Source organism: Trematomus bernacchii, unplaced genomic scaffold (genome assembly GCF_902827165.1).
Source record: "Trematomus bernacchii unplaced genomic scaffold, fTreBer1.1, whole genome shotgun sequence".
NCBI lineage: Eukaryota > Metazoa > Chordata > Actinopteri > Perciformes > Nototheniidae > Trematomus > Trematomus bernacchii.
In genome coordinates, this window is record NW_022987656.1 from 6,137,650 (window position 1) to 6,209,738 (window position 72,089).

General features: G+C 40.3%; 1 protein-coding gene across 2 annotated transcripts; it reads right to left on the reverse strand.

Annotated features, from left to right (window-relative positions):
• Window positions 1-2,305: 2,305 nt before the first annotated feature.
• syt14a (synaptotagmin XIVa) lies at window positions 2,306-53,820 on the reverse strand. Of its 2 annotated transcripts, XM_034135283.1 has the most exons (8): window positions 53,778-53,820; window positions 38,596-38,748; window positions 26,052-26,276; window positions 12,724-12,995; window positions 9,089-9,538; window positions 8,759-8,948; window positions 7,668-7,724; window positions 2,306-4,173 (listed from the first exon to the last, which is right to left on the reverse strand). In XM_034135283.1, the coding sequence occupies exons 2-8, from the start codon at window positions 38,693-38,695 to the stop codon at window positions 3,860-3,862; spliced, it is 1,608 nt and encodes a 535-aa protein (XP_033991174.1). In that variant the 5' UTR covers window positions 38,696-38,748; window positions 53,778-53,820; the 3' UTR covers window positions 2,306-3,859. The 2 variants fall into 2 exon arrangements, with proteins under 2 accessions (XP_033991174.1, XP_033991175.1); XM_034135284.1 differs by lacking the exon at window positions 7,668-7,724.
• Between the last annotated feature and the right edge of the window lie 18,269 nt (window positions 53,821-72,089).

Sequence of the window (72,089 nt, forward strand, 5' to 3'; positions counted from 1 at the left end):
AAATTATCCAGGCTGATCAAAAAACAAATATTGCGTGTGGATTTTGGATTCAACGATATGATGTACAAGTGAGCTACTGCCATGCTATCTTTGAGACGGTGCTCTTTACTGTTGTGCTTCTGTTCCACACTGTTAAAAATCATCAAAGGTTTAAACTTTGTAAGATTGTTTTGATTTGAGCTCTCGTTACATTGCTTCAGAGAAGGGAGTTAAAAGAGGACACTGTTAATTCTCCTCTACAGAAAATAAATTAACAGAATAGACAACAGCAAACCAGAATAGTATTGCTCACAGGGGGCTTACATCCACAAACACAATTCCCTCCCCATTATAGATACAAAAATAGATAAGAAAACATCTACTGTATATAAAGTATATGGCAGACAATAAAAATGTGGGTTACTTTGTGCCAAATCACGTTAATTAAATTCAGAAATAGTTACACCCAACGAGAAAATGCAGTAACTACCTATATCACAGCACCCCGTACTGAACCTTTCCTGTCAACACACACACACACACACACACACACACACACACACACACACACACACACACACACACACACACACACACACACACACACACACACACACACACACACACACACACACACACACACACACACACACACACACACACACCCCCACACACACACACACACACACACACACACACACACACACACACACACACACACACACACACACACACACACACACACACACACACACACACACTTGGTAAACACTGCACAAAGCAAGCTTTCACCACAACCACAGGCACAGTTAAGAGTATATGTATTTTCTGTTGTCTGTAAATGAAATGAAGTGAGAAAGTAGCCACAGCTAAAAATACCTGTAGACATTCTGCCAGTTTGTCAATGCACACTGTGTGTATTCCCTTCAGTGAGTGTGTGCTTTCTGGAATTATGGATGCAGGTCTGTGTGCTCTCAGGGTGTGTCTGTGTCTGTTTTTGTAACGGATCCACTTACAGAAATGTATAAACTGACTAAAACATAAGGCAAAGGAATTCTGTGCGTGCAGCCACAGTACTTATTAGCACCAGAGCGGGCGAAACAGTAACAGGCACATGTTTTTCTCACATGTACTGCTGTGATATATCAGCAGCAAGTTATTTTTAATTGAAGAAAAATGTCATCAATGCCTTTGACATTCTCTGTGATGTTTGACTGGTGGATGGTAACTCAATATCGCACAACCACCAAAGTAAATACAACGATCAAATGTAGGCTAACATGTCTGCCCATGCTTTGAGAAAAACATTGTGAAATGCTTATTTCCGATAAATTACAGGGTTTTTTTTCTGATAAAGATATTGTTTGTTAAAGATCATTAGTGAAACACATCTTGTAAACACATATGCTTATTTCTTCTCAGAAATAGCTGCTATACGCCATCGAATCACCAACCGTGTTATTTCCGATAACGTATTTTTTTCCCGATAGAAATATAGTTTTTCAAAGATCATTAGTGGAAAGCATTCTTAACACTTTTTTTCTCTCAGAAATCAATGCTAAACGCCAGCGCAGCACCAACCGTGAGATGTTTTGCTGTATTGCTGAGAGCAATTCATGAAAGTGTCGTTGTTCAGCTCAAATCTCTGAATTAGTTCCCTGAAAGCCTATCCAAAATGGCCAGCACTTCCTTGGCCTCTAAATTACTTCGATGACGCCTCTATCCCTAGAGAGTTCTGCTGGCTATATGTCTGAATTCAACACATCATTTTGAAAAAATTGTAGTGGGCATTTGGGGTAATAGAAAGAAATAAAAAAAGATGTCTACGATTCGGGATACCATTCCCTACAAAGTATCATCACTTGGTATTGTATTGTTACATTTACAACATAGTGATTTACCTGATTTGTATACATATTCAATTCATGAAACTTCTCTCACTAATGTCTTCCCTGTATGGTAAAGGTGTTCCGTTTTTGTTTCTAGCCCAAGAACAACAAGTATAGTGTGATAAATCAACCCGCTCCATTTCCCAACGCATCACGAGTTGAACCACTTTGCGTCAACATTTAACATAATTATTAGCCCAACGCATCAAACTATGAAGCCTTACTATGGTCACAGTTTAAAGCAGGCGGTTAATAATGTGAATTCTAACAAAAACTAGACTAAGTACATTTTGCAATAAACGTCTAATGTTGTCGCAGATGGGAAAACATTTACAGTTAAAAGCCTGATTTGTTTCATAGAGTAATAAAAGGTGCCTTGTTTGCGTCCGTATCAGGGTTAGGTCCAATTCAAAACCTTTTTTTTTACTGCCTGAAAATGTGATTGGGCTGGATTGACACATGACGAAAAAGGTAGCTAGCAGCATTGATAGTAGCTTAAGGTCCACATCTCCTGCTTAAACAGAAGAAATTCACACTCAAAAGAACTAGTGGTGTTGTTTTCTCTGAGGCAAAGCATGGCACAGGTGCTGCCCTGTTTACTGATGTAACAGGAAGTTGCTACAATCAGCAAGCCAGTCAGGGGTAGGAAAAAGGTTTAAACCCCGTAAAACGTGATAAAAAAGCACTTCCCTGAATCAATAAATATGAATTTATCACTAAGCAAAAGTCTCAGTTAAAGGGAAAGTGTTAAGATTTGGCTATACCCAGATTGCAACCAACTGAATACCATTCCATTAACCAATGTCTTTACGAAACTGTGGTAAAAAGGACGGTAAGTGCAAATCGTAGAAACTCTCAGGTCCTTCACCTTGCTCCTTGCTCAACCTTGACATAACTGTACTATAGGAGCAACACAATTAATGTGGCGACTGGCAGAACAAGTTATACAAGCGTGTTGGAGAACTATGATGGCCTTTGTAGAGCCACTGTCCGTTCTCGTACATGGCGATGCAAAATGGCGGACTCGAACGAAGAAGTCCCACTCTTAATGTAGATACACAGAGCTCATTCTAAACTCACGAAAAAACTAAAATAATTCCTTGTTTCAGGTGATTTTACACTAAAACATAGATATGAATACTATACTTGATTTATGTAAGTATATCCCCTGAAAACTACACACTGGCCCAAATGATATTTTTTGATATTATTTACTAAGAGTTAGCCACTGAAAAATGTGGGCATGGTTTATTTGAGGTCCTGGTAACAAAAGCAAACAATCCCACAAATGTAATTGAATTATTGCCTGAAATCACCATCTTCTAAGTAAGCCACGAACACTTTAAACCAATTAAGAAAAACAGGGAGCAAGAACACGTGAGTTTCATGGAAAGTAGAAGTATTGTAAATATGATATTAGGGCCTCAATGCCTTTAACAATGGTGGGGCAAAGTCTATTTCAAAACGTTCTACTTTTAATTTGAAAAGTTCTGGATTGTAAATTTAGAAAGATTTTCTTGGTGAACCTTTAAATTCATGACATAAAGTTGTAGTAAACGTGAAGAACAACAAAACTGATGTTTCACATTGTAAACCTCTTTAGTAAAATGACAGATAATCCTGGTGTCAGTTGTGTGAGCTTGAGGTGTGTATACACAAAATTATCCCTCGCGAATTTACTCAGAATCTGCTCTTTGAAACAGAAGCTTACTGTAGGTCATCACTTGGCTGTCCATAAGAATAAATCACATTACTAGCCGTACTACTAATCAACGGCTATCAGCGAATTTTCAAACAGTGCCATGAAAATGCTTATATTGTGCAAAGTGCAGACATGCGTTGTTTTGTGTCTTTTCCTTCACCACCACTGACTGGTTCATTGGACGTCTTTCACATTCATCGATTCCAGCTTAACATATCCATTTCTTACCCATCTGGGAAATAAAAATGCTCTGTCCAGTTACCCTCACTCTTCACTTGTTCTCTTGCCGTTAGGACTCCAACAAACTGTGCCAGCGGCAAACCTGCTGTCCTTTAGACTCTTTCATCAGAGTCCAGTGGGTGAGCTCCTCCTCTCCGGAGCTGTTGAGGCCGAGCGAAATCCATCCGATCATCTCCTTACGCTTCATGCTGCGCTTGTTGTAGACGGAGAGGATGAGCGTGACGTCTGATAGCTGGAAAAGAGCTACCTGGAAGACAAACGTCTCTTTGTACGTTGGGTTGGGCTGTCCTCGACAGATGGATGTCTTACACTTGGACATCTCGTGGCCCATGGAGTTCAGTAAGGTCAGCTTAACATATGTATCTGGGCAAGAAACAGAAGTAGAAAATGAAAGAGGAAATTATGTAAACTCTAATGGCCTGTGTCCACATAGCGCCTTTTTGAAACGTTGTTTTCCTCCTTGCTCTACGGCTGTATAGAACATTATATAGTAGGGCTGTCAATCATTTTAAATATTAAATCGAGATTGATCACATGATTTCCACAGTTACCTCTCGTTTAAATCGCAAATTAATTTACCTTAAAGATAGTTTTTTATACTCTTATAAACATGGTAATGGACAAAGAGGATTGCTTTATACAAAATGTATGTTCATTATAATTGCAATAATCCAAAACAAAAATAGCTGTAGCCACAGTATTTTCAATGTATGCTATTTTATTCTTCTACTATACTTTATACTTCTAACGCTGGTCAAAAATAATTGTCGCAGCGTTATTAACGCAACCCTAACAGCCCTCATAGTAGCACAGACAAATAATACAATCCACGGGGAGCGATGCTAGTTTGTCATACAACATTAATGGTACGTTGACGAGATATCGTTGTGACATGGTTTTAACTGATGGCACCTGACTTGAGTACTGGATCATTTGTGCAAAATCCCACTGTTTCCTCTTTGTATTCTCTTTGAAATTAAAGCATTACTGCACGCTGCAGCTGTGTTTCCTCTGCAGCAGAGTGTGACCCATTTTCCCCCACAAAGCATTTGTACTTGTAATAATGTCACTGCAGTCGGTGTATACCATCATGACCACATAGGATGCTGCTTTTCTCCTGATCAAACACGAATCGCAGCTGTGAGTGTTCCTGATAACAGAGCGAGAACTCAAAGGGTGCGAACGGTGTTACTTCTGTCTTGTTGCTATGCAACTACTGTACGTCTAACCTAAAGTAGGGGATCATGTTGAAGATAAAAATGGACTAGAAAAAGTTAGTAATGCCTGTGCTTAGAGGATAAGGAGCCTCTTCTAAAACAGATGATGTAGCTAAAATTAATGATCCTCATCAGGAAGCCCTCCAGGAGCTGCTATTATTTCTCTGACTTTGACATAATGTCAGTGTCATGACATACATAGAGACTTGTAGAGCCCAGGGCAGTGTCCCAAAATGTGATGCATGCCTGCTGCAAACAAATGAGAACATTCAAATACATATACCACGTCCCTGATGCGGAATTGTAATGCGTCACAGCAACGGTAGTAACAGACATTGCTCGAAAGCGGAAATCTAGCTTACAATTCTTATAATCAAACAACAAAAGATACTTTTTGTACAGATTGTAATGTAACTGATAATATTCCCAAGCTGATTCCCTTCAATTTGAGTGTAAATCAGTGCCTATTCCGAAAAAAATCACTCCCAATAAATCTTTTTCATTTATCGAGGAGAAAAGTAACCACTGGCATTATCAAGTGATTTAGCATTCACCGTTTCCTTTTTCCACTCCTCATTTCCATGCCTAAATCATGATATCAACTGAGGCAAATCCAGCGGAAAGCAAACGAGGCGAGACTGGCAATCACAATGGCTCTTTGAGAGTGTTTCGCCCCTCGTCTACCGCCGCACTCCGTAATAATGCTGTGTATTATGTTCCTGTCTAAGAGGGAGTATAAGGAATGAATTGCCGAGGCTTTCATGCCGTCGAGTGCCAGCTGCCTTCCAACGCCGAGCTCACCGCCTCGAATCACACATTCAGTTGCTCTCTTTGACATAAAAGCACAGTGGAAAAAATAGCCTTGATTTCTTTTTTGACTGCTGCTGAATGGGCTCTGTAGAGCTGTGGATGTCTTAAGTGGTCAGTAGCGGTGATGCATGGCTCTTTGGTATTGTTGCTGAATGAGAGGGGGCTGCGACTGATGATTAACTTGACTTGTCGCCTCCGTACTGTTTTGAAATGATAGAAAAAGGAGCTCTGAAATTGCTCCGCATCTTTCACCACGCTCTTTCCACTTTGTAACAAAGTCAATCAAGGCCTTCATGAGGATTTTGCACAAAGATTTTTCCCTGTTAGCAGATGTGACTATTTTCTAAATGAAATGTGGATTCGGAATGTGGATATGCTATTCAGGAAAGCACAAACAATATCCAAATCTGGCAGATAGTTATTAGTTACATGAATAAAAGGAACGCAGCAATTAATGGGAGGACAGGGCAGTGTGTCTTCCAGATGAATATGGATCTCTCTGTTCCTTTTCTGTTTCAAATGCTGCAAGCAGAACTGTAAAATGTTAAATTATAACCAAAGCATGCAGAAGTGTGCTGTTAGAATAAAACCAGCAGTGGATGACGCACAGCTTTTCCTTCTAGCTGGAGTTAGCATCCTAAGTGTTACTTCTGAGGTAAAACATAAAAGACTTGCAGGCATCACGAACACGACACAGGTAGTGAGAGTGGGAGCAGGGGTCGTGCAATACATTCAGTACACATTAAAGAACAAAGGAACAGGGGCTACAGCAAGCAGCTATCTCCATGGATACGTGTTTGAAGAGGGTGCGAATGTAAAGCATGTAATGCTATGGTTTTCTTTGAAAAGTAATTTTGATTTAGTACCATATTTTACTTTCAGAAACAAGCATTATGTATTTTTTGCCGAGAGTTTGATGAGAATAATTGATACAACTCTTGTGTTTGTATGCTATGTACGCAGCAACAGCCAGGAGACTGTTAGCGTAGCTTAGCATAAAGACTGGAAGCAGTGAAAAAAGCTAGCCCAACTCTGTAATTAATTACCCACCCACCAATAACTCAAAAGCTCTCAAATGAAATGATGGTATCCCTCATGAGTAATTCATCCCAAATGATGACGTTATTTTGTAGTCCTACCTGGAAGTTAGCATCCCACCATGATACCATGATAATGTCCACAAAAAAAAAAATCACGGTCAGTGTTACCACTGCTAAGCTAAAGGTGGCTAATGTTGGGCCTGAAGACATTTGGAAGTCTAATTTATCCGCTTGTTAGCAACCGCTGTTTTTATGAAAAATAGAAGGTTCAGACATTCACCAGTGGGGTATTTACTGACATATTTTATGTTGTAGAAAAAAGTGTGAACATCTCTTAAGCCTCTGTTAACCACAAATCATATTTCAAGCAATTAACTAAAAACAGATTCAAGAAAATTACAGAAAGTGGTTGAATGCTAACTGATTTTCAGGTTTTAAGACTCATTCCTGCACCATTCAATTGATCTTTTGATTTATAACTCTCTAAAACTGATATGCTTATTTCGTATAATGTTGAACTGTTGCTTAAAGTAAAACAATTATAAAAATCCTAATTAAGTTGACAAGCTCTTGTGCTAAATGTCTATGTTTTCCTCGTAAATCATTATTAACAAAAATTTTTTTTTCATATTTTAAGGGAAACCAGATAAGTAAATAAAATAGTTAGAAATGTAAACTGGGTATATTACAAATGGACCATTGGAAAAGTGTTCCATGAAGCATCCATGAAGATAGTATGAAATGGTCGACAGCGAAAGCATCTCACTATGCGGCAGGGACAGAGACTCACCTCTGATTATATAAACCTGTCCACCTATCAAGTGTTTTAGACAACAGAACAGCCCGTCTGACAACAAGGGTTGGACAGCAGTAAGAAAAAACAACAGACCAAGATGTCAAAAAGGTAGTAGGGTTAGAAATATCAGGAGCAGACATGACAGAAGATGCAAGGGAAGAGAAACAGGGTCATTAGGCCACAACATCATACAAAGTTCAATAAGAGGCGTTTGAACTTAAACCCCTGAAAACTGAGCAGGAAACAGGGATCAAACCGGAGAGAAACTGAAAGCAGGTAGAGCACTGACATAGGAATATGTTTTATACTTCTGTCTGGATCATTCTTAGTTGAATAAATGAACGGAAATAACATACATTTCTTATACATTTAACAAAGGTCTTTCACATTAGCTTGGACTACATTCAAGTTCCTTGTTTTTCTACACTGAAAAAGCTGAACCGTTGGCTTTAATTAAATGTATTATGTCAACAGATTTCACATAACTGTATTAGGTTAGTTGAAAGCAATAATATTAAGTTTAAATACAAAATATTAGGAAATCTATTGACATAAAACATTTAATTAAAGTAAACGTTTCAGTGTTTTCAGTGTAGTGTGAGAGAACCATTTACAATTATACCAATTCAAAAAGGTTTTTTACTGACAGTAAAGTCGATCACTTCAAGGGTTTTCATAAAAAACACATTTATTAGTTTGTTTGGTTTGCTAATCTGTCAAAACATTTTGAATAAAGTTGGTGTAGAAAAAACATTATTAATTGTTGTTACATTTGCTGTATATACGATCCGTGGTGGCAAAACAAATTAAAACTAGCAATACTCAATTCTGTTACAAGTACTGGTCAAATGTACCATTTTAGAATCATATTCAATTCCTGGATTCTGGTGATAACATTTAATGTTACTTTGTATACTTCTGCTGAATATTCCCCTAAGTACTGTACTGTATATGTGAAAGTGTATTTATTAGTTGATTTATATTTTGTATGCCCTAATAATCTGAATCTGTAAAGTTACTAAAGCTGTCAGATATTCATCACTCTTTTGGCAGTGACTCAAATAAAAACGTTTTAGGGTACTTACTGGGTGGCTTGTTGGCTGCCAGGTTTTTAAAATGGATGCCTTTGATGATCTCCACGGAGAGACGTCCTGTCGTGGCGTTGTACACCAGGCCCACGAGGATCTCCGGTGTTGAGGTCTGACTGACAGACTGGAATGATGAGGCGCTCTCACTGCACGTCATATCGGAAAGGCTGACCTGGGAATCACCACCCTGGAAATGTTGGCAGGCATTTAGAAATGAGTTCACTGTTATATCTATAAGGAAAGTCAGGGTCAATATTCCCCTATCTAGTTCAATATTGAGAATGTTCATTTGTTTTACCTTGTTCTGAAATCCTAAACAGGTCTTACCGTGAGAGCACAGCATGGGTCCAATATGACGGGCACAGACATTTTGCCCTGAAGGTTGAGCTTGGTAAGGTAGAACATCTTCTCCCCGAGCACCTTCTCCTTCTTCATCCGCTTCATACTGTAAAGGCGGAATCGGATGGCGTAGTTGCTGATCATCTCTGACTCCACGTGGCTGAAGCGGAAGGTCTCGCTAAAGATTGGGCAGGGGCCTCTCTGGATTCCTGTCTTGGCTCTCTGCTTCTTGGTGGGCAGCAGCACCAGGTGGACCTGCCAGGAGATGTTGCCCGTGCGTTTCAAGGCGGGAAGATCCGACACTGCCATGATGGTAATGGCCAGCTGCTGGTCGTCTGAGTCAAAGTCAAACACAACGTCCAGAGTGCCATATTTGGCAACTGAATCTGGTTCATAACCTTTAGGGAGCTGAGCTGCTGATCCACGGGCTGACATGTCCTGAAATAACCAATAAACATGTTCAATGTGCAATAAAAAACTCAATGTAAATGTTTGCTTTGTTTCAATTCGGATACTTCCCTTAGTATATTGCAATGTCGTAAACTGTGAACACTTGTGCAGTTTATCTTTTGAACAAGGATGTATAAAGACAACTTGATACAAATTGGAGGCGGGGCCCTTTTCATCACTAGGAAAGTTTCCCTCTGGCGCATGAAGCCAAAATGGCCTGACTCTCGAGAACTAATTTACTCATCCAGGGAACTGGGCCCATAGAGCATGTGCACTTGCAATTCCCTTAAGCCCTGCCTCCAATCAGCTGTCATAAGGACATAACGGCTCGGTCAAATGAATGGCAAGGGAAAATAACTCTGGATTTGATTTTAGGATCTAATTATACAATTAATGGTTATTCAAGTGTTAGTATTTGGAAGTTGATTTAGCTTAAAATATATAAACGCAGTAACAGACTCTTTCCCAATGTAATTCAATTGGAAAATGTATTTTAAAGATCTCCTATCATGCTATTTTTAGGCATATATTATGGGTATAAGATATATAAAAATATATAAAAAACATATCTATGATGTGTTTTGCTCAAAATACCAAACAGATCATGGATTTTAGACATCCCTCGTATCCCTCTGTTTCAGCCCTGTTATGGCGCATTTCCACTGCAGGGCCTCGCGTGGCTTAGTTCGGTATAGTTAGGCCTTGGTAGGCCAGGCTCACTTTATGCTGCGTGTCCATTACAGTTCAGGAACTGGGGTAGTAACTATAGTAACGCAGTGTAGGCGGAGCCGTGACGTCATCTTCAATGCGAACCACACAAAACCAACATCAGCCGTTAGCTGTTATCCCTCAGAGCTCACAGCTCCTCATATCTGTTCAGAAACAAGACAAAAGTTAAACAAGTACACACCACAGACTGCCTGTGTCATGGCGAATACAGTCGCTGGTTTATTTATGTCTGTATAGGCCGTTGTTGTGAGTGTGGACGGTCGGAGCATATACTGCGTTAGCTTAGCCGATCTCCATTCAGAAAACACGCATTTTAAAAGGTTTTTTGCCTGCCGTCTGTCTGCAGACTTGTCAAAGCATTAATTCATGGTTTTTACTAACCGGTATCAGTATGTTTTTACTTCGGCATCATTTTGAAATGTGTATTACAATTAAATCACGGTCAAATATGTTCATTTTTTTGTAGTTGCCAGCGATTCTCTCACTAGTTTAGTATACTCAGCCCGGTTGTTGGCCCGGAAAGAACGTCGATTTTGGAGAGCCAGAAAACTGTGAAAAAGTACCCGCTAGCCGGAACTACGCCTAGTGGAAACGCAACCAAAAACGGGCCGGGCACGGCACGGCACGCTTAAACCGTGCTCCGCGCTGTAGTGGAAATGCGCCATTAGAGAATGGCTGATTATTTGCTGGCCCCGCCCCCTTTTGAGCAGCAGGCACACTGTGAGGTCTGTGACGAGCAGGCTGTCTGCTCTGCTCAGATGCAGCTAAATTCTGCCGTGATTAAATGCCATATCATGTTCCAAACCACTTCAAGGATTATTTCTGAAACAGTATGGAGCTCAAATGCTTTTTCTCTTGCAGGTTTACTACAAGGTGAGTTGCTTTTTTACATATACTCTCTCCAGTACAGGTTAGCTCTGAGTGTTAGCAATGCTTGCTAATATAAACAAAGACCATATTACATCCAAAACACGTCGGGCATTGTTTCTGATAGCGACGTTTCTGATAGGGCAGCGGGTGTAAAGCCCACATTTCCAGCTCACTTGCTGGGGGTTTGATTTTGACTATGTAGTAGTATCTCAAATCACACAGCTGCCGTGCCCTCAACGGAAATGCCAATCACAGTTGTTACCTCTAACAACAATAATTTGCGATACCAAATCTTTACAGACTGCTCATTTAACCGTATAAAACTAACAGTGGCTTATTTTCGATACAATTATATATATTATATTGGTATGTTAATTAAACAGGGAAGGAAAAATAATTGTAAAATGTATTTAAGAGTGCTATGTTTACCGGAGCAACAGCAATCGTCTCTTCGTCTCCAGCTGAATTTGACCATGCTTTGCATTGAGAAACACCTAAACACTTAAAGGGGACCTATCATGCAAAATGCACTTTTGTACGTCTTTTATACATGAATATGTGTCTCCGGTGTTCCAGGGAACTCACCAAGTGTCAGAAAACAAAACCCTCTCTATTTTCCTCCATACCCAAATCTCTAAAAACGGGGCTGCAACGCATCTGATAAAAACTGATCCAGATTTGAACACGTTACTGACGTCAGGACGGTGGCGCTACGGCTATTGGGCCAACTCTCCACCTATCAGGGGAATGTGGGGTTGGGCCACGGCCGGCCATTGCCGCTCGAAAGCGCTGGAGACGCTGTAGTACATATGCCAGGCCTGTAAGTGGCGCTGTAGTCTGCCACAAAAGCAGCGAAGAAGACTTCCCGCGCATGGTTGCCATGGTTGCCCTTCTGTTTATTCTCCGCTGTGGCTCTTTTTCTCCCTCCCCGAGGTAAGCGTTTGCTCCTGCTGCTGTAATTCAATGCAATCCCTCCCCGTCGAGGCAAGCACTGTAATTCTCTCCGGTTAGTCCACCAGCAGATGACAAACACCCACCTCTCCGCCTCTTCCAAGGAACGAGGGGACCGTGCGGCAGAGTTTCAGTTAGGTTTTTTTTTCGCCAGTCAAGATGTCCGTTAAAGTTTAAATCTTCCAGACAAAATTAGAAAAGTGCCGGTCAAAGGTCTTCTTTGTTATTTATTGAGCTTTAAAACAAATGAATAACGACTCTATATAATAATATAATAAAACACGGAGGACGGAGATCTCCCCCCTCTTCTGACAGCCCAGCAGCTGTTCAGAGCACGCTCCCCTCTCCTGCAGGGGGGCGTGGTCAGCTGCAGCTCACAGAATCAGCCCCCTGCAAAAACAGTGCTGGAAAGAGCAAATGGAGCGAAATGAGGCATGGCTAAAATGCAGGATCTGTTTGGTATTTTGAAAAAAAAACTATATTTATATAATTTATATAGGTATGGCCCTACAATATATTGTTCAAATATAGCATGATAGGTGTCCTTTAAAAAACAGCAAATGTAAATAGAAGAAGTATGCAAATTAAGACTCTCAGGTACATCCTGCATCCCTGGTATTTACCTCTGGGCTGAGGACAGCTGTACTGTCACTGGGTACGTCCTCTTCGTAGCCCTTGTGGAAGTTACTCTCAGAGTCGTGGCCGTCGCTGCACTCACTGGGGCATTTGCCAAAAGACAGGTGGGGACTGCCGCTGGTGTAGGACAGATCACACTTTGCGTCTCCCAGGTCCGACAGCGTGCAGGACATCCTGGGAGAGCCGTTCTCATCCTGATAGGGCGGAGGCTGAAGCTCATCCAGCGGCGGAGTTCGGCGCATCCTCTGGATGCAGTTGGCTGCTTGGGAGAAAGTCAAGAAAGAGATGGAGGATCACAATTATGAACATATTTTTGATGTATCATATGATGATATGATAGAACGTACAGAGATCTTATAGATGGTCACTTTAAAAACTCTAATCAGGGTATAAATGATCTTTGGATGGAATGCCTCAAAATGTGGTATCCAGACATTCATGGTCCCGAGAGTATAAAGTCAATTGTACAGCCCTTGCAAGTCAGAGACTTCTCTTATCCTGTGAAATATCCCAGCATTACTTTGATTTTAATGTGTGTACAACAATCATTACAATAATTGCCATTTCTGAAAACTTTGTGACGGCCGCACATTGATTTAAGGTGTTTCTTCTAAACTGTAGTGGCAGGGGAAAAGGTTGAAGGCATGTTGTTTATCATGAAATGAACTATGATACATGTATATTATTCTCGCAACTGCAGTTGTTAATGTCCACTGTTATGTACGATTTGAGGGTGTGGGTCTGCAAGCCTCATCTGCATATGCACCTGTCACGGCACGCCCAGAGGCTTTTTAGTGGGCGCGTCACCGGGACGCCAGGGGTTGGTTCTCACGGGAGGAGGAAGTATGTGTGTGGCGAATGCGGGTATTCAGCGGGATATTTAAGTTTCCTCAGCATGTATACATATGTTAAAATGCAACGGGGAAGTAACTGAATGTGGATATTGCATCGACCGACCTGGAAGCACGTCTCCGTGGAGAGGACGCACATAGAGAGATGCTCCTTTGTGCCACGCCGATCATCGTGTTTTCCTTTTTTGTGGATTATAGCGAAAATAGGCCTACAAACATTTCCATTTTTTGCTGCCGACGGGCGCAGGAGCAACAGCTTTTTTTCAATGAACTATAGTGGCCTGGATTAGGCAGTAAAGACAATTTCGGTTTATCGCCGAGCTGACTTGTTATGTTTTGTTTGTGTTTTGCTTAAACTGTCAATATAATTGAATAACGTATAAAACCTGTCTTTGTTTATTTTGTGAATGTGTGGATGTAGACAGTAGTAAATACACTTCCGTGGGGACTATTTTGTGGAAAGAGTAGATTTTCCGTTTATCAGTTCTGTTTTGCCTTTATAATATTATTTCATATCAAGAACTCATTGTGCGTTTATTTAACACAGCTATTTTTGATAGTTGATCGTTACAACTTTCTTCCTCAGGATCAGGATTCTTATTCTCAGTGCAGCTAGGTGCCTTCTCCTCTGCTAAAGTCCCTCTTACCTGTGGGGTTCCCCAAGGCTCTATCCTGGGCCCCATCCTCTTTTTACTGTACATTACATTACATTTTTACTGTACATTTACTAGGTTCAATTCTCACTAAACACAATATTCCCTTCCACTGCTACGCCGACGATGTACAGATCTATCTGCCTCTCAATTCAAATGTCAACTCATTACAGCAGTTGATGGACTGCTTAACAGAGATAAAATCCTGGCTGAGCCAAAACTTCCTCAACCTCAACGAGAGCAAGACTGAGGTCATCTTTTTTGGACCCCAACCTCCAGCCTCTCCGGTTGATATTCTGGGCTCTCTCAATGAAAACATCCTCCCCTCTGTCATGAACCTTGGAGTGACCTTCAGTAGCACTTTTAAATTCGATAAGCAGGTCAGCACCGTAGTCAAATCCTGCTTTTTTTAAATAAGATTATTGGCCAAGACCAAGTCGTATTTATCTTTTAAAGATCTAGAAAGGGTTATTAACGCCTTTGTTACCTCGAGACTGGATTACTGCAACGCTCTGTATGTGGGTATGGACCAGGCCTCAATTAAACGCCTGCAGCTAGTCCAAAATGCAGCTGCACGTCTTCTGACTGGCCATAAAAAGCGTGATCACATCACCCCAATTCTGGCCTCACTACACTGGCTTCCAGTTCGGTTCAGAATTGATTTTTAAATCCTTTTGTTTGTTCAACTGCATCTATTACTGGAGATGCAAGACAACTTGATTGTATAGCATATTTTAAAAAGCTCTATTGTGCTTTTTATGGATTCCCCTTCCCTGTAGTGTGTTCTATAGGTTTGTGTGCAGGTCAATGGTCTGCAAAGGCTAAAATCCCTGTGAACCCTCCAGAGGGAGTTTCTTTCCCACACACTCCCTCCCTAGCTGAAACACTTGTATTGCAGTCCTTTGTTTACTTCCGCTACATAGAGACATCACTGCGTAACACTCGCATCTATTGGCTAGCGCTCCAACACACTGTACATGATAGGCTAAGGGGTGGGACATCTCTAAGCAGACTGGGCTCTGGTTTCAGACAGAGGGTGAAAAGAGGTGCTGCAGCACAGGCAGTATGAGAAAAATAAAGAGCTTTTTGAACATTAAAGCATGGAGACATGTCACAGTAGAGGCACTAAATACTGATATATACCTGAAATGAGCACAATAGGCCCCCTCTAATATACACAGTGTAAAGTGCTTTACATAAGACATTGTGCAGATCCAAAGACACCCTTTATTTTAAGCAAACCCAATGGCAAACATATTTTTACCTTACTGTAGTTAAGACATTTTAAGGGAAGTGTTCTTTTAATTGATCTGTGAGGCATTGCAGCTACAAGCAGCCTCACCATCTTTGTACTGTACCTTGATGTCGGGGACATCATTATATACAACATCTGCTGATACGTATTCTCTTTTATTGACTGTAGACTGATTCACCCTCTCAAATATCTTAATCCACTTTTAACAATACAACAAAGGCTGGACAGCACTCATAATTAAAGGCTTACACACTTATTAACGCATAGTACTACGCATTTTATATTTTATTTACTGAGGTAAGTGTGAAGTGTTTAAACATTTAGCTGCATTTCAATGTAACAATATAATGATATAATTCAAGTATAATATTGATCAGTCAAGTCCTTCTTCAGCATTCAGTCATACACTGTTGTGTGTATTCATGTTTTATTCACTCTGACAAACGGAGCTCATTCTGCCCGCCTTGTGAGCATAATGAGGAATCTTTTGAATACACAACCTAAATAAAATATCAGATATGCACCATTAAAGGACCAAACTGAATGCTTCTTAATCTGCCACAGATGTCATGCCTATCACCTTTCTAAATGATTCAGTTTGCCTGGAAGGCAGAGAATAGGACTCTACAGAGACTCTCTGTGGGACTTATAAAGAAACCTTGAATAGTGTTGTCAGCTGCATTCTCAAATCTGCCTCCTTGTCCAATTTGGATTCCCCAAAAATTGAGCAGCCGATGCTAATACTCCCATAGGGACACTGGCGAAGAGTGCTTTAAACCTCCGTCTCTGTCAAAAAAAAGAAGGAAAACAAAAGATGAAAAAGAAAATAACTCCGGGGAAAAAATATATTCTTTTTCTGTCTCCAGAACTTTTGGAAAAAACCCACTGTGATGACGTAATCCTCCAGCTTTCTCCCAAGTTCTTTCAAACTTTCACTCTTAATAATGTCAGTTAGACATCACCTCAAAGTGGCACATAACAGTGGTAGGGAAGAGGCAAAGAAGTCTAAAACTAAGTGTCATGGAGGGCTTGATAAAAGGAGCAAATCCATTTTGAGCAGCTTTTTTCCCCGCTGAGCCGGGGGCGGTTGATTTGATGGAAGCTGCTGTGTAAAAGCACTGCTCTTTTCTCCAGCCTACTAATTGGGATGGTTACCATTCCTCGTCTCGTCTAACCCACCCTTCCTTCACACACATTCATCCCCTCTGTGCTGGCAGTCGCCTTGTTTTGCCTTCTTGTACCTCTGTGAGAGGGAAAACAGTTTGTGCTTTGTGAATCTTGACTGAATCTCAGGTATAAATATCGGATGACAAATGAGCTAAGGGAGAACTTAATTGTTCTTTTTTACGACTACAAGGACCCCCTTGTTTAGTGGCACTTTCTGGAAAGAGAGTCAAGATTTGCCAAAGTACACACTGTGGCCCTAATACAGTTATTGGACCTTGGTCAAGATGGAGAACTCTGAAGTGAATAAGTACACAAAAGAAAAACTTAAGCAAGGAAAATTAACAAACCTAGACAAAATGGCACGAAGAGGGCTCTTCTTATGTTTTATCTTTTCAAAACACTAAAGCCTACCTGTATATTATCAACCACAATGGCCATCTGGAACGAAGCTAAGTGGTAAGTGAGAGTTGTTTGGAAAAAGTCTGCAAACACCGCTTTGATTAAATGTTTGTTTCGTAACAACTGCGAACAAGGCAGGGTCAAACCCCATTAGGCAGAAGACCATATCAGTTTATATTGCATGTTACTGTCAAATTAATGTTTGTAACACAAGTATAATCACCCTGATTAAAACACAGAAACGTGTTTTCAAACACAAGTATTATATTGATTTTATAAATCTGTATGCATGCACGGATTCAGTGTAAAAATCGACAGTAAAAAAGGATTTACAATGCATTTTACGCTTGTTTGTGAAAATGATTTCAGCTATATGAATGCCTTCATTGATGAACTGGCTTCCATTTCCGTTTCCAAATATAAAAACGTATTTTAATGGTATTTGATGGCACCTTAAAAAAATGCATTCATTCAAAATCTGATGTACATCATGACAAGTTGTGATTTTACCACTACTGTATGTGCAGGAATAAACCAAAAGTCATGCTGTTTTACTCTTCTTTTCGTCAGGCCAGGCTCACTCTCGTTGCTTAAGCTAAGTATTAATGTTGTATGACTTTCTAATTTACTCTTGGAAAGAAAGCAATTAAGTGCATTCCAAGATGTCCAAAACTATTCCACAAAGACTTGAACATAACTGACATCTTGGTTCATATATTTTTTAGGTATTGAGATAAAGCAGAATTGATATTTTAACATAAATATATTTTTTAAATGTTTCTCTTAATGGATAAATATATTTTAATTCTTATTCTGAACCCTTTTTGAATGTGTTTAAGATGGCATGTACTTATTACAATGCCTGACTCAGCCACTTTACAAAATCACTGATTAATGCCCTTGAAGTCCCAAAAATGAAGAATGACTCTGATTGTGATACAAATACGGATATCGTGTTCTTGTTTCTATTAGATGATTCACCCTTTAACAGAAAACTTGTTTGTGTTACAATATCAATTCAACTTCAGGAATATCCGTGTGCACCCAAGATGACCTACAAATCTCTCTGTGAAATCACAGATGATTTAGCTGGTGCCCATATCTGGGCTCAGACTGAGGGACCATCTAGTGGCAATGAGGAGACAAACAGCTTGTGCAGCACTTGTGTATAGTCGACCTTGTTCAGAGCGTTGCATCTTCACTAATGGAGTCAGAAGCATGTCATGCGCTGTTTATCCCTCAGCTACACATTCAAACATTGCTTTAAATAGATCTTGCCAGACACTCTGCATTGGAACCCACTGTCTTAATATAACACAACACAAATCTGCTCCAGACATGATTCACCCATCAAGGATCCTGGCAAACTATGGATAGTTGTTTTTGTTTTATTAAAACAATGTCAGATAGATAGACATTAAACACGGCTGAAATATGTCCGTCTGGGTCTAAAATAACCTTTAATGTTAGAATGATGCAGTTATACAGGGAAATAGACCTTCACCTCTCAAGGGATAAGGTGTATGTTATATACAAATCCAAAACATCCCAATTACATTTTTTTTTTAAACTATTTTTAATGACCCATTTTCCTAATTTCAATTTGTTCTACTTTTGAGCCTTTTATTTGAGCATTTACTAATAAAAATGAAAGGATTCTTTTTTATTCACACACGAAGAAAAGGTTCGAAATCCGGGGGTATTTCTTTTACAATTAAGATAAAACAAGTTATCTAGTAAGCTTTAGAAGTTCTGCTAGGGCAATTATGTTACCTTAAAGATTGGACTGATCTGATGTATGTATCGGGCTTGATACTTACATAATTCACTATTCGGATATCGAACTGACAATCTACATACTGATTGATATTAAAGGTCCCATGTCATGCTTTTCCGGTTTTTCTGTGTGTTATGAAGGTTTTTATGCATGTAAACGGTCTGCAGAGTCAAAAACCCTCAAAGTACACCCTGTAGGGAGTAAAACTCTAACACAGAAAAGACCTCCCCAAAACGCCTCGTTGGAGATTTCTCATTTTCCAATGTTTTCTTCCTGGGTATCGCTACGTAGGGATATCCAGTAGCCACGCCCAGAGCTATGGCCGCACCCTCTGCCAGCCGAACATATATACTGTTGGAAGCTCAGGTTCAGTTCAAAACTGTATCCAGTCATGCCAACGAGGGTCTGTTTCCTGTCTTGTGAGGGGAAATCTTCAATGTATGCCTTACCGAGGGCAGAACCACGACGAAGTCAGTGGTTGAAATTCCTTTTTAACACTGTTCCTTCAGATGTTCGAGCCGGTATTGTACTGTGTGCGCGGCATTTCACGGACCAAAGCTTCACAAACCTTGCAGCGATATGCACAGCGTAGGACACTGAAGGACGATGCTGTTCCTACTTTGTTTGGACCAGCGGGAGATTCGGGTACACAACCTGTAAGTATTCATTGTTGTTTGTGTATTTATGATGTTTAAAACAAACAAGGTATATCTACCACGACTGTTTAAATGGGTAAACGTTTTTCGGGCTGCTAAGCCATTGACACAGTGCTAACTGGGCTAACTAAGTTGCTAGCGTTTCCATATATAAACTCCAATGTTAGCAGATGGCCTTACATGTATCTCATAGCAGGAGAATGTCTGCATTCACACACGAAATACTCATAGACAGTATACTCCGGGTGATTTACCGTACGGTCAGTCGCGAAACTTAATTACATTATAGTTGGCGTTCCTAGCGTGTATGCTACCGAGCTAAAGAAGAAGGCTACCAAGAGCTAGACATGCTAGGGAAAACATTGTTTTTATGCCAGCTACAATGAATGACCGAACGTAGCAGACTACCCGTGTAAGATTGCAATTGTAAACATGTTCTTGCTAGTCTAATATGAACCACTAGCTGTTGTTCATAGTAGGTTGGCATATTACACTGAACAACTAGCAAACGTAGGTTAGCATATTAATCTAGCTGGCAAGCTAACGAACCTAAAACAACTAAGTTTCTCTAATATTTTGTGATTTGCATTTGATTTCGTCCTGCCAGATCAAGAAACTCCTGGCGTATCTGGCGGACAACACACACACGGGATGACCACTCTGATGCATCGTCCTAAAAAGCCCCAGCACCAGCTTACAAAGCTGCGATAGGCAAGATGCCGAAAACGCCTATAAGGGGAGGAATGGATGATATACAGTGTATATGTATATTTACTAGGGCTGTCAAGTTTTTTGCGTTAACGCGTTAATAACGCGTTAACGTAAAAATAAATTAACGCCACTAATTATTTTAACGTGATTAACGCATGTGTATTTTTTGTCCTCGGCCGCCCCGTAGTTTCAGAGCGCATCGAGTTTAAAATACCATCTACAAGCTGATGCTGACAGCCCCGCTCCTGCCGCCCGCTTGTGGCAGACCACACTTCCACGCTCATCGGCAGGCCCGGACTGGACATCGGGAGGAACGGGAGGGTGTGTGTATGTGTGGCGCGAGCGAGGCACACCTTACGTGTTGTTGTTGTTGTTAGCATCTGGTGCTAGCTAGCTGCGCTAACGGATATAAGGAGCTGTTTCAATGAAAACGACATTTCGCCGACAACTGCGCCGAGCACTTGACTTTATGCAGGTAGCCAGACAGTGGGACATTGTACGAAAAGTCAGCACACTCAGCACGGATAGTGCGCGCAACATGATTGCAGCGTCCAGGCAGCTCCCGTTCGAGCATATATGCCTTGAGCTGCACATAGCTCTAACGATCCATCACAGTGTCTACACACACACACACACACACACACACACACACACACACACACACACACACACACACACACACACACACACACACACACACACACACACACACACACACACACACACACACACACACACACACACTTTGTATTGTATTATTGCATGAGAGAGGTTCCAGGTTGAATTGAGGCGAATATTTGTAATGTTCAGAGGTTGTTGCGTTTAATATTCATGAGAATATTTGTCATTGTTCAAATGATAATAAACAAACATATACAGCATATTTGTCCACTCATATGTTGATAAGAGTATTAAAAACTTGAAAAATATCCCTCTAAGGTACATTTAGAACAGATACAAAATGTGCGATTAATTTGCGATTAATCGCGATTAAATATTTTAATCGACTGACAGTCCTAATATTTACACATGTTCATTTTGTACATTTCTAAAAATAAAATTTGATGGAAATACTTAGTAGCCTTTCTTCCCTGAATTATTTGATCCTATAACATATCATTCATAGCAAACCATGATTTGATTTTTCATCAAACACAGTAGTAGTTTTTTACAGGTAAAAATAACTTACTCTTCTTCCGTTCTACGCCTCAAAGGTCTATAATCGAATCTGTACATGTTATGGAGGTTCTGCAGGGTGTGGGGTATGTATGGTGTATATCTTGGCATATAATGTTGTGTGCTACTGTTGGTGTTTTCAGCTAGCTCAGCTGGCTACATAATGTTGTAACTGTCAGCTAGGCTACCTTTCTAATTTCTTTGCAACAGACATTTTCCACTTCGGTAGGCATCATGGCGCAGTTTCCACAAGTGCACCTAAATAACAACAGTTGTAGGTACAGTACAGTTCGGTTAGTTAGCATATAACATATACGGCTGTACCGACGCCATTGTAAAACTGATGTTCCGCTCAGCCTCAGAGCCGAAAAAAATCACTGTGTTAGACATGGGCGGAGCCTCTCTGGTGGTTAACTAATCAGAACAGAGTGGCCGAGCTGACCAATCGGAGCACACTGGGCTCACAGGGAGGGGGGGGGGCAGGAGCTCCAACAAGCCGTTTAGGACAGAGAGTGAATACACATACTATACAGAGATGTTGTATGAGAAACCAATGTGAGTTTGGAAAATTGCACAGTATAAATCTATTTTAGTAGACCTCAATAATGGAATTATGATCAGTAGAAATGGCCATGACATGGGACCTTTAATATGTAATGCGAGCAGCGATGAGCGGGTCTTCGACGATCCGCGCATTTTCAAGAGTCCTGATGTCCGTGCAAAATATTTAAAAAATCCGGAATCAGGAGGAAGGCCCTGAAAACACGATTTCGTAGCAGAAGAATAATAATAATCTGCAGGAAAACAATAGGTTCCTCGCACTTCGTGCTAGGACACCGTTGGGGTCCCAGCACTCTCGTGCTCGGGCCCTAATAATGAATTAGTGCACGTGTGTCCTCCATGTTGTGATGTGTGTTTCTGTGCTTTTGCTCGTTGTTTTCCCTGGTTGTTAAAGGACACCTATCATGCTATATTTAAATGATATATTGTAGGGCCATACCTATATAAGGTATATTTATACGTTTCTGTTTTCAAAATACCAAACAGATCATGCATTTTAGCCATGCCTCATTTCGCTCTATTTGCTGTTCTCCAGCCCTGTTTTTGCAGGGGGCTGATTCTGTGAGCTGCAGCTGACCACGCCCCCCGTGTTTTATTATATTATTATATAGAGTCGTTATTCATTTGTTTTAAAGCTCAATAAATAACAAAGAAGACCTTTGACCGGCACTTTTCTAATTTTGTCCGGAAGATTTAAACTTTAACGGACATCTTGACCGGCGAAAGAAACTGAAACTGAAACTCTGCCGCACGGTCCCCTCGTTCCTTGGAAGAGGCGGAGAGGTGGGTGTTTGTCATCTGCTGGTGGACTAACCGGAGAGAATTACAGTGCTTGCCTCGACGGGGAGGGATTGCATTGAATTAAAGCAGCAGGAGCAAACGCTTGCCTCGGGGAGGGAGAAAAAAAGCCACAGCGGAGAATAAACAGAAGGGGAACCATGGCAACCATGCACGGGAAGTCTTCTTCGCTGCTTTTGTGGCAGACTACAGTGCCACTTACAGGCCTGGCATATGTACTACAGCGTCTCCAGCGCTTTCGAGCGGCAATGGCCGGCCATGGCCCAACCTCACATTCCCCTGATAGGTGGAGAGTTGGCCCAATAGCCGTAGCGCCACCGTCCTGACAGTGTTCAAATCTGGATCAGTTTTTATCAGATCCGTTGCAGCCCCTTTTTTAGAGATTTGGGTATGGAGGAAAATAGAGAGGGTTGTGTTTTCTGACACTTGGTGAGTTCCCTGGAACACCGGGGACACATATTCATGTATAAAAGACGTACAAAAGTGCATTTTGCATGATAGGTCCCCTTTAAATTGAGCGTATGGATATCAATCATGCGAGTCATAGGCTCGTGCGGGCTACCTACTGTCATGATTTCGGAACCTTTTTCGGTACTTTTGCTGGTCGTTTTCCCTGTTTTGTGTTTGTTCTGCAGGGTCGTCGCTCGCCTTGCGAGCGATTACAATAGGGTCTTCACCGACCTCTGGTCTCAGACCCTAATAATCCTATCGATATCAATAACGATATCAATAACGTAGCGATACAATTATCCTATGGATATCGATCATATCAATATTCCAATTACTTGGACTATTATATTGTATTTTATTTTATTTACTTGCACTATCTGTTTTATTGTGTTGCACTGTTGGAGGAGCCTGTGACCTAAGGATTTCATTGTCATAACTACACTGTAGCTATGCACATATGACAATAAAAGCCTTTAACTTGAACCTTGAATCATGCGAGTTGTAGGCTATCTGCCTTCATTACATGTCATTTGTTAGACGCTTTTATCCAAAGCGACTTACATACATTCAGTACTGTGGACAATCCCCACAGGAGCAATTTGGGGTGAAGTGTCTTGCCCAGGGACACAACGACATGCTGACTGCAGTGGGTTTTGAACCTGTGACCCCCTGATCCGAACACTAACGCACAACCCACTGTACCACACGCCTCCTTCATGATTTCGGAACCTTTTTTGGTGCTTTTGCCGGACGTTTTCCCTGTTTTGTGTGTGTTTGGCAGGGTTGTCGCTCACTGATTAGTTCTATGCCAAAAGAGCTGTGGTATGGATATACTGTATTGGTATTGTGATATTTTTAAATTCAGGTAGCAGTATCGGATCAGAACTGAAAAAAGTGAATTTGTGCAAGTGTAAATGGAACAGAGCCAGGCTAGCTGTTATGCTAAGCTAGGATAACAAGCTGGAGGTTGTCGCTTCGTACAGACATGAGTGGAATTGACAGTGGTATTAAGCTTTCAGCAATCAATACAAAATGTTCAGCTTGTCCTTAAAATACTTAATCACAAACATTTGAAAATGAATGTATCCTTTATTATTTAGCCTCTCTTTGTTTGTTGTTCCATTCCACTTGGAGGAATCCAATGTTGACAGCAGTATAATATATCAGGTCAAGTGTGTTACACACCTCAAATAATGGATTCACGTTCAGGGTGCAAATTGAAAGTGTAAGTCAAATAAAAGACTGATCCAAATAGGTCAGTGCCGGTGTTCTCCTGAGACTTGGTCTGCGTTGAAATGAAAGAAGAACCTGCCTTCCGTCCTCCATGATAAATGCCTTCTGATGTGGAGCCAGGCAGATGGAGGCAGAGATGCATCAAATAAATAAATAAAAAACTGAAGAAAGAGAAGCGTGAGGCTGGGGCTGTGCAGATTATGCAGACAGTTGACTGTTTCACAACCCTCCCACGGAGACTGTGCTGAACAGAAGCTTCGCTTTGATCACCTCTCCGGATTAACTGTCAGTGTGCGTTAGTGTGTACCCTGTGTGTGTGTGTGGTGCATTCGTGTTTGTTATTTTAGAGGTGAAGGAGTGTCTGTGTGTCTGGATCAAGCTTACTGCAGCAATCAGGGGAAAGTTAATGAATTCAACTATTAAATGAGTTCATTGATGGGGTATCCTTTGCAGATGTTTTTGTGAGAATAAAATAAAAAGAAAGGTTATTTGGAGTATGGATAGCAATAACCCTAAAACTCTTGAATACTAGCAACATGTTATCTCTTAGAAAATATTATTTTTGAGCAAGTTTAGTCTCTATTAGAGAGATAGATTTGAAAGAGGGAGATAGAGGCAACTGTGGTGCAGTGGTTAAATCAGCGTCCACCAATCAGAGGGTCAGTTCTTTGATCCCTCTGCAGTCAACATTTCAACATGTCCTTGAACAAGATATCAACATTTTTACAGTAGGCCTGCCTATGGTTGTGAGTTGTATGCATGTCACTTTGGATGAAAGGGTCAGCTAAATAACATAACATGTGATAAAAGGAATGATATGCGTCATTGGAGCCATAATGAGTTTATATCAATTAGATTTTTGAAAAATGTAACTAAAATTGTGGGAATTCATTCATTCAAAATTGCGGAGATATGTTAATTAATTGTTCTCGACACATGCAGTTTCGATACCACTTCCCTTTTGACAATCAGCTGATTGAGGCAGTTATTGTCTCAGATTGTGAATAAGTCATGTTTTCAAAGGGGCCCTATTCTGCTCATGTTCAGGTTCATATTAGTATTCTGTGCCTCTACTGGTACATGTCTCCCTGCTTTAATGTTCAGAGGTCTTTATTCTTCTCATACTGCCTGTGCTGCAGCACCTCTTTTCACCCTCTGTCTGAAACCAGAGCCCAGTCTGCTCTGATTGGTAAGTTTGGCCATCCCTGCTGTGATTGGTCAACCGCCCACACTCAGAGTGTGTGGGAGAGAAACTCACTCTGGAGGGACTTTGGGATTTTAACCTTTGCAGACCGTTTACATGCACAAAAACCTATAGAACATCTGGTAACAATTATTTATTTGTATGCAAAAATAAGAAAAATGTAACAAGATAGAGTCTTAAGAAGAAAAGAAAATAGAAGAAACAAAACAAAGAAAAGACTGAAATCTTTGAGATGCGTGAGAGCGGCCACCCAGACAATTACAAAGTTTGGAAAAAAACAATTGCGCTGGAAAAATTGCTCTCATACCCATAAAAGTTAACGGGCCGCATTCAAATCTGTGGCCACCTTGATAGGGACCGAGCCCCAGTACATAGGCCGAGAAAAGTTCAACTCAATCAGGTCAGAATTATTTTGAGAACGTACCGTCATCAGCTGAGGCTTCGCTGCTGTACCCGTCATAGTCCGCCGTGAGCGCGCTGTACTTGTGCCGGCTCTCCCAGGTGAACCCTCCGCTGTGTTTGGTGTTAGCGGCCTTAGCTCCTCCCCGCAGGCCCTGGGAGCGGCTGACGGCCTCCTGGTACTGACCCATCACTTCATCCTCGCTGTCTGATGACGAGCCCTGCAGGTTGGCATCAGTGTAGGCCTTGTCTGTTTAGGGTAAAGGCAGACGTCCCTGTTACTGTGGGACACCAGAGAAGACCACTGGCAGCCTCTGCTGGCCTCCAGCCTGTACTTCCCCGGGACCCTGATCAACTGCTTTGTAAACCATGGACAGAAAAAGGACTTTTCCAGTGTCAGAATAGAGTTCTCTAGAATCAACAGCGTAGAATCCACATGAAAGGGCTCTGTATTAAATGCTGTTTAGTGTTTTTAAATACCTGTATATTTTCTGCTAAATACAAATAGAGCAAAGGAGGGATATTTTCTGTTGACTCGTGCTCACACTTGCTTTCAACACTCGCTCTCGCACTCAAAAACAAAACTTTATAATAACTTAATAATAATCATATTATTGTCATCTCAATCTGAAGTCCCAGGCTCCTCAAACAGTGCAACATACAAATATGTATAAATGAAATAGAAATAGTGCAAGAAGAAACAGAAATAAAATAGTACAAGATAATGGTGAAAGTGACACAATGGTGTAGTAGATGATATGCTGAAATAAGTCAACTATTTGCATGTAAAATAGAGTAAGATTAAATAAAAACAGAATGTTGAATTGAAAAGTGAACATTGAAATAAAGAAAATGCTGAGTATTGATATGAATACATTGTAGACAGACTTTTGTCTATTTGTCTTTGATTTGACCTTTTTGTTATATTTCATTTCATTAACTTTTTATAGTTTTGTTGTTTGTAACTCAATTCATATACAGTATATAAATCAAATCAAATCAAATCAGGTTTTATTTATATAGCACATTTAAAAGCGATTTTTGGTCGAGCCAAAGTGCTGTACATGTAATAAAAACACATTACTACAAATCACAATAAACGACAATAAATTACAACAGATATATCTTAAAAACAAAATAAAAATAAAACACACGGAAAAGTCAGGAGTCGTGCTCCGCTCTAACTAGAAAGCCAGAGAGAAGAAGTGTGTTTTTAGTTTAGATTTAAAAACCCCTAGGGTCTGGGCCGACCTCACATGGAGGGGCAGAGTGTTCCAGAGCCTAGGGCCAGCTGCTGCGAAGGCTCAGTGCCCTCTGGTTTTAAGCCTGGTCTTGGGCACTACCAGCAGCAGCTGGTCAGCAGACCTTAAAGCTCTGGCTGGGGTGTAGCGCTGGAGCAGTTCAGCTATATAGGCCGGAGCCAGCCCATTTAGTGCTTTAAAAACAAATAAAAGGGTTTTAAAATCAATTCTGAACCGAACTGGAAGCCAGTGTAGTGAGGCCAGAATAGGGGTGATGTGGTCACGCTTTTTGTGGCTAGTCAGCAAACGTGCAGCAGCGTTTTGGACTAGCTGTAGGCGTTTAATTGAGGCCTGGTCCATACCCACATACAGAGCGTTACAATAGTCCAGTCTTGAGGTTACAAAGGCGTTAATAACCCTTTCTAAGTCATTAAAAGATAAATACGACTTGGTTTTGGCCAATAGTCTTATTAAAAAAAGCAGGATTTTACTACGGTGCTGACCTGCTTGTCGAATTTAAAAGTGCTAGTGAAGGTCACTCCAAGGTTCATGACCGAGGGGAGGATGTTCTTTTTGATAGAGCCCAGAATATCAACCGGAGAGGCTGGAGGTTGCGGTCCAAAAAAGATGACCTCAGTCTTGCTCTCGTTGAGGTTGAGAAAGTCTTTGCTCAGCCAGGATTTTATCTCTGCTAAGCAGTCCATCAACTGCTGTAGTGAGTGTTTGACATTTGCTTTGAGAGGCAGATAGATCTGTACATCGTCGGCGTAGCAGTGGAAGGGAATGTTATGTTTTGTGAGAATTGAACCTAGGGGCAGTATGTACAGTAGAAAAAGGATGGGGCCCAGAATCGAGCCTTGGGGAACCCCACAGGTAAGAGGGGCTTTGGCAGAGGAGAAGGCACCTAGCTGCACTGAGAAGCTACGGTCTGTCAGGTAGGACCTGAACCATGCAAGGGCAGAGCCTGTGATGCCAGTGGACTGTTCAAGCCGTGACAGCAGGATGCTATGGTCCACAGTGTCAAAGGCAGCTGTCAGGTCTAACAGCACCAGGACAGCTGGGCTACCTGAGTCGGCGGCTAGGAGCAGATCATTAAAAACTCTTAAAAGGGCTGTTTCAGTGCTGTGCATGGGTTTGAAGCCAGACTGAAACTTTTCATGGATTCCATGGATGGTTAAAAAAGACTGCATACACTACATAAAATTGTCTCCATATTTAAGATATACATCAACAACACTTGTGTTTATATTTTTTTCTTAACTATATTATATAAATATTTCTTGGTGAAACTAAAAGGAAATCCAAGGAGCTACAGAATTGATTGATAGGAGTAAAGTGATTGACCGATTACATTCAGTATCGCCTTCGGAGAATCTTTACAAGGAGAGAATTTCGCTTCAGACAGAATTTGATTCTCTGTCCAATGGGGACGCTGTAGATCTTCACTTAAAATCACACTTTCATTTCAACGAACATGGGGAGCGTGCCAGCAAGCTTTTGTGCCATCAACTTAAACAGTCAGCAGCAGCAGCTTTTATATCTGCAATAAAAGATGAGGAAGGTAATATTGTTACAGACCAAAAAAACATGAATGCCCAGTTTCAGTCTTTCTATGAGAATTTGTACACCTCGGAGGCAAGTAACAAAGAATTAGTAGATGACTTCTTTAGTCAAATTGAAATGCCCTCCTTGGATGAATCAGACAAATCTGGACTGGAGAGAAATATAACTTTAACAGAGATTGATAACGCAATTTAAAAAATGAAGCCCGGAAAAGCACAAGGCCCTGTGAATATTTTAAGAAATTTGCCCCTAAACTACTGCCGCTATTAGTAAAGGTATTCGAGGAGGTCCTGGTTAGGAAGGCTCTTCCCCCAACTATGACGCAGGCCTCTATCTCATTATTACTCAAAAAGAATAAAGATCCGTTGTCGTGTGAATCATATCGCCCGATTGTTGCGACTATAACATTCTAACCAAGGTCCTAGCAGGGAGGCTTGAGAAAATGATGCCTAAATTGATACATCCAGATCAGACTGGTTTCATTGTGGGTAGACAGCTATCAAGCAACCTCCGCCGTGTATTCAATGTTATCTACCAGCCCAACAATGTCGAACCTGAACTTATTATATCCTTGGATGCACAGAAGGCGTTTGATAGGATGGAATACAATTACCTGTTCACTGCGCTCGAGAAGTTCGGCTTCGGCCCTACTTTTTGTTGGTTGATCAAGATCCTTTATACAGCGCCTAAAGCTTCAATTCGAACTAATAAGATAATATCTCATTCTTTCCCACTTTTTCGTGGGACACGACAGGGTTGTCCACTGAGCCCCCAGATATTCGATATTGCTATAGAGCCCCTGGCAATACTGTTAAGAGAGACCGCCAGTCTAATTGGAGTGCAAAGGGGGGGAGAATTGAATAAATTGTCGCTCTATGCGGATGATCTTCTTCTTTCTCTTTCGGATCCCCATGCCACTATACCTATTGCCTTGGAACTTATCGCCGAGTTTGGCCGGGTGTCGGGCTATAAATTGAACCTGAGTAAAAGTGTTCTCTTCCCCATAAATGATAAAGCATGTCAAATGTCATTTCAGAACTTCCCTTTCTCTGTGTGTAAGGACAGCTTTACATACCTAGGTGTCTGTGTCACTTACAAATACAAAGATCTGATGGACAATCATTTGAAAACAGTGCTTGGTAAGGCTAAACTGGACATGGAGAGATGGTCGACTCTCCCCCTGTCACTAGCTGGCAGGGTTAATTCTGTTAAAATGACGATCATGCCCAGGTTCTTATTTCGGTTTCAGGCAATCCCAATCTTCATCCCTAAATCCTTCTTTAGGGAATTAAATAAGTGCACTTCCACTTTTATTTGGAATAAAGCTGTACCTCGAATTAGGAAAGAGTATTTGGAAAGGCCAAAGGGGGAGGGTGGTTTGTCCTTACCCAATTATTTGTATTATTATTGGGCTGCCAACACCCACAAGCTGATGTTTTGGGTTGATGTGACGGACGAATCCCCAGTTTGGTCTGTAATGGAGTAGGGCTGCACGATTTGGGGAAATAATCTAATTGCGATTTTTCTGACAGATATTGCGATTGCGATTCGATTTGCGATATTTGTTTTTAAGCGACCCAACGGAAGTTTATTGTAAAATGCGGCCATATCTCCGGCTAGGAAGGTTGTATCAACGTGCTCCCGTCTCTAGCACCCCCGCAGCCCGAGCTACGAGTGAAAGAACTAAACTTACATGAAGCTTCCGTTGGGTTGCTTTAAAGTCAAGCTTCAGTTTCAGATTCACCCTGTAATAGATATAAAACATGTGATGGAGCATTACTAACCTGACTCAGATGCTTTGTTTCACCAAACCATCTAGGAAAGCTCCATTGGAAGCCATTTGGAAAAGTATTTCAAAAATACTTGGCAGGTGATTGGATCAATCTGTCTATCACCTACTATCATGGGCCACTTCTGATTGGTTAACAATGACTGGTACATGTGGAGCACAGCACTTCTGATTGGTGTGGATGACTGACACACAAGAAGAAAAAAAAAAAGTTTAAAAAAAAATCACAGGCTTTGCGATTTGATAATCGCATCATTTAAAATCGCGATTTCGATTTAAAATCGATGAATCATTCAGCCCTATAATGGAGCAGCATTCAAGTAATCCAGTGTCACTTTGCTCTTTAATTTGCGCTCCGCTACCCTTGAGTACAAACTACTGGACGAATAACCCAGTCATCCAAGGCTCTCTAAAGATATGGACTCAGTTTAGAATTCATTTCAAACACAAACAGGCACTTATTGCTTCCCCAATTCTGGTAAATGTAAATGTTTCTCCATCTCTCACTGATCCATCTTTTCGGTTATGGTATGGGAGAGGAATTAGGTGTGTTAAAGATCTTTTAAAAATTGACACTTTATTTCTTTTGAACAGTTAAAGAAGGATTTCAATATCCCACAGTCATGTTTCTTCAGATATCTGCAGATACGTAGTTATGTCAGGACCCACTTCTCTCTAGCAGCCCCACAGAGTACCTGGATTGATGACTGTTTAAATATGGATCCCTGTGACAGGGGTCTGGTGTCTGTATTATATGACAATATTCAGAGGGTCCCCGCCCCGTCGCTTAATCACTTAATGAGGCAATGGGAGGAAGAGCTGGGAATAATATCAGATACTATTTGGCAGGCAGCAATTACATTTGTCCACTCATCCTCAATGTGCATTAGACATGGGCTGCTACAATTTAAGGTTTTGCATAGGTTACATCTATCTGCAATTAAACTGGCCAAATTTGACCCAGGTTTAGACCCAACCTGCATCAGGTGCAGTCGGGACCCGGCCAGCCTAAGTCACATGTTTTGGCTCTGTCCAAAACTGGCCCCTTTTTGGACTGGTATTTAAAACCTTTTCGTACATGTGTAACACGGCTGTGGATGCTAACCCATTGACTGCATTATTTGGCGTGGTCCCACAGGAGACACGAATAACAACTGATCAGGCTGAGGCTGTGGCATTCTCTACCCTACTTGCTAGACGTCTGATACTCTTTAGTTGGAAGAAGGCTGCACCGCCGTCTCACAAGCGCTGGGTAGAGGAAGTAATGTCCCATCATAAACTTGAGCAGCTAAAGCACACCACCCGGGGCTCTATCGCAAAGTACTATAAGGTCTGGCAACCGTTTCTGTCCTGCTTTGAGAACGAATTATCTGACATTAAAACAACGTAGCTAACCCCCCCCCCTCCCTTTGTTTTTATTTATTTACGTTTTCATTTTTACTCTTGGTTATTTAACCATGTCGTTTTTTATTTAATCATTTATGTTTATTTTTTATATACCTATTTTGTATCTCTTCTGGATGTCAATTGATATTTTGTATACTTTCTGTGTGTGCTGTACTTTTGAGTGTTGAGCGCTGCTGTTTGTTATATGTGGAAAACCAATACAAATATTTGAATAATAATACATATTTCTTTAATATTGATGGTTTTTCATAGTAAAAATGACATTCACTTGCTTTGCATTATAATTGTGTGAAATGCCTGGATCCATTCAGTGCAGTGTTGGTTTGGCAGCTGTTGCTGATTACATCATTCACAGCTTTGTAAAGGTGCTGCAGCTTAAGAGACATCTGCACACTCACCCTGACAGGCTGTATTCTGCACTCTATTTCTCACTCAAATTCATTCTTTTTATCCTTCCACTTTTTTAATGCACTAAACACAAGATGTCTTATCTTTTGTTTTATGGTTACGTATATGTCATACACAAAGTCATCCATTCTTAAAAATGCCTGATGTTTGTTTTTTTCCTTGTGAAAGGACTCATCACTTCATGCAATGATGAATTCATCTGGGTAATCTGGATATATATATATATATATATATGTTAGCCTACTTATTGTATTTGCCCCTTTCTGTCCCTTTGCTGTAACGTTATACACTCTCTGGCCACTTTATTAGGTACACCTGTTCAACTGCTTGTTAAAGCAAATATTTAGTCAGCCAATCACGTGGCAGCAACTCAAAGCATTTAGACATGTAGACATGGTGAAGAGGACCTGGTGAAGTTCAAACAGAGCATCAGAATGGGGAAGAAGGTGATTCAAGTGACTTTGAACTTGTATTATGATGGCCTGGGAGCACACAGCTCAATTGCACATTTGAGCCACAGTTTATAGCACATATATGTCCAAATATTTATATATTATAACAATAAGCAGTCGTTTTTTTTTACATTCAGTTTGACCTTTTTCTATTTTTTACATGTACATTGTTTATTTATTCCTATATTTTTATTGCACTTTTGTGTCGATTGTACTTTTTTTATGATTGGATGTCTTTTCTTTCCTTAAGTATATTGCAAGTTGCATTGTTGGAGGAGCATCTATTATCTATTGTGCATGTCATGTTACAATCAGGATTACAAAATCAGGAAAAAAAGTAACTAATTCCCTACAGTTACATTACAAAATAGGTAATCAGATTACTGTTACATTTGTAAATATTGCAGATATCGTGTTAGTAAAAATTAAAAAAGAGCATATAGTGTTTGTTGTAAAGCAGGGCTCTCCAACAAGTCGATCGTGAGCTACCAGTGGCTCGCGGGCAGCTTTTCAGTAGCTCGCCGCTCGATTATCAATTATAGCGTAGTAAGGTTTGCTTCTTGATTTTTCGGCCGCGGCTGGACAATAACGTTTTTTTATTTTAGAATTGTTTCTGTCACACGAATATCAAATGGTCGGTGACGCAGATATCTAGGAACAGACGTGACAGCAGCACAGCGACACCACACACGGAGCAGCCTGCTTTCTCCACCAGCACCAGCACCAGTCCAGAACCAACAGCAGAATGACCCGCTCTGAATCAGGCCCTGTCGCTGTGGCTCAGAGACACACAGGGAGGGGTTTGTGTTTTTTGAAAAACACTCGTTATCGTCATGTCAGGTTTTTGGTGGATTTAATCAAGTCTTGGATTGCAGAGTATGAATGTCCTCTTGCTATTTTCAGTTGATAAATACGTAAAGTTTGTGAAAGCAGGAGGAAAGCTTCCGCGATCACCGTCTCCTCCGTTCCTCCAAACCCCGCCCCTCCCTGAAAATAATGAGTGACAGGCTGACAGTGACCCGATAGAAACGTTATTATTCACTTAATCACTGATTGAGATATGATGAAGCTAACTTAATCTCATACATTCATAGGATTTATGTAACAGTAAGACAGAGAATATAAGTGTGCACCCACATGCACTATTTTAGTTTTTATAATGCTGTTGTAAATACTCCTGTTGTCTGCTGTGTTCAGACTCAAGTCATGTGTGTGATGCCACATTCAGGACATTCAGTGTCCTTTTTTTAACAGAAGACCGTTGCTAGAAGCTGCAGCTAGACTGCAGAAGCATTCGTTTTTTGTTTTTGAGGATGGAACAATTTCACACACAGATATAGGGAGGCTAGACCTATACAATTGATTTATTATGGTTTATAATTTAATGTCAAGACGAAGAAGAAAAAGAAGAAGATGGCTGAACTGTTCAGTGTCTATCCTGTGGAGACGGAGATGGAGGTTATACATCTCCAAAATCATGTTCAGCTTAAGTCTCAGCAAAACTCACAACATTTCTGGAGCCTTGTAGACACCGAAAACTATAGAACATTCACCAAGCAGCACTGAACATGTCTGCTTTATTTGGTTCTGTTCTACATACCTTTGTGAAGCAGCTTTTTCTGACATGAATGAAATCTAAATACAGAACAATACCGACTGAAGAACATTTAAATGACTATATTAATTAGAGTGAACCTAAGTGGGTACACTACAGCAGACACCTGTATGGTGGACTGCATGCAGTGCCATTCATCTCACTAACAAAAGAGGGAAATGCTTGTAAGGTGGTGATTAAGGACACTTATGTGAATGTTAAGTGATGCACTTATTATGTGGGCCATAATAATATGTGAGAAATGTTCGTTTTCTTGGACCTTGATGTGAAGTTAAGATTTTTGATAAGCTTTAGGTATTGCAATTTCACACGTGTACAAAAGTATAGCTTAATTCAACTGATGAGGGCTATGTGAATACATGTAAGCGATGTGATGCAAGTAGCTCTTGGCCACTTTCATTTTTTGAAAGTAGCTCTCAGATGAAGAAAGGTTGGAGACCCCTGTTGTAAAGGATCCGATGTTCTCTCTTCTCTGTAATCTGTACTGTTCTGTAGGCTAATACTTTAAGTGTGAATCTATACGCCTACTGCCTGAATCTGCTTTATGGTTTTCACTTCCTTTGCTTCATTTGTTCTGTTTTAATTCAGCAGGTGAACCTTTATGTTCATAAAATAGTGTGTGTGAGCTTAACTGTGTGTTAAACTAAAACGCAGCATTTTCTGTCAGCTTTTTTAAACTGTATGTGCTCATGTGTTTCATTGTTGGTGTACAGGCTACTGCCTGAATATGCTGAGTGAAAGGCAGCTTTTCCTATCACTGAAATCATTTTTGATACTAAATATCTTCTTTTCTTCGGTCACATTGTTCAGTTGTCTTACAAAATACACTTAAGTTAAAAACATTTTACTGATATATTTTTTTCTTTTATTTATTGGCATGGCATTTGATATTGAGGAAATCAAAAAGTATCAGAAAGTAATCAGGTTACATCACTTTATTACAGGAAACTAGTCATTGTAACGGAATACATGTCAAATGTAAAGTAACCCTCCCCACCCAGGTGCCTTTGAATTCTGAATCTTGAGATATTTGCACACCAATAAAGGCTGTTTGAAACACTTAGGTTGCCATGGTGCTCTGTCTATAATTAACCCATCACACATTATGCAACAAAGTGCCTTGTTATATAACGGAAATATATTTATAGACTTTTATGTCATACAATAATTCTGTAATGAATTTTGGAAAATGATTCTGTCAGATTATTTGTGAATAATAAATGTTTGTGAGTTGTATAGCTATAGTTACGTAAAGAGGTGGCCTAGATTTTTTACGGCTACTTTCTAATGTTTGGCACACTTACACATAGAGACATTGGGGGGGAAATTAAAAACAAATTAAAGGAACACAATGAAGAAATCATGTGATGTACAATCCATATAATATTGAGGGGAGTCAACAATATTAATTGCATGTGTGTCAGCAAAACAGTCACGTCTACATCCTTGCTTTTACTCCAGTTGTAGCTTCACATGTAGTGCAGCAGGGGGCAGCAGAGCTTTGAGAGCTGCAGACAGAGGTGTGCTGACACATTTTAAATGCAAAAGATCCCCAAAAGCTAATATCATTTGCAAAGTCTGTTTTGTTTTAAAGCATTAAGCGTGACGAGTGAAAGATGTTGCATCCTTCAAAAATAAAAAACAAATGATTGCACTGAAAGGACAGACGGATATATTACTTCACTAAAAACAGGATAACATAATAACCATAATTATACAATACTGTGAACAGATCGATTCTGCAATTTCTGCATAACCAATCATTTCCCTTTTGATACTTTAGGTACATTTCTTAGATTATACTTCAGTATTATATATTGTTCTGAAATGGTGGATTGTGCAGAATGAGTACTTTTACTTTACGTTTTGAGGTACATTCTGATGCTAATCCTTTTGTACAATTCTGAACTCAGGACTTTTGTTGTAGTGGAGTACTTTAAGACCATAGTATTTGTACTTTAACTTAAGTAAAGGATCTGAGTACTTCGTTCAACACTGGCTAATTGTCCTATGTTTCCATTCAAGTTTCCACTTCAGACTGCCTGAACCTGCCTTTGTTTTCCACTGAATGTTTACCAGAGGGCTCCTCAGGGCAGAGCCAGCTCCCTGTGGGGCTCCCTGGGGGGCTCCCTGTTTTAAACATCTGACGCCCTGCGGACAGATGACAGGAAAACAGGCTTACATCTGTCAGAAACAGTCATCTGATCGTGGGTTGAGAAAGGCCAGCGGAAAACGTCCCCATGTAGAGGTCAGGCCTCATGGCGCGGTGAGTGGCATGGCATGGGTCCATCGCTTATCGACAACACGAAGGACTTAAGCCTAGTTTTTTAGGGGGCATAGATTGAGCCTAGGGTTGGAAATCTGAAGATCAGGGGGAGGATTGTGTGGTTCTCCCTAAAGAGGGCCATGTCATAGTTATTAATCTAGGCAATGTACAACATATTTGCTCATTTATCATTATGAATTAAATATGATTGCACAAAATAATGGCTGTAAAATAATGACCCCATCAGAGTTTATAGTGCTGCGGTAAAGACATCTTTTTGTAGGCCGACCCAGAAGTTAACCTCGCACGGACCCCATCTACAAAACTCAGACCTTTGGCAAACAAACAGTAATGATGCTTACACGTAAGCTAATGTTAGGCTCGTAAGGAACTACATGACAGTCGCATGGTTGCACATCAACACCGCAAAGCTAAAGGGGGCTAATCTTGGGCATGATGATGTTTAGTAGTCTCATTTAGCCACTTGTTAGCAACCTGCTTTTTTAAGAAATACAAGCTTCAGACATTCTATTGGCAAGAAAATCTACAAGAGATTGTACAGTGCAATCAGAGAGATACAGTATGTCCACGTTTTTGAGCAAGTCCACGAATCCAGTCTTTGTCAAGTCTGTCACCACCTTCGCGCAGCTGCTGGCGCCACTTCGTCCGGTCCTCCGCCAGCCTCTCCTAGTTGTCCGTCGCAATGTCCAGGGCCTTCATGTCACGTTTTACGTCATATTCACTGACGTATTTGATGTCTTAGAACAAAACTAGAAAATCTTGCTTGTGTTAACCACAGACCATATTTCGTGCATCTTGCCAAAAACCTAATGATATGAGACGAGGTCCTCCGGAAGTGCTCAAATGCTAACTTATTTAGGACTGATCCTGCACCACTCTATAAGCATGCTTTTATTATGCAATTTTGTCTGCCCGGGTCGAGATCGGTCTATCACAGTAAAAGCCCCGGACACATCCACAGCATCATCGCCTCCCACAGAGCACTTTGTTTAAAAAGACAACACTTAGGCAATATCCCCAGGTAGAGGAACTACTGGGGAAAACGTTTACTTTGAAAACTATAACCAGCAGAAGAATGCTGCACATGGTGTCAAATGAATCAAAAAGGTAGAGTGATAAATAAACATTATTTCAGTCGTATCATCAACATTGCTGAAGTTATCATTACTGCTAAGTAAGCTGTTTCACTGCAGTTATAACGCTGGGATTGGGTTTCTTAGCCTTTTTTCTTGTTTTGGACAGTAACATTAGCCATGCTGCTAGCAGGGGCTATGTTGCTAATGATATTTGCAGATAGATTTATCTTTTTGCATGTATGCAAACCAACGGAGAGAAAAATAAGGAAATAACTTCTTTCTTTTTGTGTGTGTTGTGTCGCTCTAAGGAACACAGAAAGAAAACACCAAATGGAAACGCTGAAGGGAAGTAAAAACGGAAGTTTTAAATGTATTAAGTATATTATACAACAAAAATGACATGCTGTATTTAAATGCATCTACTACATGAACTGGTTCATTGATATAAGATATCATCTCAAAATGTTGTCTGTCCAAGGAATCTGGCTTTTAACTGACTGAAACTCACCCAAAACTGTTTTAGTGGTTTGTATTCCAAAGCAATTTACATGCGCACATAGAGTTCCGTGGCACTGGTATAAACCAGTCCAAACTTCACTACAAGCATAAACATTTCATGTACCGGGAGCATCAGAAGCACTATTCAAAACATCTAAGATTTATGTGACATGTAGGAATAAATAAAGTGAAATGTTCTCTGAGACCTTGAGGATATGGAAATGAAGGCTCACCTTGCAGCTCGCTTTTCTTCCTCAAGTCATCAAGGCACTGAAGGCTCCCTGGGCTGTCTAGTGCCAACTTGTTGTTGAGGTACCAGAACAGAAAGGTCATGAGGATGATGAAGAGACCGATGGCTGTCAGAAACCCCAGCACCTCTGGAGAGACTGAGACACAGAAGCTCCAGTTAGACAAAACATCAGCACACCACTGACAAAGAATGCTGGCATAATTTAGGTAAACACATTAGACCATGGTAAAGTATTTTTCCCCCAAAAAATGCACTTGTCTCTTCATTTGTAAAAGGAAAAGTAAGCAAATATAGAAACCATAAAAATAACAGTTGGCAGAAACAATACTGATGCTGAAAATGCATTGAAATAACTTCACATTAGTGTTAGAATTCATGAATGAATGATAACAGCCTACTCAATAACCCCCATAACCACTTATTTGTTGTGCAAATCAGCCAAGTAGTTGTTTAAATATCATCCATATATGTGATCATGCTAATTAATGCTAATGAATGCAACTTGTGCTAAATATGACAATTGCCCAATATATGTACGTTAGCATTCAGCAGTTTTTAAATGCTGGGAAAGCATACCATACATTTAAAAATGTTAAATATAAAATCACTGACACGGTTTGTTAACAATTGTTTTCAGTTTGAATTTACAGGAAAAATACACCCATTCACTATTTAAGAAGGCAACAGGGACATGAGACAATAAGATCTCTTTTAACAAAATCTCTAAATAAATGCAAACACTATTGTTTTTTCAACACTTGAGATTACACTTGAGATTACTAGTATTAGACAAATATTTTTAGCAATAAAGCAAACATGACCCTGTCTGTACAGCAGGAAATAGAGCGCCAAGGCCAGTAAAACCAGCCTGCTTATTCATGTGAATGACTGTTCATTATAAAAGTTAAATAAATATGGTTGGTTCCTTTTTGAAAGACAGCATAAAACAGGTTTACAGTATTTTGAATGGTTTTAATCTTAATCAATTACACCTTGAAAAACGTAACTTTCTACAAATATAAGTAAGATGGATAAGACTATTACTTGTACAATGCATGGGCAATACTGTATGTCATTATGGTAATGCTAATAAAGCTATTTGAATTTGACAGCAACAGAGAAAGTGTCACTGAAGTAGAGGCACAACCGGTTTGTTGCCATAGCAACAGGTTCAGGTGCAGCGTGACTCCAGACTCTAGACACAGGCTACTCAGAGCTCATTAAGGAAAACAGCCACTGCCACATATGAGTAGGGACACTTTGGTTTGGTAACACATGATCAGATGAGCAGACAGACCCTGACATTGAACACAATCTGAAGGAGTTTATTTTTTTACAGATGACAGCATGCTGTGTGACCTTCAATCTCATATTTGACCTTCCAACATCTTCATTGAAGTGCTACATTATGTCAACATCAGGTTGAGGAGACTTCCTGTATTATCTATCAGAAAGTGATGTTGGCCTAGATCAGGGGTAGCCAACACGGTGCCCGCGGGCACTTAGTCGCCCGCAGGGGCAACGCGAGTCGCCCGCGGGGCATGTTCTAAAAGTAGCTCGCCAAGCAAATCCAAAATGTAAAAAATACACAAAGACAAAAGGAAATGTAATTAAAAGAATCTACCCTATGCATAAACGAAACGTCAATCATAGCGAACTCTATCTACTTTCTACAACTCTATATCTTTCTAACACCCCTCCTCCCCCCACCCCCCACAATGAATATCGACCAATCACGTTTTTGCTTGATTTGCGGGACCAGCGTTGCAGTCAGGAAGAAAAGCAATGTGGAGCGGCACCGCATGGCGGGGACAGGGGGGACATGTCCCCCCCCCCCACTTTTCGAAATCCCGTTTGTGTCCCCCCACTTTACAAATATGTTTATTATAATTTTTTAACGCAAGCCGTCATCGCCACGGAGAAGCACACAGCCTCTGTGAGCGAGCGAGCGAGAGAGAGAGAGAGAGAGAGAGAGAGAGAGAGAGAGAGAGAGAGAGAGAGAGAGAGAGAGAGAGAGAGAGAGAGAGAGAGAGAGAGAGAGAGAACACCTTTATCTATTTAATGTAGATGTAAAAAATCAAGTAAGAAATCATTCCAATGTGTACTATAGGACAGTAAATAAAAACAGTTTAAAAGGGGAGTGATTAGTAAAATATGCATAAATAAAAAGAAAGAATGCTAACTAGGTAACATAAGATAAGAATAAACCAGTTTAAATGATTTGTTATTGGTTGTGATCATATTCTAAAGATGTTTGGATTATTGAAAAGTATACAGCTCCCTTTCATCTGAGTGTTGAGAGCTGTTTCCATCAATTCATGTTGTGCTCAAAGTGCTCCAGATTGATGCATTTCACTTCAACATTAAAAAAAACATCTTCCCGGGGGTGCATGCCCCCGGACCCCCCTAGAGGAGGTGAGGACCCCCCTAGAGGAGGTGAGGTCCACCCCCAAATAAAGCAGGTTAAAATAATTAAATTGAATACATGTTCTTTTAGTAAACACTGCAAACGGGTCCCACAGACCCAAACAGCACACAAAGGTTAAAGGTAAGCATATAATAATGTTAAAATGTGCTAAATATATACACTGCAAAAAACAAAAAAAGAGGAGTAAAAGTAGCTCACAACTTGTTTTATTTTTTTTTAACCTGTTAAGCACCAAGCCTGTTTTTCATGTTTCAGGCTAAAAAATGACATGCCCAAAACAAATGACTACAACTTAACTTCTAAAAGGGTTATATGAATAATTTATTTTATCAAAGCAAGGTTACATCTGTGAGTTGGATGTAGAAGTGTCAGAATCAATATAGATGTTTTTTATTTTAAAGAAAATTCAGATTTTACATTTTTTAACTGTAAATTATAGTGTCCGTCCAAAAATTCTTTTTTACTTATAGTGAAAACTACCCTTGGATGATGGGTTAGTAGACTAAAAGCTTTAGGAATCCAAAGTACAACATATAATAAGTACCCTGTATCAAGATTGATGCAAAACAAGTGACATTTGACCTTTTTAGAGAGGTTTAGCCAAAACCACCCCACCTCTGAGGTGATTTGGGTGAAAATGTTTTTTTTTTCATATCTCTGACCCCCCTTGGTCGATTTGGATGGTTGACACCTCTTTCTGACCGTTAGAGCCAATAGAATCGAAGGGGGAGGCCCCCACACACACTCGTTGTGAAGAGAAGAGGTGGGGGCTTCGTGCATGTAATTTTGCATCAGAGTGGACCGATCTCTCGCTCTGACATTTGGAAACGGAAAAGCAGTTTTAATGCTTATGGATTATCAGAAATCATTTCAAAGAGGGCACAGATACATTGGATTAACCTATGGATTAACTGCAGCATCGTTTTTTTATCGTTTTAATGCCATTGAAGACCAGTTTTGACCAAGGTAAGCCATGTTAGCGTTTATAGCTACCTAGCTCCACATGTTCTGATGTACGCTTTTGTTTATAGCGTCGCAAATGTTTATCACTGAGTGCTGAGGTTTTTTACACAGATTCTGTGTCTCCCGGAGATGCTAATCGATGGGTTGGCTGTGCATCTAGGATAAGTAATAAGGGAGTTATGAGTGAGTTTAGCTGCAGTGATAGGTTACATTTTTTCGCTCGTGGCTAATTCAGAGGCTGAGTGTTAGCATTGTGGGTTTTTTTTGGGAAACATTTTTAAAAAGATCAGTTAGCTGAGTTTCTTCCCGTTACATGGATATAAAACATTCATAGTTTATTAAATATTAAGATTCCTTAGACGTTGTTTCCTGCAAATGACGCGTTTATCCGCCCGGTACCGGGGGGGCGGTGCGTAACAGGTTAAGTAGCTCTCATCCTAAAAAAGGTTGGTGACCCCTGGTCTAGATAGAACCAGGGGTTGTATATCTGACGAACGAGGGGAGAGTCTTCTGAATCTCTTAAGAAGGGCCATGGTCCAGCTATTCATCTATGCAATAAACACTATTGTTGCTTAATAATGGCTGTAGACTGACCACACCATCAGCATTTAGATTAGTTCACTACTAACCAGCAGCTTTCACGCTGTATTTCAAGATCCCTCCGCTTCGCGTCGGGCTCCTGAACAGCCTGTCGGGTGTTCTTTTCCCAATAATGACCACCTCGCTGCACATTATCCCTTCTCTCTGCAGATGGACCCTTCTGACATCAAGGTCGTCTAAATAGGTAAACACCTTTGTTGTAAAACATTGATATATTTTTTATGTTATACTTAAAAAAAAATCTAAACCACAGAAGTATATTTTCAAAATGTAAATACTGAACCACAATAATTAAGTAGATTTTCGCTCTACACACAAGTGCAGCATTAATCAACCTTCAATTCCAGACAATAAATGTCAACTCCTGCAGGGAGCTCTGGAAATGAATTTGACATTTTATACTGGCACAATGTCGTGTTACAATCAGGGACAGTTGGAGGAGAAGTGGGTCACCGACTGTTCACAAGCTGTCACACAGAGAAAGAGCTCCATGACACAAAAATGTCACTTCGTGGGAAATTCCTACAACATTTTCCAAGTATAATGAGATTTGGCTGAGGCAAATACTGCTAAGGTAAACATTGAGAATAGACGTTAGAGAGTGTTACAAAATGAAGTGTATCTGTTTGTATACTGTAGCAGCGTAGCAGCAGTGCTAACAGCTGTCATGTAAGAGTTTACACAGACTGGATGATGATGAACAATTAGGGACATTAACGCATAATTTCCATACCTTAATAAAGCAGAAAATGTCTATAATGAAGGGAGGGAAGTGACCTCATAAGACATCACTTAAGACTATAAGGCAATAATCATTCTGTGCAGTGGCGATTATCAGACCCCTAAAGAGTGGTTCAGGAATGAGTCCTAAAACCTGGAAAAGTGGTTCCCCTGGTTCTGGTTCCCAGAAGGGGAAGTCAATCTTTTTGGGCAACCAGTGCCTTCATATGTAGAGACAGATTGGAACCCAGGGCTTTACCAGTTGAGCTGTACGGAGGGCCAAACTCAACGGTTTCTTAAACTTCATTTTGGTTTTATGCCTGAAATAAGTTCTGTGATTAACATAAGTTTAAGAGATTTTCACGTTCTGTTCTAGGACATAACATATGTCAGTAAATACCCCACTGGTGAATGTCTGAAGCTTCTATGTGTCATAAAACCGGAGGTTGAATACAAGTGGTTAAATGACACTGCTAAACGTAAACACGCCATACATTAGCTGTCAAATGTAGTTCCGTTTTGCTTTTTGTTGAGGGAACCCTTGGGATGCTAATTTACGGATCGGTCTACAAAATGTCGTTATCACTGCACCACTCTATAAAGCCATTTCTGTTGGTACAGGTTGAGTGTGTCTTTGCAAAAGAAAAACACATTATGTTGAGTTATTGGGGTCGGACAGAGGCAAGTGTAATGTGTGGTGCATTATGGGATAAAACAGCGCATCCATAGATTCTCTGCAGAAGAGGTCTGTATTCACATTGTAGCAAGCAGGCAGCACCAATGCTTTTATTTATGAACACTGCATACTATCAAACACTGCATAGAAACTTCACACACAAAGTGTGTGCACTCCTCTGTATTCTCTCCATAAGATGGTGAAAGGAATTTGGATTCTTCGCTGCAGTGAAAAGGAAAGGGATGTACAATAAAACTCTACTTCTGCCGTCTCAACTGCAAGCCCTTGCGAATAACAAAACTTAGAATAAATATTTTAAAATGAACATAGTACTTGTTCAACAACTTAGAATTTATTTCCTTAAAAGGGGAACTCTTGTGCAATTTGAAAATGCCACTTCCATAACTGTCCAAAAATCTAAGAAACAAAGGCGACGGGGGATATGGGGATTTAGTCGGCTAAGCTGCACAAACAAATTACAGGGGCCAAATGCAACCAATGGCATAATTTACTTTAACTGTCCTTCCCTACTAAATAGCCACATCCTTCACATTCTGTGCCCGCACTGATTCATGGCTTCTTTAATGCATGTTGAGTCTGCAAGCCCCAGATGACATAACCGTTATGACATCATCAGGGTGATTTTCTTTGAGTCACAAAATACATTACACATCTGATTTAACATTTCTTTTGTGCACTGTAACATTGTTCACATACTGCATTTAAAGTGATGAAATGAGCTCAGTGCAACGTGGAAACATAGCTTTCAAGTCAAGTGAATGTTCTTCAATTATACCAAATGACTGCCTTGGTCCAGAAGATCATGAGTTCATCTAGCAAGAAAGTGTACCAGATGTCATTTTATTTTACAATCAGGGCATGGTGAGTTTTCTGCTATTTATTATGACCATATAATGCCTGTGACTTAACACCAACGGGTCAATTTTACCCGCAGCTGTTTTTTGATTGTATGTAACTTTTTTTCAATAAAATATTCAAGTCTCCCAGTGCGTGACTTTTCCTGAAAGTGTGTTATGTAGCACCCTCTGTTGTTAAAAATGGTCAATATGAAGTCAGATTGAAAAATTGCCAAAGAAAATGCCATTTATACCTATATCCGCCAGAGGGTAATATTTACCTCATAGAAAATGCAGCGTAAACATGACGTGTTGCTATAGCAACGCCTTTTGTCTACTGCGGTTCCTTATACAGTAGATCGAGAGATAGATAGATAGATAGATAGATAGATAGATAGATAGATAGATAGATAGATAGAGAGAGATAGATAGATAGAGATAGACAGATACTGTAGATAGTTATAGATAGAGAGAGAGAGATAAAGAGATAGATCGATAGATAGTTATAGATAGATAGATAGAGAGAGAGATAGAGAGATTTGTACCTAAACAAAACACAAGTCTAACACCAAGCGTTTAAATCAGCACTGGTGGCGATATTTTATACTTCATGCTATCTGCACAAACTATATCATATGAAAAGCTGAGAGTCCACAGATTCTATTGGTATAAGTTTCATCCCTGTGCGATCAAAACTCACTGTATGATAAATAAAATAACATTGTACCTTGAAAATCAATAGCGTGTAAATGTGACCCGTTGGCGGTTTTAGGTATACAGCGACCTCTGGCGGTTCTAGTGTTAAGGTTAATGCTACATAACCTGCTGTGCTCTTTTTTCCAGGCCATTGGTCAACTTGTATGTGTTTATGTAATTACATGGTCTGTTAAAGATGCCTGGTCTTTAATGAGTGTGGAATATTGTAAGTATCCCATAATGTTTGGTCACATAGTGAGGTGGGAGCAGGAGGCGTTATCCCAGAGGAAATCCAGTCTGCTCACACGGTACCAGCTTCTCACTGTTGACTGAATTATTCACAGCACAGATGGAGCAGGATCCTGCTCTGTATGGTTCCCCAACTGGTTACAACAGGGAGAGGAATATTCAATCACAGAAATCTACACAGTGTGTTTCTTTACTTTCAGTTTTCTGATTTAGGATTACTATATTTCCTATTTTGTACTCAATAAACAATCTGTAATCAGGCTTCTTTCCTCACTTTTACTCCCTTCACCTCTACCACATGTAACAATATGCCAACACTGTATTTAAAATGCGTTATTCCTCCTTTTCCTTTTTATGAAACAAAAACTCTGTTGCTACCCTTGCCCTCTTTAGGCATTGACAATCCAGGGCACCAGCCAAAGCAGTGATATGACATTAGATTATTATAACAAATTATATTTAGAATAATGTTACTATCTGTAATGTTCTTATGTTGTATTTTCAATGTAATTCCAGATCAATGCTGGGTAGCTAAATTATAGCTCGCTAGCTAACTTAAAGTAAGCTAGTTTGCTTATTATAACAAATTATATTCAGAACAAAGTAACTATCTGTAAAGTTTTGTGTTGTATTTTCAGCATTGGTCTATGATACTTACTAGCTAGCAACTGACTTAAATAGCTAACGTTACCTTAAGTAAGCTAGTTTACTGCGAGTGCCTTGCATTACTGTTGGCTAGCAGAAAGCAATCCTAAATCTGAAGTTATACACCTTAGCTTTGCGCCATTTCATTATTGTTTGCTAAAATCCTAATGGTTTGCAAAAGTAGATGTTAATATCACAAATTGCATTAGCTGGTGCAGTATGTTGGAAATCTAGCTAACTAACATATCCACTCCACAGATGATGATTAGGTAGCGAGCGAGAAAGCTCAAATGTGTTCAGTTTTAGCTAATATATAGTAACTTATTTAACCAACCTCAATTAATTGCTAAATCTACTGTATTCATCAAATAACTGAGAAGAGCCCTTAGATAATGTGCGAGGGACTGAATGATGACTCACAGAAAGAACAAAGGTATCAAACAGTAAAATACTTTGTTACACAAGAAGCTCTCAGATAAATGTGGGGAAGCAACCATACAATACCAACTGTACCACACACTCAGCTATAACATGTCTGAGTGACAGGAAGAAGGGTAGGTTAATGTGTTTATAGGGCTATTAAAGTACTGACCAATCACCAGCCACAGTCCAAGGACACAATGACCTTTCCTTGTGTTAAACAAATGGAAGGTATGAAACTGATAGAAAGGGACCTGCACTGCGCACCATAAACATGGGGACGAGTCTGCCTACAGGTGGGAGATGGACTATCTGGTGACCTGGTGCAGGGACAACCACCTGGAGCTCCACGCTCTCAAGACAGTGGAGATGGTTGTGGACTTTAGGAAGAACGCAGCCCCACCCGCCCCCATCACTCTGTGTGACTCCCCAGTAACTGCTGTGGAGCCATTCCGCTTCCTGGGCACCATCATCGCCCTGGACCTCAAATGGGAGCAGAACGTCTACTCCCTCATCAAAAAAGCCCAGCAGAGGATGTTCTTCCTGAGGCAGCTGAAGAAATTGCCAAAGACAATGATGGTGAACTTCTACACCTCCATCATCGAGTCCATCCTCACCTCCTCCATCACCATCTGGTACGCTGCAGCCACAGCCAAGGATAAGGGCAGGCTGCAGCGTGTCATCCGCTCTGCAGAGAAGGTGATCGGCTGCAATCTGCCATCCCTCCACCACCTGCACGCCTCCAGGACCCTGAGGCGGGCAGGGAAGATAGTGGCCGACCCCTACCACCCTGGATACAAACTGTTCACCCCCCTCCCCTCTGGCAGGAGGCTGCGCTCCATCAGGACCAAAACCTCTCGCCACCTGAACCGTTTCTTCCCCTCCGCTACCGGCCTCTTAAACAAGGCCCGGCCCCCCCACTGACACAACGTAGACTCTATATGCATTACATTAATGCACACAATGTTCAAATACTGCTTACTGCACATATTCTTATTTCATATTCATGATTATATTCTATAATTCATTGCATTCCATTTCGCTGTAAATTACTGCTTTATTTTATTGCTATTTAACTATATTTTATTACAGTGTCCTTAAAGATTTTTTGTTTTATATTATATTTTTTGTTTTATATGGAGATTCTTTGTTTTATATTTTATGTATGCACCACGACATCAAGTCAAATTCCTCGTATGTGTGAACCTACTTGGCATTAAACCGGTTTCTGATTCTGATTCTGATGACATCTACACCTGACCTCTCAAAAAAGAACAGCTGGTCTTATCTATTGAGACGGGTAAATGTTACTGGATCTTAACGTTTTCATGTTAGTCCAAATATAAAAATACAACAGCTCAAAATAACAAACATCTACAACCAGAAGAGCATAATGACAACATCATAATCCTGACACTCAAAGACGTATCAAAAAGTGAGAGTCGGTGCCCTTCTAAAAGGTCTTCTTCCTACATCCCCCACAATGCCTGGGAGCACTAAGAGATCCCCCCATCAGGTGCAAGAGGACGTTGCTTGGTAAAAGGACATCTGAGCTGACCCTGTTGCCATAGCGATCTGTCTCAGGTAAGTGGCAAAAAAATCGACTTAAGGGTCGATTTTTGACAACGATGCTATTTTAGAAAATAATTAATTAGAAGATTAAAGGTGGGGTAGGTAAGTTTGAGAAACCGGCTCGAGATCGCTAGAATTTGAAAATACACAACCGGAGAAAATCTGCCACTTCCTTATAGAGCCCCTCATCCAACACACACGAACGCGCACATGACCAATGAGGGCACGAGATAAGTTTGTGCCCCGATGGAAGGCTGACAGGCAGGTAGGCCATCCAGTTATTTTAGCCGGGCCAGCTAAAATGATTGGTCGTGATTTTTACAGTATTACGGCTTCCACAGATGACATTTTTTTATGGATATTTTGTCAAAGCACTTAAGATATTCATTGCTATCGGGATGTTAAGAGCATTCCATGGAATATAACAAAAAGTGTATCTCGAGCCGGTTTCTCAAACTTACCTACCCCACCTTTAATACAAAAGTAAAAAAAGATTGCAATCAATAATGCAATGAAACAATTGAAAAATAAGATATTTATATTAACATAGACATTCAAAGTGAAATGTCTGATCAAAGAAAAGCATAAAATTGATTACAATATTTGTTCAAACATAAAAAGTATGAATGTGAAATAAAGAGATTACAATACAATTAAATACAAATGTTTTTATAAACCTATGAATGTAGTCAAGCAAAATGTCCAACAAAAGAAAAAAAAGGCAAAAGAATGGATAAAAAAATATTTATAAAAATGTATTTATTAAAGTAAAAAGATAAAATAAAATATTTGTATTAATATAAACATAAATTGTCATGTAAAATGTTCAATAAAAAATCAAATCAAATAGAATAGAATAAACCTACTTTATATAAACAAAAGACTGATGACGCTGATATGATGCCACATTCCTCAAAAGGTCAGTTACAGGTATAGGAGTTAAGGAAAGTATTTCTTAGTATTTGGACACAAATGACGGTACAGTATAAAATTATAAAACCTGCAGCACGTTTGTTGAAAACTAATGTTCATTTGCTTAAAGGTCCCCTATTATACTGTTTTTCGTCAATATATTATAGGTCTCAGATGTATACAGAACATGTCTCTGAAGTGTTTGGCTCCAAACACCAAACAGATCATTGCAGCATCCCATAATCCCCTGTTTCAGCCCTGTTCCAAAAGTGCTGATTCTCTGTCTGTTACTTTAGATGAAAATAAGAAGCCCCTCCCCACGCCCCTCTGAGAGAGATTTGGTTAAAAATAACACAATGGTGCTCTAGTACCCCATTCACACCAACGGTGTTTCAGGGCCGGTTCGGAGCTGGAGCTTGAAAAGCACCGGGTTTTCCTGTTCACACCGCAGCGGAGCAGCCTCTAAGCTCCGGAATCCGGTTCGTTTCGAGCATCAAAAAGTTGTCCGTCTAGAAGCAAGAACCGCATACGTCACGCTTACGTCGGAGGGGGGCGAGATTAACCTGAGCTAACAGTTAAGGCGAGTACGGCAAATAACAGTTGTAACCAGCAGTAGTGCTGAGCAAAGTGACTAGAACGCAACCACACACTTGTAAAAAAAAAAACACGCTTTATAAAGTCAGGCAACACTAACCAGGCTTCGTGTGATTCTGTTTATTTGTACCTTACTTTGACCATCCGTTCGCTGTTATTGATCATTGTGGAGAGCAGGCAGACGTTTTGTTTGTTATTATAGCAGCTATCGGATGGAATCAATACATGGGCTGCACAGGTTGTCATGTCCGACTATCACAAGTAGAATCATAATGAAAAATACGCCGGTAAAAAGTGCCTGTAGAAAACGGCTTAGCAAGTAGTCAGTTTAGCTTCGGTTGCTATGCTAACATCACCCATGTTATACCAGAGAAACTTTCATAACAGCGTTGTGATGCCAAACAGCGTCAATTCAGACTGACACACATTCACTTAAGGGGAACTGGGGATATGTATCAGCTGCTTGTGTGACAGTCAGACAGTGAATACTTTAGAGCCGTGTGAGCTAACCCGGAGCTAACGGGAGAATAAACTCCCGTTGAAGAGCAGCCAGCACTGCAGCGGTCGGTAAATGCCGCTGAAACACATTAATAAACAATGAACCACGGCACTCTGGAGAAAAGTATAAGGTTGGAGAAGTCGTTATTTAATTTAATCTGGCTTCGTATGATTAAAAGCAACACGATCATCGACCCGACGCAGTCCCTGGCCCGTTGTTGTTGTGAGGTGAGCTCCGTTGGGGAGAAAATCAGCGACGTAAACTGTGACGTCATGACGCAGCAGCGGCAGCACCAGTCGGGCTCTGAGCGGTGTGAAAAGAGCCGGCGCTAAACTGAAGAACCGGTTCTGAACCAGAAAAGCTCTAGCACGGAGCTAGAAGGGGAAAAGCCTTGGTGTGAAAGGGGTATAGGAGGAGATTCAGGTGATAAGGTGGGGGGGGGGGCTTACCTTGGTTGGTGATTGGCTAATGGTTACACAAGCCAAAACATCGTTATGACATCATAAAGTGGCCAAAATCTGATCAGCTCATTTTCAGACAGGTTTTTATATAAATGGATCAGGACAAAAAGTGAGAGAATCTTTTTTCCTGAAACCTTCAGAATCTCTTTACACAGAGGGGACACATGTTCATGTAGAAAAGACATGAAAAAGTGGGTTTTGCATAATAGGTGACATTTAAGTTCTGAAAGTTGCTTTTTTGTTAACTCTTCATTGTTGCACGTCTCTATTGTCTTTGTCGAGTTTTGTCCCCTTGGAAACAGTTGCCATGTTAAATGTGATAAAGCAAAAAAACAGCAACTCAAAAGCAGAAAGAAACCCACACACTCCACAGGCAGACCATAAGCACTCTCACCAGCACGCCTACACATGTCCATACAATGCCCCCAAGCTCAGTACCTACTGCGTGGCTACAAACCTGGTGAGCACTCTCTGAATGTCCTTCATTTGCTTTAAAGTGGACCTATTATGCTATATTTGAAAAATATATTGTAGGGCCATACCTATACAAAACATGTCTGTGAAGTTTTTTGCTTAAAATACCAAACAGATCACCCATTGTAGCCATGCCTCATACTGCTCATAGCCCTCTATTCCAGCCCTGTTCCAAAAAGGCTGATTCTGCTTTAAGTGGAACGGCTGCTGCTAGCCACGCCCCTTTGTAGCGTCACGCAGCTTTCCCCTGCTAGAGAGATTTCTACCGGGAGATCTCACCTAAACGCTGTGGTATTTCTGAAACAGTATATGGAGCTCAACCCTTTCTCTCTCACAGGGTTTACCACAAGGACATTACGTTACACATATTCTCTCCAGTAGCCTACAGCGTTAGCTCCATGGCTAGCTCTGAGTGTTAGCATGCTTGCTAATGTTAACACAGACCATATTACTCCAAAAACACGCCGCGCATTGTTTCTGATACAGCACATAGCTTGACATGTTCTTTCTTAAGTGTTTACCGCTAGAACAGTGCTATTATATGTATTATATATATAACAACTTTACTGAAGTGCCTCCTGCAAGCATCCTGCTGAATACACAGACACACAGCTGCGAGAGGGGATTCAGCTAGACGACTGTATACGGAGACGATAGGTTGGGACGTGTCACGTGTGCCGGGGACGATAGGTTGGGATGTGTCACGTGTGCCGGATGTTGCCAATGACGTAATACAGTAGGAGCCAAAATCCTGGATCTGATTGTTTGCCCCCCCGTTTTCATTTTTTTTTTCCCGATGTGGGTACCGAGGAAAAGAGAGAGGGTTTTGTTTTTTGACACTTTGTGAGTTCCCTGACACACCGGGGACACATATTTATGTATAAGAGACATCAAAAAAGTGCATTTTGTATAATAGGTCCCCTTTAACAAAGAGTTATCTCCATCATAAATATGAATATGCTGCCATGACAAAGGGAGGCATTATTTTAACAAGCCGGGTTTTTTAAAAGCTGGTCATTTCAGAAATGTTTTGTACAACCTCATAACCTTCAATACATGCATTTACATACAAAATAAATCATGTCCACTTCACTTTTTTGTAATGACAAGAACATGTTGCAAGCTATATCTTTAGGATCTTGTATTTTGTGAAATGTGCTTTATCCGTGGAATGCTCTTAACATCCCGATAGCAATGAATAAATTAAATGCTTTGACAGCATTTAATGTGGAAGCCGTGGCGCTTTAAAAAGCACGACCAATTATCTGCCTCGGCCCATGGCAGATAATTGGATGGCCTACCTGCCTGTCAGCCTTCCACAAACTTATCTCGTGCCCTCATTGGTCATGTGCGCGTCCGTGTGTGTTGGAGGAGGGGCTCTGTGAGGAAGTCTGAAGGAAGGGGCAGATTTTTTTCGGTTGTGTACTTTCAAATTCTAGCGCACTCGAGCTGGTTTCTCCATTCTTACCTACCCTACCTTTAACTAAATTAATAAATATGAATCCACAATAATGTGATTGTAACACCGTGTAATTATAAAATATACAGAGAATAATGCGAAATAATTAAAGTCTAAGTATCTACTTATCAATTAGCCTACTGGCCCTAATTATTGTTACTAGGTTGCACAAAAATGGGTTAAACAGGATAGCAGTGCTGGTATGGAAATACAATTGGTAAGGGTTTAAATTATTCTTATTTTTTATAAAAGTCAAGTGACAAATTATGCACTTATCAATAGAAATGCGTTAAGAATTTTAGCTGGGTAACAATAAATTAGGGCAAATCATTATTATTATTATTATAATAATAATAATAATTATGATCGTACAACATGCAGTATAATGTGAAAAGATAATTATGTTTCAGGTGATAAATAAAAACTATTACTATCTAAGATAATAATGATATTGTTAAAATTGATATAGGCTAAACTTTGTTAACTCCTGTATGCTCGTTTTTAAACACACATTTGTGGCTCCCTTATTCCCTGTATTTTCATAACCAGAACATAATTGAGTTTGCTTTTACTATAATTTGCTTACACTGATGGTTGTGCATTCAAGCCTATTTTCAACATGAACTCTAGCCTGACTAACTTTAAGGTCTGAATTCATTTCATTTTAACTAGCATGAATGTTTAATTTTTAAATGTTTTAGCTTTAACATGGTCCGCCTTAAGAGAATATGACATCAATTTATAGATTTTCTGTTGAGCATTCTAGAAAAAACATGAACACAAGCAGTGCGCACAAACAACGAAACAAGTCCCAAACAAACAACCAAGCCCAACGACAGTGAAGGCATCACAGAGGAACACAGTGGGACAGAACAACATGGTAGTGACAGGATAACAGTGATGGATGCTGATGAGCAGGGTGGAGTCTGATCTGCCCTACCTTTTCTGACGCAGATCAGCTCATGTACTCCACAGTTACGCTCTCCACCTGGAAACACAATGCAGTTTCAATGAGCCACACAACAAGAGACAGAACGAACATCATGGAATCACATTCAAATATGTTGGAACATTTACACGGATTCCCAGAAAAGGACAGGAACAACACAGATATAAGACGTAGACTGGGTGGATGTGGGTGGTGTACAAGCTGCTCATCTCTGAAATACAGACATACAATACTTAATCAAACAGCCTGGCTGGATACATGTCATGTACAATGAGTTACATTGTGCTTTCTTTTTTGTCTCATGGACAATAACTGGAATGCTATAAATGCCCCAAATGTTTTCCCAGCAGCCGATGACAGCTGCATCTTGATATCTGTTCTGTGGAGCTTTATATGACGCCTGTTTTGGTTTTTATCCAAGATACTGTGATAAGCAGTTCCTATTATAGAGCATTTGCCATTTGGAGGGGTTGCCTGATCATCTGACAAGCTATTTAAATGACTCCAATAGAGGGGTGCAGGAATGAGTCGTAAACCAGGCTAGCTCCTTGAATTAGTTCTTGGTTAGACTCCCGAAATAAGTTCTGTGATTAACACAACCTTACGAGATGTTCAGGTGTTGTCCAACGACATCAAATATGGCCCAACTAATTAGGTGTCAATAACCTGTATTCATCCTTTGTCTCAGTTCTCATATCTCCCTCTCAAACCTTTCTCCTGAACTCTACTTTAATAAACCTGATTAATACACTTTGAAAAAACACAATTGTTCTTAGACAAGCAACAAAACATTTAACATGTCTACAGTTTCTCTGACATTTAGAAACAATCATGACACAATCTAGTGCTTGATTGTGCATCTCTCTGTCACTGTTTGTTCAGACTGCTTATCGGAGCTGCACCAGGCAGTTGAGATAAAGGCCTGAAATCCTCCGATGCCATTTGAATGCAACCAGCTGGCTCGATGGAGGAACTGCTGGAGTCAAATGTGGATAGGAAAGGGAAGTCGATGTGTGTTCTAAAGCCGGCACAGCTCAGTGATCCATAACCACAGATTCTGGATGCAAAGGGCGTCTCTAATCTTAGAACAATACTTGGCAGCATCCATGCAGTATTGTTTCATTTCATGATTACATAAAAAAAAAGGAAACAAAATACTGGACTGATGATGAATTTTGAAGCAATATTAAATAGCTGTAAATACTGAAGATCCATATATACAAATTGGATCAAGGTGCTGGGTTGAAAGTTACAAATTCTATTATTTTTTCACATGTAGATAACCCATCCCGTAGCGTGCAAAGAAACAACTGCACACATGAAAACAACTTAAGGCATATTTAAAGTCTGAAATAGGCCTTTGGTAAATGTACAATCTGCTTGCAGAGCTTAAAGTGACCCAACCCCAATGCTTTTCGTCTTAATGGAATTGGTGAGGCTTTGATTGTGAATTCTAACAGTCCATTTACTGGTCATGCTATACATTAAATCCATTTCTTAACTAAAAAATATGGATTGTGGGAGTTGCCAGGACTTTTGTTCTAATTGAACACTTACTCACTTACTTACTGTGTCTAAAATCAACAGGACATTATCTTGTTAACCTGAACTTGTTTCAATGCAAACAGACAACATTTGAAACACTGGTATACACTGTACAGCTTGTATTGAACCCTCAGCTTGTATTGAACATAGACACAGCAGTGCTTTGAGCTAAATGCTAACTTAAGCATGCTAACGTTTTCTCTCTGACATGCTGACATCTAGCAGGGATCTTGTTCACCACAAGCAGCAACATCCAAGTGTTAAAAGTGATGCCAAAAAGACAGTCCCCAATGCAGCTCCACTGGTTGCAAAAATAAGTACTGTTGTATAGGAGTCTATGTGAAAATGAGCCTATTCTCTCTTTATTTATTACTTAAGTTAGTAAAGTCTTTTTCAACAGATTGGTTTTTATTTAGTAAATTATAGTCCCATGTATAGTAATATAGGGCTTGGCTATTGACAGGTTGCTACCAGTGTTGTCAGGTGTACTGTAGCTACACAAACAAATGGTTAATAGAAGCTTACAAGATTTGGACTTTTTTTCAACGACATAACATTTGTAAGTAAATATTCCACTGGTGAATGTCTGAAACTTCTATGTGTCATAAAAACATTGATTGCTCACACTTTTTAAAATTAGACTATTAAACAACATTATGCAAAACTCACTGCCTTTAGCTGAGCTGTGGTGACACGTAGTCATGTGATCAAAATCTAGCTTGTTTATCGCCTTACATTAGCTTTTTACATCTGTCAATTTAATGTTTTGCTTCGACTAATATAAGTGTGGCGTTAATATGTGGAGATTACCCTGCTAAACCAAATATATATTATAAACGTGTTTGCCACAGATCTTATTTTCTGCAATATTCCTAAATCCGATGGAAATCTTATTGCTTTTTTTTAAGAAGCCGCATCGGCCTATAAATACGTCATCACTGCACCACTCTATTACACACTATTATCAAGAGTATGTCTGGTAGTGAGACCACATTTCTACCAGGGATTCCTCACTGATCTCCATTGTCACTCATTGTCACATTCTTATCAAGCACTGTGTCATCTCAGTGGCCTGCATCCAAAGACAGTGGATGACAGTCCATCAGAATAACATTTGCCTGTTATTGAGACACTATTATACAGACAGAGAACCTCTGCAAGATCTCACCATGGTTTTCTTCAACTGCGCCGACTGTAATTTAGTTCAATTCAGTCTATTACTCACAGTTAAGAGGGCCTCAGTCTCTGAGCTCGGCCTCTGGGATGTGCCTACAGGTTGAGCTTTCTGATAGCTCTGGCTGCTTTTCACTGTGACACTTGTAAGATTTACTCAGCTCTGTCCCAACGCTACAGAAGAAAGGACTGAAAGTAATGGTGTCATGGTGTAAAGGTTGTAAAAAGACATGACCTTTGCCTCATTGCATTTTTCATTCTAATCATATATTTGAACTACATAATGATGTAGTTTTATAAGAATCAGTCATGTAGCTCTTGCCAAAACTCATTTTTCACTAGGATGTTTGCAGAAAAAGCAAAGTCTATCAAAATAGTTAATTAAATTGGTAGCAGAGAACAAGAAACACATTGAAAGATCAAATATGAAAAATACTAGTATAAGTATCTGAAATAGGGCTGCTCGATTATGGCAAAAATCATAATCTCGATTATTTTGGTCAATAATTGATATCACGATTATCCATTTACTTTGAAAACATCAATTTATTGAAAATAAAAATGTGAACAGTATGTTTTTAACAGTTGATTACCCTGAACTTTAAGTATAATTCAACTGAAAAACCAATAAAAAAAATATTTAAAAAAATAATAATCGTTTTATTTCGATGTTGTTTTCATAATCATTGCAAGCCAAAATAGTAATTGTGATTAAAATACGATTAATTGAGCAGCCCTAATCTGAAACAACAATAAACTCTTCATACTGTGTTATTAACTAACACTAACCCTGTGTTTGTTTTTATAATGTATGATGTCCTTTATTGTTTTATGTTTCATGTGGAACCTATATGCTGCAGGTCTCCCTTGAAAAAGAGATCTATGATCTCAATGGGACCAATCTGGTTAAATAAAGGTTTGAAATGAAATGAATATCATTTAAGCTGAATCCACCCTTCTAAGAGGACTGCTTTGTCCTTGTTGAGAGTGTCTTCCTAAGCCTCCCACCATGGAAAGGTCATGTTCCACATACACATTATAGCTCAGATTTGATACTGATTCATACGAGCAGTGTTTGTTGGCTTAGGTCAGTCTGACAGATTCACAACGTGCAGACACAAGATAGCTACAGCTTAAAAGTAGGTTAAATAAGTGAAAAGTTGTTTAAAATACAAATAATTTACATATGTGGAGATTACCCTGCTCAACAAAATATGTATCATAAACGTGTTTACTAAAGAGCTTATTTTCTGCAATATTCCAAAATCAAATGGGAAAATCCCATTGGTTTTGTCAACGGAGCCCCTGTGATGCTAGCTTTTGTGACAGTCTACAAAAATACTGCACCAGCCTTAACATAGAAAAGGTTCATGTCAACCCAAGTTAAACAAAATGAAACAGTTCCAGCCTGTAAACAAAGCCAGGAAGTTGAGCCTTCTATGTCATGACTGTGTGAAGATCTTTCCTGCAGCACCACAGTGGAGCTGAGAGAGTTGTTGCTGTGGTCCAGCAGAACGCTTCAGCAGCTGTGAGTGGGAGGAAGCTGTGCTCTTTCACTCCTCCTTCACTCACCACACACCATACTTGTCAAAAATAACATTTTCTTGCGAGTGCACTCTCTAATAAGGTACACGCGGTACTGGTTGCTCATATCACACCACAAGCAATGACTCTCCTTTCTTTAAATTATTTGGGGGATGGAAGCTCCTTTAACCAGCACCACAATGTTCTATGTAACATCCAATAGTTAAAATAGCTTTTATTATAATCCTTTTTTTTGCTACGTAGTCTTCTTTCTGTGTCTTTGTATGCACCATTTATACCAAAGCAAATTCCTTGTATGTGTAAACCTACTTGGAAATAAAACCGATTTTGATTCTGATGACCAAATATGCAATCTGATGCCACTTCATTTTAACAGCTAAACTAGTTAGCAAGCAGACCTCTCCCTACTTTCATTATAGCAACAAAAGCATGTTTTAACTCCCTTATGTTAACCTTAATTACCTTTATAAGATTATCAAAACATACTTGCTAATGCTAATTAGACTGTTGAATAAGCAATTCAAGCTATGCTAGGGAGGAAATCTGTGCGATCGTTTGGCAAGGGAAAGAAATCAATAACAATCATTGGCTGTTTGAAAAATGGAAAGTGTCCTGATACAACACCATCCTGGGACTGAAATCAACCACCCCTCTAATAATGCCAAACTTCAAGACTTAATGTAATTAAAATGATGAGATATATCAAATCCACTCGGGTACAGTTGTCATTTACAGAGAAATGAGAAAGTAATTGTTCTTGTATTAGGCTGTAAACATGTTGTTTATGATTTGAAGTTTGGCATTGTGGGAGTGCATGGGATTGTTTCCTGCTGGATCCAGCCTCAAGTGGCCATTCTTTAATTTCAGCTTCACTGCTCCGCCTCAGAGGTTGAGCTTGACTTTAACTCATGATCATACTGTTATGTTAGTTGTTTGAGAGACTTCTGCACTTCATAGTTTGATTTCAGGCTTAAAGAGGCCCTATTATGCTTTATGGGTTTTCCCTTTCCTGTAGTGTGTCCTTTGCATGTAAACGGTATGCAAAGGATAAAATCCCTGTGTTCCCTCCAGAGGGAGTTTTGTTCCCACATTCCCCCACTGCCTGAAACACCTCCATTGGACTCCTTTGTTTACTTCCGGAACATAGTGACATCACTTTGTAACAGTCGCGTCTATAAGGTATAGTGTTCCAACACATTGTATGTGATGGGTGATCTTTAAGCTGTTGACCAATCACTATAGGCAAACTTATCAGAAAGAAAAGCTGACAATATCAGCAGGGCGTGTCAGAGAAAGGGAGAAAACGCTGCTAATGGTTTAGGCTTCTGATAATGACTGCAGCTATAATGTGGTTATACTCATTAATATAAAATGCAAGCAGCAAGTTCCAATCCAATCAGCTCTTTGCATAAGCAATTAACCGTTTCATGTTGATGAGAGCCTAAAATGGATCAAAGTGATGCTTTGAGGCTTTTGGGGGGGTGTTAACAAATGATACCTTAATCAAGTGTGCCTCATGTCAAGGCATTACGGTGCTGTTTACACGAGAACGCTAATGGTTTTATCCGCTACTTTTCTCTTTTAAATATCCCGTTCGTTCACACGAGGCCGTAACGGAAACGCGGAAACGGACCCCGCAAACGATAACGGGTCCCAAGGTGGATAGATCTGCAAACGGAACGCTCTGGGGGGCCAAACGGCTCAGTGTGTACGCCCTATATCAGGGGTCGGCAACCCCTGGCACCGTAACCAGTGGCACACTAGGAATAAGTGGAATAAGTGTGCAAAATATTAAAATTGTATTGTCGGATCCTGAACGAGACCGCCGCCGCGTCTCCCCGTTACCTGCAGAAGGAAGCCATGCATGCAACGCAGCCCCGCTCTCTTTAACTCCAGGTGACTTTCTGCCGCTTTCCTCTGTGGTGCAAGGCTGATCGTTTCACCACAGAGGAAAGCACTTCACAAATTGCAGTACCCATAAGGAGCTGTACAAATGCTGCAGTTTTTGCGTGGCTGTGTCTTTAGTTGAAAGCCCAGTGGCGATCTGCTCATCTCTCATCAAAATAATATGCTACAAAGGGGCGGACTGGCCATCTGTGTGTTGAACTTTCCTGTCGGCTCCCAGACCGTAGTCGAGGAAACAGGGGGGATGACTCTCTGTCGTCTCCCAGGGCAGAAGCAACAAGCTTCAGGTTCAATAACCCACTTTAGCTTAAAGGGGACCTATCATGCAAAATGCACTTTTGTACGTCTTTTATACATGAATATGTGTCCCCGGTGTTCCAGGGAACTCACCAAGTGTCAGAAAACACAACCCTCTCTATTTTCCTCCATACCCAAATCTCTAAAAAAGGGGCTGCAACGGATCTGATAAAAACTGATCCAGATTTGAACACTTCAATGACGTCACAGAAGTGGCGCTACGGCTATTGGGCCAACTCTCCACCTATCAGGGGAATGTGGGGTTGGGCCACGGCCGGCCATTGCCGCTCGAAAGCGCTGGAGACGCTGTAGTACACATGCCAGGCCTGTAAGTGGCGCTGTAGTCTGCCACAAAAGCAGCGAAGAAGACTTCCCGATATAGCCTATAACAATATAATAAAACATGGAGGACGGAGATCTTTTTTTCTCCCCCTCTTGACTTGATCAGAGCACGGCTCCCCTCTCCTGCAGGGGGGCGTGGTCAGCTGCAGCTCACAGAATCAGCCCCGTAGACAGCAAACAGCACATAGAGCGAAATGAGGCATGGCTAAAATGCATGATCTGTTTGGTATTTTGAAAACAGAAACATATAAATATACCTTATATAGGTATGGCCTGACAATATATCATTTAAATATAGCATGATAGGTCCAATTTAAATGACTGGAGAGAGGCGAGCTCTTCTTGGGAGGCCGTTGCATTTATTTAGTTGTTCTTCTGTTTCACAAAATACATCACAGACCTCTGTTTTTCTGCTGCCTCGTTTCACTTCCAGAAACACACACACGCTCGCTCACTCTTGCTCTACCATCCACACACACACATGCCACACCCCTCTCTCGCTCTCTTAAAAGGGACAGCGATCTCATCTCACTCGACCCTAATATCATAACATGTGTGTTCTGGAGAATCACAGAACGGACGATCGTCCTTATTATTATGCCGTTTAAACCAATTATTTAAATTTGTTTGTTAAATTCGGCATCATGCAAGTTGCGCTGACAGGTCCACATTGCTTCCCCGCAGCGAGGCTCCCCCCGCCCTCCTGTTGACAGATCACGAGCGTCGAGCTCCCCACCCCCCCCCCCCGTTGATAATTCACGATCGTCGGCACGCTGATAACATTTTTTTTTTGTAATGGCACTTCATATCAAAAAGGTTGCCGACCCCTGCCCTATACGATCATTTCCTGATAACGATGAAGCCATAGCCCCACCTCTCTCCACCTCTGCTGCTCACTGCTGTAGCATGGTCAGTAGCTACTGCTACTGCTACTGACCATGCTACAGATGTTAATGCAAAATCTACAGCTCCTCTACCACAACCATCAGCAACAAGTGGACATGGAGAATTACATGAACTACATGTTGCTAAATCCACCGCGGGGCATAAACAGAAGGGCAACCATGGCAACCATGCTCGGGGGTGTATTTTGTGGCGGAAGTACAGCGCCACTTACAGGCCCGGCATATGTACTACAGCGTCTCCAGCGCTTTCGAGCGGTCTCGTGTGAACGGAAGACTTTTTAGATATCGTATTCGGTTCGTTTGCGTTTCGTTGGAGGGTTATTGATGATTCTAAATCCATTTTGAACATTTTCGGATAAGAAATTGCAGTTTTAATCGGAAAGTGGCCATATTTGTACTCCTGATTTTGACTACCATGAGTAGTGTTGCGACCAGTCGATATAGAGAGCACAAAATGAAAATTGTTACCTCTACTGTGGACAATTATTTTCAAATAAATAAGCAATCTGTCCAATCCAAATGATTAAGAGTCCACTAAATCTTGGAAATCCACCCAAAATCAATCAATTCTAATGGATCCTAATTATTTTTTCAGAACTGGATTCAGCACCCTCGGTAACCCCCAAAACCACTCCCAAACTGTCCAACTCGACCAAGCCATTTTTAAACTATTTTCAACGAGCCTATTGAATCGGAGGATGAAACCCTCTTTAATGGGCACACACAGTGAGATTTGGTCTCTGCATGTGTCTGGTGCCTTGCTCAAGGGCACCACAGCAGGGCCCAGGAGGTGAACTGGGACCTCTCCAAGTACCAGTCCACACTCCATGTTTTAAGTCTGTTCGGGGACTTGAACCAGCGACCCTACAGCTCACAGTCCAAGCCCCTACTGACTGAGCGACTGCCGACAATAATGCAAATGTATGCTTATTAAGACATATTATGCTAATTGTGCCAATTGACCAACATATGCAAGTTAGCATCCGGCAGGTTCTATGTGCTGGTGACCCGTACCATACATTTCTGTCATAAAACCTTGGGGTACTCAACATTTCCAGGTTCAGAACAGGACCCTATGAGCTGGCAAACTATAAGGAGAGTACTTTAAAACCTTGTCAGAACACGGAGAGGTTCACCTGATCTCTTCTTCAGTCCGACAGGAATCCATTTGAAGCCCCTGTTGTGATCAATATGAGCAATTACGGACTTCTGCTTTCTCACCCTTGGCTTCACCAGGGAGCATGTCTAACTTCTGCGAGCTAAATCAAGGAGACGTCTGCGGCCTCACAGTCTTTCCTCATACAGACACCTGGGGCCGGCAAGGAAGCATTTTTAGGATTTGTCCTAGTTAGTTTAAGGAATCTCCTCCATCTGCCTCCTGTAATCAGGCTGCCGAGGCCAACATGTCTGGGTTGAGGAGAAGGAAAGGACTGAGGCAGAGGTACAGAAAGTTGGACCTAAAAAAGTGACCTGATATATCTGTTAGAGGTCATTGAAGAGAACAGGCAGGGAGAGAAAGGAACAAGGGGGAAACTTGAGGTGTGACCCCGTTGAGTTTCAAACTCTAATAATCACTCTATTCACTACTTCACCATCTGCTTTAATCACTTTTAATTCAGCGTTAATGTCTTATTAATACTAACACACCACTTTATGCATTGTAATATACATGTTATTTATATCTCTTGTAGAACAAGGTGCATCTTTTTAGGAAGGGATTGTAGAGTCATTTCTCCAACATGGCTGCTGACACTTTCAATTCGGAGTGAGATCAAAACTGAAATAAAAGGAAGATGAGGTGAATTCAGATTGTGTGGTCACATTCAGTGTCATCCTAACAGGATTGCATTGAATTTCCCAGCAAACCTTTCATTTTATACAAAATAATTAACAGTAAAAAAAATGTCTTATTAGCATTTCCAGGGTCATTCTAAGCAGGAAAGGACATTTTTCATTAGATTTTCTCCAAAATGTTTTAAATTTAACAAACTAATAATGATATGAGTCTGTTGAGAATGTCATCCAACTTCAAAGTACAGCATTCATCGATCATTTAATGTATCAAAGATCAAACATGAGGACGTCTTAGATGTATTACATTATACTTTGAGCTGACTTTCCCTGCACAGTAATGTACAGTTTGTTCAGGGACAATTTGAAAGAAATGCATTGGGCTTTTAAACAAACCTATTATGGAAATTGTGTCATTAACTTAGGACTTAATTGCTGACTTTTATTTGGTATATAAAATGTGAAAAATGATGTCCCTCTGTGTCTTTTCTTGCTATTTCAATAAACGTTGTGGCATGAATAGAAGCACATCAATTTATTGTTATTGTTCAAAAGTTATTTAAGAATTTCTAAGATTATTAATAAAAAGCAGAAAGTATTTTATAATGGACTGGACTTGTGAAACTGAGAGAGCCAAATGTGCAGTTGTCTTCATCCTCATCAATTGACCAGACAGACGATGAGCTTAGGTTACCTTATATCCTCTCAGTAAGAGCAAGAATGGATTTATGAGAGATGCACGACTCCTGACTTTTCCCTGTGTTTTTTTATATATATCAGTTCTAATTTATTGTCTTTTATTGTGATTGTAGTAATGTGTTTTTATTACATGTACAGCACTTTGGCTCGACCAAAAATCGCTTTTAAATGTGCTATATAAATAAAACTTGATTTGATTTGATTTGAGATGTCTTGTCAGCGGGCCTTTACATGGAGAACACTCTTCATTGAGAGTGGCAGAGGGAAGGACTGTGTTGCATTAGGTGTGTGTTGTCATAGTGAAAGGAGCGACTTGAGAATAAGCTCCAGCTAAGCCAGTTAGCAAATGGAGGATCCAGCACGTCACCGATTAGGAAGCTTAACTAATGCAAATGCACTGTTGCCATCATTTTTCACATTTGATATACCAAATAAATGCAAATGCACTGTTGCCCTTGCATTTGCACGTCTGCAGTCTGCTTTTGACACTTTTCAGTCACATCTGTTCCACCTCAGGTTAGTGTTAAATTCAGACAAGACAAAAGTCATGTTGTTTTCCAATAAGAAAAGGTTACCAACTGTTCTTCCCTGCATCATGTCTGCACAGCATAACCCCATTGAAGCTGTTAACACCTACAGATACTTAGGCATTACTATAGATGACAATCTCTGCTTCAAACAGCATATTGACAATCTCTTAAGGAAATTGAAATGAAAACTGGGATTCTTTTTTAGAAATAAGGCCTGCTTCTCCACAAGTGCCAGGACACGGCTTGTAGCTGTCACATTTTTGCAGCTCTTGGACTACGGGGATGTTGTGTACATGAACGTCTCAGCTCACTCCCTTCATCTGCTGGACGCTGTCTACCATGGGGCTCTGAGGTTCATAACCAACTGTAAACCCCTCACACACCATTGCACGCTGTACTCTTTAGTCAACTGGACATCATTATCAATGCGCAGATCACTGCACTGGTACAAACTCATCTATACCGCTATGCTTGGACTGCTGCCCCTCTACATATCCACTTACATATCACACAAACAGTACAGCTATAGCCTACGATCTCAACATTACATCACTCTGTCCGTCCCCTCAGTACGCACGGTGCTTGGGAAAAAAGCCATATCATACTCGGCCCCCTCGACCTGGAACACACTTCAGCAGGAACTTAAGCTGACCAGTTTGATACCCATCACAGATTTTAAACTAATTTTTAAAAGCTGGAGAAATCATCTGTGGGTGTTTGCACCTGCTATATCTGACTACTTTATATGGATTTCAATGACTACTACGATGTTGTATTTTAGTGTTGCCTCTGTGTTTAGTGTCCTGTCTGTCTGTAACTTTGTGTGGTAGTGTTACCACTGAACAGGTCTCTCTTGAAAATGAGACCTTGTGTCTCAATGAGATTTTACACCTGTATAAATAAAGGCTAAATAAAAAAATAAAGAAACTACACTTCAGCTGTGATAATAAACAGGTCCTTATAGTTTAAACGGTTGCAGACATGTAGGATAAGTGTGGAGAGTCACATCTACTGCTCCATCCTACCAGCACTCTCTGTAGCCTCGGGCAATGGAAACACACTTAAAGTAGTGCAGATTATTTTTGGAACAGACAATGGAACCAGGATCATTCATTAATTAAACCCTGAAGAATGAATAATAGCTTGAGACTGCAGAAAACAATACAGAAGTAGAGAAAACCCAAAAGGAATATGCATTGTTTTTAAATAGATCAAATCTGTTGGTTCCAAATGAAAAACAAGCCTATGTTATGTCGCAATTCACGTAAATGTACATTTTTTTGTGCAAAAGTGAGAAGTATGGCAAAGGTTAATACTTTTGAGCACTATTTTAGATTGCTCAAAAGTTCAAATTGGACCTCCCCTAACCTCGCAGAGAGCTGAGAGCAAATAATTATAATAATAAATTGCTCTTATTGTCATTTCACAGTACAGGTACTATGTAACGGAATTATTCCTCTGCATTTGACCCATCCTAGTGTGCTGCCGTGTGCTGCCGTGTCCGGCGCCCGGGGAGCAGTGTAGGGAACGGTGCCTTGCTCAGGGACACCTCGGTAGCACTTGGTCTTGCCGGGACTCGAACTGGTGACCTTCCAGTTGCCAAGCCAAGTCCCTATCGACTTCGCCACCACCGCCACTTTGCCTATCATGTGAAGGAAGTTTAAGAAGAATTCAAAGATCTGAACTCAAAATCCACCTCTGATGCAATCAAGAAGTCAGGAAGACTCAATATACGCTGTCTCTGCATATGGTCGTCACTCTTTTTGGGAACCAACTACATTTTGCCCCAATCTCCATAACAGTGCTGCTGTCAAACTTTAAATCCTCTCTCCTGCCGTCAGCTGTCAATTCAGGCGTTATCGTGCAGCACTAAGCCCATAAGTCAACTGCACACAAACAGCAACCAACCCTGGCTTTGTTTCAACCAGACAACAAGCCCTGAGGGGACAGAAACATCAAACATACAGCAATACTGTTGTTGAAAATAATCCATTCTGCACACTGTACTGTAAGAACCTCAACAGATCAAACCTGTTATAGTTTGATTAAGAACATTAGCAAACAGTCAGTTCAAGAGAAAGGTCTCAAACTGCACAAAGTCTCTTATGGCGCATTTCCACTACAGGGCCTCGCTCGGCCTCGCTCGGCCTCGCTCGGTATGGCTAGGCCTTGTTAGGACTGGCTCACTTTATGCTGCGTGTCCATTACAGTTTAGGAACTGGGGTAGTAACTATAGTAACGCTGTGTAGGCGGAGCCGTGACGTCATCTTCAATGAGAACCACAGAAAAACAACATCAGCCGTTAGCTGTTAGCACTCAAGCTCACAGCTCCTTATATATGTTCAGAAACTCGACAAAAGTTAAACAAGTACAAACCACAGACTGTCTGTGTCATGGCGAATACAGTCGCTGATTTATTTATGTCTGTATAGGCCGTTGTTGTGAGTGTGGACGGTCGGAGCATATACTGCCTTAGCTTAGCCAATCTCCATTTAGAAAACACGCATTTTAAAAGGTTTTTTGCCTGCCGTCTGTCTGCAGACTTGACAAAGCATTAATTCATGGTTTTTACTAACTGGTATCAGTATGTTGTTACTTCGGCATCATTTTGAAACGTGTATTACAATTAAATCACGGTCAAATGTGTTCATTTTGTTGTAGTTGTAGCCCCCTTGCCAGCGATTCTCTCTCTAGTTTAGCATACTCAGCCCGACTCAGCCTGGTTGTTGGCCCGGAAAGAACCTCGATTTTATGGGGCCAGAAAAACTGTGAAATAGTACCCGCTAGCCGGAACTACGCCAAGTGGAAACGCAACCAAAAACGGGCCGGGCAAGGCACGGCACGCTTAAAGCGAGCTCCGCGCTGTAGTGGAAATGCGCCATTAGAGTGGATCAAAGTTCATGCTGCTGACCTTATATGTAGCTCTTATCCACAGTATATCCAAATACAATAGAATAAATAAATGATCGCCTCATTAAAGGGGGAGTCTGTGATTCCTATCAATCACATTTTTGGCAAATTAAGCAAATATTTCCTCCCAGAATCACATTATAGAGCTCCATCTCTGTAAGTGCAAAACAGACAGAGGGCTCTGACTGATGCCACAGAACACTGTTACTGTCAGTAGATGCATGTAAAGAAATGCAGAGGGAGCCAGACAGATGGTAAACCTGGCACATTCTGAAACAGCTCTGACCTGAGGGCTATTTGCTTTTGTGGCGAGTCCACAATGTTTCCCAAAAATGGGCTGACTCTTCCTTTAATCTTAAAAATCTAAGCTGTGTTTTTTGATCATTTCGGGTAGAGCTGCAAGATTTGGAAAAAATAAGTCACTGTGATTATTTTTGATTGATGTTGCAATTGTGATATGATTCACTATAGAGGGACCCTGACCATCATTCAACATTATTCATATGATCAATGAAAACATATCATGGTTTGGATTTTGTATTAAGTCTATAGAATACTTTTCATAGGCTGGGACTTCTCTGGAGCTTCACAAAACTTCCTCCAGATATTTTCACATATTTTGCCATTACCAAATATTGCTCTTACTGCAATTTGGATATTGCATGAGTCCATATTGCGCTTTAGATAGAATTTTAATTGTGCATCATTTTGACCATCTCAACAGCTAGCCCAAAGTAATCACTGCCTTGGTTGTTAGCAAACAATCACCTGTTATGTATTGTGCAGACACAAAGCATTAGAATTCATTTGTATTGTGTGATTAATGTCCTAGTGTTGAATATTAAAAACTGCTGCTAATCGCTCTAAACAATGTGTTGACACTGAAGAATCATACAGCAAAATGCCAGCTGTTAGCATCCACCTTTACAAAATACATAATTATTGTATTCGTAGTATATACTTATATTGATTAGAGCAGCTTTATACATAATCAAGACTGTCACTGAAGAGGCAAACTTTTCATTGCCTTTCCGTTTGTGTGACTCTGAAACCCTCTGGTTTGATTTGCAGCCCTCAACAGGAACCCTCTGAAAGTAATGTATTGCTCTATTCCAGTTACAATGCATCATAGCTCACATTAGCTCAAATGCTCTGAAGACATATTGGCTATCATCGCCTCATAACCTGTTTCTCGCTCCACAAAACAAACAGCCACCCAGAGAGGAGGAGAGGAGCAGAATCATCTGACGGAGAGCAACAGGGTGGATGCAAATCATGGTCTTAATGTTTTGAAAAAATGGTGTACGGACTAAACAACATATGGGTTAGGGGTTAGGGTTAGGGTCTATATATATATATATATATATATATATTTAGTGTTGGATTTAGCTCTAGCAGAGGCACTGGAGGATAAAGGACATTATCCTTTGCTGTTACTGTATTTCAACACATTTTCTATCACAGCTCATGTGATGTGGGTCTGCCATCGATCGGTCTACCCATGGTCTCAGGATCTGACACACGATAAAGTCCTGCCGAGATAACATTTGTACAAAGTATCCTCCATCTTATGAAAAAAATTAGCATGTTTTTCTTTGTTTTATTTTCCATCGCAGTCAATTATTATATTGAAAATGTACTGAAATGCTTTTACCTCATATTTCCCACATTCTGACAATTTTTCCACATTTTCTGCATACAAAATATTACTTCTTTTCATATTTTTCAACATACTATATGCAGACTTTTTCATGGCATTTCCTACATATTATTTGTATGTTTTTTTTAAATATATTTTCAACTTTTTGTATATTTCACATACTTTACGATGACTTTTTTCCAATATTTTGAGAGGGGTCTGCCTGCAGGCCTCCACTCTCAGGACAGTTCCGGTGTAGGCTCCACTGTCAGGACACCTCCACTCTCAGTACAGGAAGTGACGATTCTGACGAACACGTTTTGTTCCCCGCCCCCCAAAGGACTCATCTGATGGAAGTTTTCAAATCACAATGGAGACTCATCATGGAGGTGATGAGTCCGCTCACCATGCACTTTGGATCGGCCTTGGTCAAGCCCTTTTGACCCCCCCAGCCTGGTTCTTGTAAAAGTTGACTTTTTTTTCGGTTTCTCCGAACTGCAGGTTCGACTCTGATGGCCGGGAGGGTGTGCTGCATTGGGGTGGGGGACTTCCCCCACTCTGCGTGTCTCTTCCTTCCCGGGCCGGCCGATATGAAGCGTGACCAAGACGCACCGTCTGACAGGGGTCCCACCACGGGTCCCGCAGCAGGGTGGAGGTTCCCGGCTGGAACCTCCCCACCTCCGCCGCGGTGCACCCGGCAAACACGGTTGTTTCTCAAACCCTCCACTGTTGTCTAGCGGGTGTAACTAAAATACAAGATGTCGTTATTTATATATATATATATATATATATATATATATATAAATATATATATATATATATAGATAGATATAGATATAATAAGTGTCAGTGCAATTTTATTTTGTATTAGCGTGCATTTCCTGTTCGGAAAGTGGTGCTGTACTGAGAGTAAACAATACAAGGTGTCCCTATTTTTATATATATATATATATATATATATACATATGTATAATAAGTATCAGTAAGATTTTATTTTGTATTTGCGTGCATTTCCTGTTCGGAAAGTGGCGCTATACTGATAGTGGCGATTTTATTTTGTAATTCTTAGCGTGCATGTACTTCCTGTCCTGAGAGTGGAGGTGTCCTGAGACTGGCGCCTGCAGGCAGGCTCCCATGAATATTTTAAGACACTTTACTTTGAATCTTTTAAAGACATTTTCTACATACTATACTTTTTAAAAAATTTGTATATTTGCTACTTTTTCATGATATTTTCTACATATTATCCCATGAATATTTGTATATTTGCTACAAACTGTACTTTTTCATATTTTCATGGTTCATGAGCCTTTTTAACACTAGAAGCATTCATGTACTCTAGTTTAATGAAGTCCCTCATTGATCTTTTCACAGAGACCCTGCTGTGTAATCTAATTATGAAGGTTTAGGAGTTCTCATTTATTCAGTATTTAAGACACGCTGATAGTTTTAGGACGATGCTTCAGAACCATTAGGAAAATAAACCTACTGGATCACACGACTGAATGTCAGTTAATACTCTACTAAAGCCTCTCTGCTGCCGTCTGGCAGGCGGTACCGCCAAGGACCAAAACCACCAGAATCAGAGACAATTTGATCCCGCAGCCAACAAGACTACTTTACACCTGAACTTGCACTATTTTTATTGTTGTTGTTTTTTAAATGTGTATGTCCTGTAATTGCATTGTTGAGGAACCTGTGACCATAGTTTTTCATTCATTACATACCACACCGTAGTTGTGTTTAGGAAATGACAATGCACCTTTGAATTGTAAAATTGAATAGAATAAAAGCTGTTTAAACATGAGCCTTGAGGCATCAAGAAAGCATACATGTGTCGCACTGGAGGCTAAATCTACTGCAGGAGGAAAGAGGTTGTAACATGTAAGAGAAATCATTTAAATGTAATGCACTAATTTCACATTATTATTATTATGTATTGATTTTAACTTGAAAGCGCTACTTTGGGAAACAACAATGTCCATTTTTTCTCACTATTTCTTTTCACATACACTCAATTTGTAATGAAAATAATTGTTGGGTTGCAGCTGCATTCTGTTTTTGAATGTACAACGTTTTCCTTTCTGTATATTAGGGCAGCAACATTTAGAAAAAAACAACTAATTGTGATTACTTTGACTGGTATTATGATTGCAATATTTTTGAAAACGCCATTCAAATAATCATTGAGAAATACAGCAAAAGGCACATGGTGTGATTTTCAAGAAGGATTTGTACCAAACAAGGACTTTTTAAAATATTTTCACATATTTTGCCTTTACCAAATACTGCGATTTGAATATTGCACTAGTCCATATGTTATAGGTTATCTCATTTTGATTCATTTGTACAACCCTACTGTTCATGCATTTCAACTTTGTATGAGCTGAAAGGTTGCACTGTAGATAAAAGCCCTTTTCAACAACATAATAACTCACAAACAATTATTCGTGCAGCCACAAAAAAGACATCATAACACCTGAATTCATAATTCTCTCCAAGATGTCAGGCAGAAAGTGGCTCCTGTGTTGTGTCACGTCATGATGTTCACCCAGCCAAACATTACCAGTATAGACAGAAACAGCCTCACAACAGCTGCACTGTAAATCTCAGCACACAGCGAGCTCTGGTGAAATATTGCTGACATAATGACGGCCTTAAGGAAATAGCACTTTGCTGACTAACACAGAGGGAAGTGGGCAGGGGAGAACCAGCATCTAACCTGATGAACAGGAGGTATGATGACTGTTACCGGACTGCATTTATATAGCTCTTCTTCAGTCTTTGCGACCCCTCAAAGCGCTTTACATTCACAAGTCGGCGTTAACCCATTCACACACATTCATATGGGGCAGAGGCTGACGTCCAAGCAGCCCTCTGCTCTGAATTCACACCCACACATCCTACGTTATCCATCAGGAGCCATTTGGGGTGCAGTGTCCTGCCCAACATTTGTACAAAGAATCCTCCATCTTTAAACAAATAATAATCATTTGATCTCCAGCTCTTTTAAACCACTAAA

What these genes read in the sequence shown, in the direction of transcription:
- syt14a (XM_034135283.1), bottom strand. Translation starts at nt 38,695, where the DNA reads ATGACCTTTCTGTTCTGGTACCTCAACAACAAGTTGGCACTAGACAGC. An exon ending in CAGCTGTCCTCAGCCCAGAG is followed by an intron (nt 9,539 to 12,723) that starts GTAAATACCAGG and finishes TGGTTATTTCAG; the next exon opens with GACATGTCAGCCCGTGGATC. An exon ending in ACAGGTTTATATAATCAGAG is followed by an intron (nt 4,174 to 7,667) that starts GTGAGTCTCTGT and finishes TTTCTTGCCCAG; the next exon opens with ATACATATGTTAAGCTGACC.